Genomic DNA, 72089 nt, shown 5'->3' with positions numbered 1-72089 from the left:
CAGCCATCTTGGATTTTGACAATTGAAGTTTGTTATCACTATCACTCGGACAGTTTGGTTTGGTTTATTTTGTTTAACGTCCTATTAACAGCAAAGGATCAGTTGGAAAACAATATGGCCGACATGCAGCTATCTTGGATTTTGACAATTGAAGTTTGTTATCGCTATTTCTCAGAAAGGACTGAAAGGATCTTTCTGAAATTTCATATGTAGGTCCCCCTTGATTCTTTGTTATGCATTTTTTTATTTTGGGAACAGTCGGAAAACAACATGGCCGACATGAGGCCATCTTGGATTTTCACAATTGAAATTTGTTATCGCTATTTTACAGAAGGAACTGAAGGGATATTCCTCAAATTCCATATGTAGGTTCCCCTTAGTCCCTCGTATTGCATTTTGGGAACAACTCTGAAAACAACACGGCCGACAGACAGCCATTATCGCTTTATCTCAAATTTCATATATAGGTTCCCCTTGTTTAAAAAGTACTAAAGGGGTGTTTCTCAAGTTACACAGATTAGGTACGCGGAAAGGGAAAATAGAAGATCAATCTGACATGACCCTTATAAGATCATTCAATCTTATTTAGATTGTGATTGTAACCTGCATGTTTTGTTTAAAATATTAACCTAGTGAGTCGACGGACAGGAGACACCATCGTCACGTCCCTAAAGAACTCCAGATTTGATCTGTAAATTGTCTTTCCGTGGAAAATCTGATCGAAAAAGATATGATACTTTCCTTTCCGAACTGCGGAGATCCAAGCAACGTTGAGGAATATGTCTGAAAAGTAAAGATACGTGGGCAAACAGCTTATTTAAAGTAGGACCATGACTCGCCATTTTTAAATTAAACCCCGAATACCTTGAAGCTAAGAATGACTCGAGGACGCCCAACAACATCGGAGCAGCTCTAGGTCTTGTTCCGCCTGCCCATACACACTAAGCCGGTAACAAAAACATTGATCTTAAATGCAGAAATATCCGTGAAATCAATTCAATATTATTTATTATATACTGACTCATGTATGATATGCTGATATAGCCATTATCCGTGTGCATAGAAAGGATTAATAGTGGAAAAAGTTTTATGGGGTAAAAAAGATTGTATTATTTCATGAGGATAACTGTACCGAAGTGTTTTCTCGTTTTATTATAAAAAGGGCTAGGTCAATAATATCATGGACACAGCGCAAACCCTACAGCAAAACGGAACTAGGGTGGTGGGAATGCACAGTTGTAATACACTTTCCTTTCACCTAGGCGTGCGGAGTTTCATTCCCATGCCGCACGTGAAAAGGTATAGATAGGGTCCCCTGCCTGACCACGATGGCTTTCTCGGGCTACTTAATTATCCTCTCACAGTAAGACCCGTAGCGCGCTTCCATCCGCCTGCAGGTAGAGCGTTTTCTCCTCTTTGTAAACAACTTTCCTTTATGTTTCCCTTGCCACTGACTCAATTTTGGCCTTAAGTCAAGTGTCCGGCCCTGTGAGGAAGGTTTTGGGTTGGGTCCCTATGTCGAGACATATCAGGTATATAAAAATGTCAGTTGATACTCCTACTTAGCGCTTAGCCTTGTAAGAGTGGGAGGACTGATTCGACAGTTGTCAGTATTTGACTGGGTGGGGTGTCCTGCTGGATGTCTTCGGCAGCATACTTCATTTAGGTAGCACTGTCACAAGGAGCAATAACCTTTGCTGTTGATAGGGCATTAACAATACTAAACCGAACCAAACGCTTTCATCCGGGTTAACTAGAGTGATTAATGCAGGTTAGTATAATTTGTTTAAAATAAAGTTTAAAACGGAACCATAAAACCCTCGCAGAGGAAAACAGGGCTCGAGCTCCCAATGCGTCAGTTACATATTACATAAATACGAACCACGTACATGTTTCCAAAAACACAAGTTGGGACATTAGTGCCTCATCGATTAAAATATGATTTCAGAAACTGAGACTTAAAGATGATACAGCGCCGAAAAAGAGTAAGTATAATCGATTCAAAAGAACAATACCACTCTTCAACAGTTGAGCTTTCAATCGTATCCATAAAATAAAAAAAAAAATAAAAAAGCCTGCTCCGCCTCTACTTACCTGCCGCATTAATTCTTTCTTGGGATACGCAAAGTAGACGATTACATGTTTACGAAGACAAGTATGCTGCGGTGCATCGAGTTCATATGTACCGTTGTGAACTGGCTACGATGTTACCTACAGGCGGTTTGAACTAAAATAACGGTAATGGATTAATATTGTAATATACAACTGGTAAAAACAACATGGATCACGTCGTTTAAAAGTAAACAAGCGAGTCTACATCCAATCATTCATTTTATATTGTAATTGGCGCCCCCGCCGTGTGTGTTTTATTTGCATTCCTTTGACACCGTTGCGTGATAGTTCCATATGGCTGATACCACGTTCGGATGATTTGTGTATCGGTCTTCATTATGATAGATTGATTTTATTGATTTCCAGCCGAGCTCTGCTTTTTGTTTATATCACGGAAGAAGCCTCGATCTGACTGAACTGTTTAGAACATCAGTTTGGTTTGGTTTATTTTGTCCTATTAACAGCTAAGGTCATTTAAGGACGGCCTCCCGTGCGTGCGACATGCACGCGTGTGGTGAGTGCGTATGTGTGTTTTGGGAGGCTGCGGTATGTTCGTGTTAAGTCTCCTTGTGATAGGCCGGAACTTTTGCCGATTTATAGTGCTACCTCACTGATGTATAATGCCGAAGACACCCAGCAGGACACCCCACCCGGTTACATTCCAAATATGCTGAGCGCTAAGCAGGAGTAGCAACTACCATTTTTAAAGACTCTGGCATGTCTGTCAGGGGACAAAACCCAAAGCCTTCTTCACATGGGCGAACGCTCAACTAAAGGCCAAAAGTGAGGCATTGCCAAGGGAGACATTAGGAAGAAGAAAAAGAAAAGATAAGATCCCAAATTTAGTCGCCTCTTACGATCATGCAATGGGGACAGCTGGTACAATTCTTACGCCCTACCTGCAGGGCAGACCAAAGGGGCGGGACTCAATAGGAGAAATATAAGTAATACCTTTAAATCGCTACTAGTCATTAAGTTATGAATGGATTTGGACCGAATTTTGTTAGAAACATCTTTGGGGAAAGCGAAACAGATTTTGCATTAATATTAACTTTGACCAACCAGGGGCCCAAAGGGTGGGTACTTATAGGGTAAATAAAGGCAATTCCTTCAAAACGCTACTAGTCATAAAGTAATGAATGCATGTTGTAAACTTAGAGTCTGGATTCGTTATTTCAGTTGGGATCCCCACAATATAACCATATAGATCATTGTTTGAGGTTGACAAATAAAACAAATTGAACATGAACAAAGTGAGCGATACAGGTCACATGGGCCTCTTGTTGTATACTCATTAATATTTATTTTTGCATCACACTTGTCGTTTGGGAGCTGTCTCCTTGACACCCGTACTCCTATGACCCTGACTGTTGAATTCTTAATAATGAAAATATACTTAAAAAACACTCAAAATTCGTCTTCTTTAAGAATGACAGGATTTGGCCCAAATTTGGTTTGAACCGTAGGAAATTATTTTGTAATGTAAGTTAAATGGGGATATTCGCCATTTGCCACTGAACTTATCCAGTGAGCGAAGCAGGCTATCTGGACCTCTTGTCGATGTTGATAAAGTTAAATTACAAAGTTATTCAATTCAGAATGCTCCTAAAGAGTGATGCTGCTCGTCTGAACTACAGTTCAGGGGAGATAATCCAAAGTAAGACTGCACAGTGAGGACATGTGGTCCAAATCGATATTTAAATATAATTACTGCAGCTATTGACGTTTTCTGCCCCCGCCAGTATATGGGTGGATACTTTTATTATAGAAAGCTACGTCAAAGTTCGCTTGGACAAATATATTTTCGGTACTTGTCGAATTGAAAATGTGTTCGTTGACTAAGTAGTCCCTTTGTAACGATAACAGGAATTTTTTAAGGATTTTATATCATAAAACGTCCCTATCACATCACTGTAGGATGTATTAAAGAAATCTGATAAATCACCTTAACTAGCAATCGTTACCTTGATTGAATACTAGTATTTATGTATAGATCCTAGTTCTGTTCACCATTTATTAATTATACAAATTTACCTTTCTCATCTAGCTCTGCAAAGGAACTGGCTATCAATCCCTCCTTTGCCTGTCCCATATCTTCAGAGTAATGGCTCCTGATAAATTATATGAACCATTTTTTAAAAAAAATATTTGTACCAAATGATAGTTCAATCATTAAAATATTAAATACATTTAAATTATATATTTTCAAAAAATCTTATTTAAATAGTATTCCCTGTTATTTTAATCAATTTCAGCACACAAAAAGTTATCATTTAAGTGCCAATTTTTTCTGCGTGACAGTTGCCCAACCAAAATCAAAATTGTCTGATTCATACCTTAACAACCAGCTTCAAGCTCTTTACTAGCTATCTGAAATAAAAATTATATCAGGCGCAAGAATTTTACCTGCTGAACCTTTTGCATGATCGTAAGAAGCGTTTAAATTTGGGACCTTATCTTTTCTTAGCAACTTTCTTCTTCCTAATATCTCCCTTGACAATGCCTCGAATTGTACCTGCTGCCCCATTGCATGATCGTAAGAGGCGACTAAATTTGGGATCTTACCTTTTCTCTTTCTTAACAACTTTCTTATGTCTCCCTTGACAATGCCTCACTTTTGGCCTTTAGTTGAGCGTTCGGCGCTGTGAGGAAGGCTTTGGGTTCTGTCCCCTGGCCGAGACATAGCAGAGTCTTTAAAAATGGTACTTTCTGCTCCTGCTAAGCGTTCAGCATATTAGGAGTGGGACGACTGGTTCGCCCGTTGTCAGTATAATGTGACTGGGTGGGGTGTGCTGCTGGGTGTCTTCGGCAGTATGCTTCAGTGAGGTAGCACTATAAATCGGCAAATGTTCCGGCCTATCACAAGGAGACTTAACACGAACATACGGCAGCCTCCCAAAACACACATACGCACTCAACACATGCATGCATGTCGCACGCACAGGAGTCCGTCCTTAAATGATCATAGCTGTTAAAAGGACGTTAAACAAAATGAACCAAACCAAACTTTTGGCCTTTGCTTAAGCGTTCGCTCTGTGAGGAAGGCTTTGGGTTCTGTCCCCTGGCCGAGACATAGCAGATTCTTTAAAAATGGTACTTGCTGCTCTTGCTTAGCGCTCAGCATATTAGGAGTGGGACGACTGGTTCGCCCGTTGTCAGTATAATGTGACTGCGTGGGATGTGCTGCTGGGTGTCTTCGGCAGTATGCTTCAGTGAGGTAGCACTATAAATCGGCAAAAGTTACGGCCTATCACAAGCAGACTTAACACGAACATACGGCAGCCTCCCAAAACACACATACGCACTCAACACACGCATGCATGTCGCACGCACGGGAGTCCGTCCTTAAATGACCTTAGCTGTTAATAGGACGTTAAACAAAATAAACCAAACCAAACTTTTGGCCTTTGCTTGAGCGTTCGCTCTGTGAGGAAGGCTTTGGGTTCTGTCCCCTAGCCGAGACATACCAGAGTCTTTAAAAATGGTAGTTGCTGCTCCTGCTTAGCGCTCGGCATATTAGGAGTGGGACGAATGGTTCGCCCGTTGTCAGTATAATATGACCGGGTGGGGTTTGCTGCTGGGTGTCTGCGGCAGTATGCTTCAGTGAGGTAGCACTATAAATCGGCAAAAGTTCCGGCCTATCATAAGGGGACTTAACACGAACATACGCACTCACCACACGCATGCATGTCGCACACACGGGACGCAATCTTTAAATGACCTTAGCTGTTAATAGGACGTTTAACAAAATAAACCAAACCAAACCAATCTTAAATCAATACAATACTGCATTAAAAAATGTAATTCATCTAATAAGAAATATGTACCTGTAATATATTAATAAATATCTATATTTTGTATGTTATATTAAAGAATACCTGCATACATATCAATTATTTCAAACTGTCTTCATCATTAAAGCCAACATCAAAATTGTTAACCATGGAAATTTTAATTACTCCTTGCCTGCTGGGTCTGGCTGCCTTTTTTTGCATGTTATATTGATATGAAAACAACAATGAGGGAAAAAAACATGATTTTATGATAGGCAACAGTGGAATAAATTTTATTTGAATCAAGCATGTTGTACTGTTTTTATACTATATTTATGATACATTGTGTTGGTAAAGTATACATGTATCCAAATGGGTTCAGTTTGACCTACTTCTCTTCACTTCTTGTTGTAGGAATGCCAACTGGTGTTAAAAGCCAGGGCCTCAAAGGGTACCCTGAGTCACCCAACATCCACCCATCAATCTGCTGTTCCATTATATCGCCCTTTTCACTGTTAGTCAAAATAAAACTGTCATGGACAAATCCGGGCCACTTGCAGATGGCATTAATGAATCTGAGAATACAATATTGCTTATATTGTATCCAGCCGATCTTGTCCATTTTTGTACTTTGTCATGATGATAGTGATTGTGGTGTTGATGATGACTACAATTATGATTTGTTTAAAATCATATTTAGTAACTATGATGATGGCGTGGTGGTGTTGATGATGACAACAATGATGATTTGTTTTAAATCACATTTAGTCACTATGATGATGTGTGGTGACAATATATGGCAAGCCGTTTGTGTTTTAGTGCTACCTCACTGAAGCATACTGCCGAAGACACCCAGCAGCACACCCCACCTGGTCACATTATGCTGACAACGGGCGAACCAGTCGTTCCACTCCAAATATGCTGAGCGCTAAGCAGGAATATCTGGAGGGGGTACCCAAACCTTGAGAAAAAGTAATTGACAGCAGCCCTTGCTGTTTCTTCCGCGGACTGATTCGGAAGTGGGATACATTCTACCCATTTGGTAATCTGGTCCACTATCATTAGGATATAAGCGTTGTTGGTACGCGTAACAGAAAAACGGTCCCATGAAATCCAAATGAACGCGTTCCATGGGCGCCCTGGCATATGACGTTAATTTAGCCCTAGTCTTCCTGCTCGGCTTCTTGTTTCTGTTGCACGTTGGACACGAAGCAACGTAGTTCCTGACATCCCTTGAAAAGTTGTACCAATAGAACTTGGTTTTACATCTTCCGATTGTCCTCTCCTGACCTTGATGTCCAGCGGGCGGCAAGTCATGTGTAAGGACAAAGATCTCCTTCCTCAAATTTCCGGGGACAACGAAGAGCTTGCTAGTAAGGCAGCTTGCATCCCGCTTCCACAAAACACCATCGTCATCAAGGGCACTTCCATTTTAATCCAATAATGTTTTATCTCTGGGCTGCTTAACATCAAAGCATCTACGGCGGGAGTCTAACGTGACCTAAGTCAAGAACATAAGATGCTTAGCTTAGGATCCTGCTGCTGAGCTTTAATAATTTCCGTCCAAGTATACCCGCCCATCCAGGTGACGGTTCTGACTGCCGGTGACACATTGGCTAACGACACGGCATCGTCAACGGAGTCAATGAAATGGCTCTACTCGCGGTGCCTTTTAGTGCAGTAGTTGCATCCGCCACACGACAGCTCTTTCAGATAACCGTTAGGCCTGTATTCCTGACAGATGTAGTCCTCTGACATTCGCGAGAGGGCGACAGCATTGATATGCTTACCTCCGGATTGGTGATGAATCTCCATCCAGTACTAGCTTAAGTCTTCCAACCAGCGTCCTAGTTGGCCGTCCCTGCAGGTAGGGCTTAAGAATTGTCCCTGCTGCCCCCATTGCATGATCGTAAGAGGCGACTAAATTTGGGATCTTATCTTTTCTCTTCTTTCTTAACAACTTTCTTCTTCCAAATGTATCCCTTGACAATGCCTCACTTTTGGCCTTTAGTTGAGCGTTCGCCCCTGTGAGGAGGGCTTTGGGTTCTGTCCCCTAGCGGAGACATACAAGAGTCCTTGAAAATGGTAGTTCTCCTGCTGAGCGCTCATTATGTTTGGAGTGGGACGACTGGTTCGCCCGTTGTCAGTACAATGTGACCGGGTGGGGCGTCATGCTGGGTGTCTTCGGCAGTATGCTTCAGTGAGGTAGCACTATAAATCGGCAAAAGTTCCGGCCTATCACAAGGGACTTAACACGAACATACGGCAGCCTCCCAAAACACACATACGCACTTAACACACGCATGCATGTCGCACGCATGGGAGTCCGTCCTTAAATGACCTTAGCTGTTAATAGGACGCTAAACAAAATAAACCAAACCAAACTTTTGGCCTTTGCTTGAGCGTTCGCTCTGTGAGGAAGGCTTTGGGTTCTGTCCCCTTGCCGAGACATACCAGAGTCTTTAAAAATGGTAGTTGCTGCTCCTGCTTAGCGCTCGGCATATCTGGAGTGGGACGAATGGTTCGCCCGTTGTCAGTATAATATGACCGGGTGGGGTTTGCTGCTGGGTGTCTTCGGCATAATGCTTCAGTGAGATAGCACTATAAATCGGCAAAAGTTCCGGCCTATCACAAGGAGACTTAACACGAACATACCGCAGCCTCCCAAAACACACATACGCACTCACCACACGCATACATGTCGCACGCATTGGAGGCCGTCCTTAAATGACCTTAGCTGTTGATAGGACGTTAAACAAAATAAACCAAAACGTTAGGATTCTTAAAGTTTATCAACCACTGAAGGCTAATATGGTCGGTCCTGACTTCAAAATGGTGCCCCAACAAATAGTGACAGAAATGTTGCGAAAAACGAATAACCGCGAGGATCTCCTTTCTGGTGGTGCAAAATTTGTGCTGCTCTGGATTAAACGCAAACCTACAATAGGAAATACATCTCTCCTCTCCGTCCTGTACTTGTAACAACTCAGCCACGATAGCGAAGTTAAAGGCGTCAGTGTCTAAGATAAACTTACCATCCGGCGTCGGTATTGTCAGAACAGGGGCGCTACTTAAAACTGGTTTGAGCTTATCGAAGGCATCCTGCTGTTATGACTCCCAATGGAATTTAATCTTCCCGGTCAGGGCGTACAGCGGTTAAGACACTTCAGCAACGTATTTGATAAAACTCCTGTAGTAGTTGGCAAAAACGCAAAAACGCAAAAGTCCTTTGTCACTCGGGAGTTTGCCACTCGCGCATTGTCTCGATCGATCCCTTGCTAATCTCCATCCCTTGGCGCCCTAAAACCCTACCGAGATACTCGATCTCTGTTTGGAATAGGTCACATTTCTTAGCCTTGAGTTTGATGCCGTAATCACGAAACCGTTGGAACACCTGGGCGAGATTGTCGATATGATCCGTGAAATCATTACCGAGGACTAAAACATCATCAAGAAAAGCGAGTGCTTTCTTCCAGTGAAGCCCTCTCAATATCAAACTCATGACTCGAGAGAACGTGCTAGGTGCATTGGTCAAACCAAAGGGCATCCGCTTAAACTGATACAGACCATATTTGGTGGTGAACGCGGTCTTCCATCTATCTGTATCCTTGGCCTTAATCTGCCAGTAGCTCCATGTGGCGTCCAGTTTGAAAACCACATGTTCCCTGACAGAGTGTCGATAGATTCTTTCGCCAACGGCAAAAGGAATATATCCTTCTTGGTCACATTGTTAATGTGATGTATGTGGTTTGTCACTCCTGCACCGCCAGCATCAGGACCAACATAGTTTGATTGATTTGCAATTTCATTATTATTATGTTGATGTTCAAAATCTAGCTCTTCTCTCTTTCTTGAGCAATGTTATGTAACACTGCACATGCCATGATTATCACTGCAGTCTTGGTCGGTGCAACTCTTAACCCAACTGAAAGGCAAGCAAACCTTCTCTTTAATATACCAAATGTTTGCTCGATTGTTGTTCTTGTCCTGCACAGGGAGTTATTGTACCTCTGCTGCTCGTTGGTGCTCGAGTTATGGAACGGTGTCATCAAAAAATGCCGACAGGGATACCCTGAATCTCCCAACATTAGCCCATCATAAGTTCCTGAAAGCAAAATGTACAAAGCTGGATCAGAATTTGTAGGTGATCATGGCATCTTAAAAGATTGTATCCATACCGCAGCCTCCCAAAACACACATACGCACAACATTTTATGCCATATACTTCATTTAATATGTTAAAATAGATTTATTTATGCCCCCCTTAAAATGTATAAGCTTTTAATGAAGAGGAACTGAAAAGACAAACTTGTATGTGTGTGTGTATATATAGGGGTATATATTGCTTTCTGCCAATATGGTACGTGTGCCTGGTATATCCTTGTAAAGGTGTCGGAGTTAGGGAAATTAATATTAGTTAAAGAAATTTGCATGGGATAATATAATGTCTAATTCAAAAATCAACAAACTAATTAATGTCACATGATTTGTACCTGGACATTCAGTGAATGAAAGCCTTTGCGGTTTACAAAATCCTTTTCATTTTCTGTGGGTCCTTGAATACTTGCATGTGTGCAATCCAAACAGCCAACAACATTGGGGAACCCTGTAATTAAATAATTGTATTTTCATTTCTAATGTTATTTCATTTGAAAAGTACACGCATATTGTTTCTCAATTATTTTTTTAAGAGAATGGCCATATGAGGTTTTAGTTGAATGACTGAATGTAAAAAGTACTGAACGTATTTTTGATTGCATATATGAGGTAAGGCGTAAGAATTGTACCTGCTGCCCCCATTGCATGATCGTAAGAGGCGACTAAATTTGGGATCTTATCTTTTCTATTCTTTCTGAACAACTTTCTTCTTCCTAATGTCTCCCTTGACAATGCCTCACTTTTGGCCTTTAGTTGAGCGTTCGCCCCTGTGAGGAAGGCTTTGGGTTCTGTCCCCTTGCCGAGACATACCAGAGTCTTTTAAAATGGTAGTTGCTACTCCTGCTTAGCGCTCAGCATATTGGGAGTAGGACGACTGGTTGGTCCGTTTTCAGTATAACGTGACCGAGTGAGGTGTCCTGCTGGGTGTCTTCGGCAGTATGCTTCAGTGAGGTAGCACTATAAATCGGCAAACGTTCCAGCCTATCACAAGGAGACTTAACACGAACATACCGCAGCCTCCCAAATCACACATACGCACTCACTACACGAATGAACCATGTGCTTCCGGGTGCTGGCGTGCCGCCATTCACCGGACAATTTACAACTGGATATGATTTTTATATACCAACTGTAGAGTGTTAATACTTGATGCTTTATATACGGGTTAACTATATAACCCTCTTTAATCGTTCACTGTATTAACTTGTCTTTTTGAGGTCGGATATAATTCATTAACCAGACGTGGTTCTCGTCATGTTGTGTGTACATGCGTACGGGGCAATCCCTGGCATGTCGATCAAATATTTCGACCTTAAACGTGTATTTGGCACATATTGACGACTTATCTTGTCTTCAAGGGAGGGCCCTGCAGGTAGGGCGTAAGAATTTTACCTACTGCCCCATTGCATGATCGTAAGAGGCGACTAAATTTGGGATCATTTCTTTTCTCTTAACAAATTTCTTCTTCCTAACGTCTCCCTTGACACTGCCTCACTTTTGGCCTTTAGTCGAGCGTTCGCCCCTGTGAGGAAGGCTTTGGGTTCTGTCCCCTGGTCGAGACATAACCAGAGTCTTTAAAAATGGTAGTTGCTGCTCCTGCTCAGTATACAAGGAGTGGGACGACTGGTTCGCCCGTTGTCAGTATAATGTGACCGGGTGGGGTGTCCTGCTGGGTGTCTTCGGCAGTATGCTTCAGTGAGGTAGCATTATAAATCGGCAAAAGTTCCAGCCTATCACAAGGAGACTTAACACGAACATACCGCAGCCTCCCACAACACACATACGCACTCACCACACGCATGCATGTCGCACGCACGGGAGGCCGTCCTTAAATGACCTTAGATGTTAATAGGACGTTAAACAAAATAAACCAAACCAAACTTCAAGGGAGTCTGATATGCGTTACATTGTCCCCTTCCTTGTAAGACATTCGTCCCAAATGTGAATTTGTCCAAATATTTGCGTTTTTTTTCACTTTAATTCTGACTAAATTTGGGATCTTATCTTTTCTCTTCTTCCTAATGTCTCCCTTGACAATGCCTCAATTTTGGCCTTTAGTTGAGCGTTCGCCCCTGTGAGGAAGGCTTTGGGTTCTGTCCCCTGGCCGAGACATACCAGAGTCATTAAAAATGGTAGTTGCTACTCCTGCTTAGCGCTCAGCATATCTGGAGTGGGACGACTGGTTCGCCCGTTGTCAGTATAATGTGACCGGGTGAAGTGTCCTGCTGGGTGTCTTCGACAGTATGCTTCAGTGAGATAAAACTATCAGGGCCCAGGAAAAACTTTCAAAGTCCGGAAAATTCCAGAATTATCTGCTTTATCCAACAGTCTCATTTTTTACAGTATCCAAAACAAGGCTGTTTACCAGTTGTATTCAACTTTATTCAATTCATATAACAAATGTAACTTGATGAAATTTATTATTTCATTCAATAACAGTTATTCATTGCAATTTACATGTCAGTCACTTAAACTAATTACTTTGAACACATATTATCTTGAAAATTGTAAATATCAACAGTTTAGCCATCTCATTTACAGAGCAGTCCAGGCTAATTTATTTCAATGGTTCACTTAGAGACTACAAAAAACACTTTGTCTAACACAATAAAACATGGTAGTATTAAAATTTCAGTTATCGGCTGATTCATCAGAGCTCAACTCCATTTGAGGAAGACTTGGCATAGGTGCATCATGTTCATTACCAGAAACTGATGAGTCAGGGGCTTGAGGGAGTGTTGATTTAACATTTGGAGGTCTTGACCCTTAGGCAGTTTTCCTGTTGATGATATGGCGTTTTGTTTTGGTTTTAGTCATCCAACGTGTAATTGCAGCCGAAGGATCAAAATCTTCCAAAGTTACATCCATACTCCTAACTTTCATCACATTGGTCAGAGACGTCTGTGACATAGTGCTTCTGAATACACTCTTAACCTGTTTCTGAACAAGCAATAGTATGTTGGCCAGATCACCAGGCTTTGACTGTAGCATTGGAGGAGTATAACTCTACTGGTTTGAGGGCTCGCAGAGGACTCATTCTCACTTTCAGATTCAGCCACTCTTCTTTTGCAGCCTCACACTCATTCTGGGACAAGACTGGCTTAAAGAAGTTACATAATTTCTCAATCTCTGCAACCCCATATTGCAGAAGGTCAAGTCTGCTGACTGGCCACATCCTATAGTCAAAGACCCCAAGCTCAACCATGGGGGTCTCGTCTAATGAGCTAAATCTGTCCGAAATGAATTTGATAGCTTTGTCCAAGAAATGTCAAAGACATGGTCGAAGTTCATGGTTGACTTTGAAACATCAATAGTGCTAGATTGGTTTTTTCCACAAGTGAGGACAGATTCAGCCTCATTGTACGAAACCTTGAAATGGCTGTAGCTCTCTCCATCTTTGTGTTTCAGTTTCTCCAACTTCAACAAAGACAATTCAATCTTCGTTTTTACATCAGTGATGGTCAACAGATCTGATTGGAATTGTATGCTGAGTTCAGAAAGGACTGACAACACATCGCATAGAAAGTATGCAAAATGGAGGAACTTGCTAGAATATATTTCTTTCGGGTATCTCTTGACTTTACATGCCTCTTCGTTCTTACCTGTAGCTGCATTTTGGAAATGAGTCACAATGGTTGGCATCGATTGTATGATTGCCTTAATGGACCTGTATCTAGAAGCAACACACCTTGTTTTCTGCAAGCCAGTCTGCATAACACTATGTTCATCAAGAATCTCAGCGACTGCTTTCAACTCCATTCTGCGTTTGGGAGAATAGTAGTAGAACTTGTATATCTGCTGGATGGTATTTTGAAAATGAGACATGTACTCAAGAGATTTGACTGCATCCAGAAAACCCAACTCCAAGTTGTGAGCAACACAATGAACCTTTATAATGGGATGTTCTGCCATTTGCTCCAACTTCACTGCTACGCCACCTTTCTTACCTAACATAACAGCAGCCCCATCAAAATTACAGCTTACTAGCTTTGTCTTCAGCTCGTCATTACTGATACCTACCTTTTCTAACCCTGTCAATATACCATCCAAAACCCCCTCTGCATTAGCAGATTTAACAGGAACAATATCAATGAACTCGGTGCAAGGTATACCAGTTGCATTTACATATCGTACAAACGCAGTCTCCTGTTCAATGACTGCAGAGTCCGTGGCACCATTTGCCAGTACAGTAAAAAATCTACTTTCTATCACACTTTTTTCCACTCTTGTATTCTCAACATCAGCTATGCAAGAAATAAACTCTTTACATTTGTCATAATTCCTATACATGGTACCAAGATTGACACCATTTTTCTCCTGTAAATTACATAAAGGTTCAAATTTTGAGAATGTATCATGTCTTCCAACATAGAATGCTGTGTTAAAGAGGGATCTCATTCTCTGTCCGGTGACCTCATCTAATTTTGTCGTCTCAACTATCTGTTCAAGGGGGGCACTTCCTGACTCTCTTTCAGTTTTATCATTTTCATTTGCACATCTGACGTGAGCTTTCGAAAGGGAATGATACTTCAAAGAAACTTCTCGGAATTTTCCCCCAGAGCCACATCCAATGTATAGAGATGACTTTTCATCTGCTAACCTGGGGAATTTTCTGCAATAGCTACAATACATGTGGCCTTTTTCTTGGTCATATACGACCCAAGGATAGAATTTTACCCATGCCTGATTGAACAGACGCTTCCTTTTTTCTTCATATTGTTTGTTTCGTATTTTGAATTTTTCTTTCATTTCACTTTCTTCACTCTCTGACTGTCTCTTTCTCTTAGCATTCTTTTCCTCTGATTGTCTCTCTCTCTCTCTCTTCCTACCACGTTCTGTAATTATATACATGTGTGTCACTGGGGATTTTGATATACATATGTTTGTGTCATTTAAAATTAAAAACAATAATCTTCATTAAAGTGTTTTGTTAGTAAATCAAACTGAACATCGATCCGCGGGCGGCCCGATATATATGATCAAATCCCAGCCATTGGATAGGGAGCTCAGTTGTCAATATATTATTTAAATTTGGCGATTGATCGCTAAGTTTGACACCCATATTTTCATTACGTGTACACAAAATTATAAATTCACACTTGATCTTAAAATGTTCATTGCGTTTGTAAATGTTTAAACCATCGATGGTAAGACCGACGATTCATCTAATACAGGACTGTAGCTAATGTAAACATCGGGAAATAGGTCACATTACACGAGAAATTGTGAGAAAGTTTTCAATGAACCAGTATAAAATATAGCAGTGACTTCATAAATTATCTGTTAGAGATTATTATAGTTACCGTTTTCATTTAAATTAGTCGTCGCAACACAACTGTCATCCTCTTTTTTAGGTTGACTGGCAATAAAAAAACTATCCAATTTTCGTTGAGCCATGTTTATTCAGACATCCTCGGCCAACACCCGTTATACTTACATGTCACCCGGAACACTCTGAGGTTATCGGTCATCGTACATGAACTTCCGATCTACAGACGAAGATAGGCCTACTTACCTGCTACCGTACAGAAATTTTACTATTTTTCGTAAAATGGCACAAAAATCAATACAGAACTAAAAATGCATCGATTTAAGCAATTTTATTAACGAATACTGAAAAAAACATAGAAAAAATCTACTCGTCCGACGGACTAGTTGTCAATCAAAATCACTCGTCCGTCGGGAAAATCTACTCGTCAGGACGAGCGACGAGTGCTTTTGCCGGGCCCTGACTATAAATCGGCAAAAGTTCCGGCCTATCACAAGGAGACTTAACACGAACATACCGCAGCCTCCCAAAATACACATACGGACTCGCCACACGCTTGTATGTCGCACGCACGGGAGGCCGTCCTAAACAAAATAAACCAAACCAAACCAAACCACTTTAATTTGGTCATTTACTTTGTTTTCAGAACGAGGCTCGAGCATGTGCGCCTGCAGACGACTCGTTCTTGACAAATTAATGTCGGGCACAATCCCCGATCATTGGTGATCATGTCGATCCAGATGATTGTCATCATAACAACAACACCATTATAAATTTGGAAATGAACCATCATCTCTGGGTAAGTTTATGTAAGGTACATGTAATAACAATATAATAAAACATATTTACAATTTAACAACTTCACAGAATTTCTCGGCATTGTGAATTATCTGGATTATAATATGGCGTATCCCATGAAATTGGATTCCATCTATTGTTCAAGTAACATGTACATATATAATTTGTTAAGAAATATTTATGAGTTATTAGAGATTACTATTTACATTCTATAATTACCTTTCATTGTAATGAAAGATGTACTATTTTAACTGATAGGCGTGATATAAAATCATAACATGGTAGAACGGCATAAACTCAGCCAGTACTTCCAAATAAAATTGTTACTGTGTCACATGTCTTATATCAATATTATCAAAATTAGCAGTTTAGCATCACCAAGGGCCCTCAAGTTCATAGTATTCACATTCTGCTAGGATTTCTCTCAGATGAAACCTGGTCACCGGTAGAAAAAGTTCTCCATTGGGATTACTTAGAAAGTTGAGGATGGTTCTAAAGTGTTTTTTGAATCCCTATCAAGGAAATAGGTGAAAGCATTTTCCTTGTTATAGGGTTGTACGGTTTTACCTCGATCCTCGATTAATCTAGAAAGCACTGAGGTTGGTTCGGAAAGAAGCGTGTTGGGATAGGTTTCAAAATGGGTTCCCCTATGTTCAAAATAATTCTCTGGCTTTGGTTAACATCTATGGTTGCTAATTTGGTGTCCAACTTTACGGTGATTTTACTTGCTTCAGAGATCGCATATTCCTCGAATTCGTTGGGGTTGATGGAAATAGCAGGGTCAACAGGTGCAGGTGGGGACTTACAGCTGCAGTTCCCTCCGAAGACTCTAAGACTGCTTCCGCTGTTCTCCGCCTCTTGTTATAAACCTTGGCAGGTTTGGTTGGCCTCCTAACTGGCACTTCCTCTAAATCTACCAAAACTTCAGGTACCGATTTTCTCTAAAGAGTCACTTCTGTTCCCTTCCTTGAATCTTGAACATTCTTGGAGACTTGGATGGATGCTGGCATGTCCTTAGAGGTGGCCTTCTTGCCCTGTTGTAAATCAGATGGCCTTCTGATTACTAACACATCTTTGTGCCTATTCTGCTGGAAAACTTCAAATTCTTTTCTTCTTCGCCAAACTTCATTGTCTCTCTTTTCACAATATTCATAGGCCCCTTAGGACAGCCCATGTGCTTAGAATCTGGCCTAGAGAAGGTAACTTTACAGGTCGGACATCTATAGCCAAATCCAGAATGGGAGGAAGTGAGATGCCTCTCACACAGGAACCGCTTCCCGAACTCTCTCTCACATCTTATGCATTGGAATATGGTTACCTGAAAAATCAAGAATACTTTGGGAAGTCATTTATAACTTACTATTTGGTATTTACAAAATTATTCCCCTTTAACCATTCAGGTTTATTCTCGCCCTCGTCGCGTTTAAGAAAATTATGGTGTACCACTTTTGGTTTTGCTTTGGGACCGTTCTTTACACTGTATATAGCATCATTTATTCTGTCTAACACCACATATGGCCCTTCCCACAGGCAGCACAGTTTCGGACCATTTGCTTTTCGTGAATTATATAACCAAATTGGATCTACTCTTTCAAACTTATTGAGATTCCTATCATGATTTTTCTTCATGTGTGTGGTTGATATTTGAAGTTTTTCACGAGCAAAGTCATGTATCTTGTCTAGCCTTTTTGATAGATCATATGCATAATCTGTGTGTATTTTGAATGTTTCAGCATCAACCCTGCCCAGTACCAGATATACCAGTAGAGTGATGGATCGACCGAAAACCATTTCATTCGGAGAAACTCCCAGTGACTCATGATCAGAAGAACGATGTGCCATCATCAGTAGTTATAGATAGTCATCCCAATCTTTGTGATTTTTGGAGACAAATGCTGATAGCATAGACTCAATCGTACGATTGGCTCGTTCGATCATTCCATCAGACTTTGGTCTGTATGGAGTTGTACATGTTTTGTCAATACCAAGTATTTTGCAGATTTCTGTAAAGACATCTGACCGGAAGTTTTTTCCTCTGTCTGAATGTAACTGGGTTGGACAACCAAAGATGCTTATCATCCTTTCAATAAACTTGTGGGCTACAGTTGTGGCTTGCTGGTTCCTCATGGGATTTGCATCTACCCATTTCGAGAAATAATCCCCAACAACCAAAATGTACATCTTGCCTTTATTAGTTCGAGGTAGAGGACCAATAACATATAAAGCCCATCTATCCATAGGAGATCCCACGGTGTATGTCTGCTGTGGACTATTTCCCTTTTTGTTTGGATTTTTCCTAACTGCACATTGGTCACATATCTTACACCAGTGTGTAATATCTTTGCTCATTTTGTACCAGAAATACCTTTCTCTGATTTTGATAGGGTCTTCTTGACCCTAAGATGTGCTCCTGCTATACCATTATGTAGCTGAGTCAGCACATACAGAGATTTGAAGGTATCACTATTTGGTAAATGGGTGATATCCCTTTGTTTGTTTCCCATTTATGACATAGAATGCCATTTTAGTTTAGCCCACCATCTTGATGATGGTGGGCTATTCAAATCGCCCTGCGTCCGTCGTCCGTCGTCCGTCGTCCGTCCCTCCGTCCGTAAACAATTCTTGTTATCGCTATTTCTGAGAAAGTACTGAAGGGATCTTTCTCAAATTTCATATGTAGGTTGCCCTTGGTCCCTAGTTATGCATAGTGCATTTTGGGATCGATCGAAAAACAACATGGCCGACAGGCAGCCATCTTGGATTTTGACAATTGAAGTTTGTTATCGCTATTTCTGAGAAAGTAATGAAGGGATCTTTCTCAAATTTCATATGTAGGTTCCCCTTGGTCTGCGGTTATGCATATTGCATTTTGGGACCGATCGGAAAACAACATGGCTGACAGGCAGCCATCTTGGATTTTGACAATTGAAGTTTAGAAAGTACTGAAGGGATCTTTCTCAAATTGCATATGTAGGTTCCCCTTGGTCCGTAGTTATGCATATTTTATTTACGGACCAGTCAGAAAACAACATGGCCGACAGGCAGCCATCTTGGATTTTGACAATTGAAGTTTGTTATCACTAATTCACAGAAAGTACTAATGTGATCTTTCTGAAATTTCATATGTAGGTTCCCCTTGGTCCCTTGTTACATATAGTGCACTTTGGGACCAATCGGATAACAACATGGCCGACAGGCAGCCATCTTGAGTTTTGACATTTGAAGTTTGTTATCGCTATTTCTTAGAAAGAACTTAAGGGATCTTTCTGAAATTTGATATATAGGTTGCCCTTGGTCCCTAGCTGTGCATATTTCATTTTGGAACCAGTCGGATAGCAACATGGTCGAGAGGCAGCCATCTTGGATTTTGACAATTGAAGTTTGTTATCGCTATTTCTGAGAAAGAACTGAAGGGATCTTTTTCAAATTTGATATATAGATTGCCCTTGGTCCGTAGTTATACATATTTCATTTTTGGACCAATCTGAAAACATTGTCGACAGACAGTCATTATCACTTAATCTCAAATTTCATATATAAGTTCCCTTGGAGGGATGTTTCTCAATTTACACAGATTAGTAAGAGGAAGGGAAAAATAGAGAAAAGATCAATCTGACATGGAACTTATAAAGATCATTCAATGGTGGGCGCCAAGATCCCTCTGGGGTCTCTTGTTAATTTGTAGAGAGTCAAACCGAGACCAGTAGTACTTTGAACTCGTCCATATGGGATATGGCTTGCCATTCTGGCTTTTTGTCTCCCCGTACCCAGGAAATAACTTCCTTTAGGATGTTGTCCTCAATCTGCTTTACTTTTATATCTATATCTTTATTTGCTGAAACTGTCAGTTTTTCAATTTCACCATTTTGCTTTCTCTTTTCAGACCCCTGTATTTGATCCGAGTTTGGAGTTCCAGTTTGTCTTATGTTAACTATACAACAATGCACCCCGCCATCAGGATCATCATAGTCCTCAGACTTCAAATTTGCATTACCAGCTAAGGTTGGGCAAGACTTCACTGTTAAAGTGTAACGTTTCGGTCGCTACAGTTGTCTGCAGTGACTTGTTACATTAAAAGATATCCGTCTTGGTACCAATTTCACCAACAGAACAAAGAACAAAGAGTTGGATTTGAAGTTCAACAATTTAATAAAACATCAATAGAATTGATATTAATATTTACAATGAGGTAGTTTTCAATACACTCACACTACATCTGTTCTAGTACAAAGAAATCCGGATAGTTTGCCCAATGTTCAGAGCTTTACTATAAATTTATATTATCTGATGCTATCTGTTTATATTAACAATATGCCTCAATAAAAATGGGCTAAAACAACATCCCTGAGATTAGTCGAGGGATAGAACAATGTCACTCTTACCATTTCTGGCTCCTTCATTAGGTGCGATACTAAGTCAGATATGTTATATAAAGTCAAATTTGCGATATAAAGTCATATGTGCGTTGTAAAGACAGATGAGCGATATCAAGTCATATTCGTGATACGAAGTCAGATATGTACGGAAACGTATATGGACCTCTGCGTGTGCTAAATGTTACTTTCTCGACAAAATCTATGTCGATTTGGCAACATCTAATTGAACATATAGTCATTTCAATGTCGACATGTTTAGATAATATCATAACTTCTCGTCATAATTAAGTCGTAAAACAAAAATATCAACATACAGAAAGTCGCCTTACAAAATGTAGTTACGATGCCGAAAAACAAAAGTCGACATTTTTCGTTATAAAGCAACTTAAGGTAGTATTTAAGTCGTACCATTAAAATGTTCGGGATGCGGAACTCAACCGAAATGTTATATCCAATAAAAATATTCGACTCTTTGCATTGAATGTCGGCACGTCGACATAAGCATATCGATACCAAAGTGAGGCTAGACATTTTGCACTGCATTGGGCTGCACTACATATGTCGCAAGGTTCACTGCCCTGCATGTAGGGCGTAAGAATTGTACCTGCTGCCCCCATTGCATGATCGTAAGAGGCGACTAAATTTGGGATCTTATCTTTTCTCTTCTTTCTGAACAACTTTCTTCTTCCTAATGTCTCCCTTGACAATGCCTCACTTTTGGTCTTTAGTTGAGCGTTCGCCCCTGTGAGGAAGGCTTTGGGCCCTGTCCCCTAGCCGAGACATACCGGAGTCCTTAAAAATGGTAGTTGCTGCTCCTTGCTTAGCGCTCAGCATATTAGGAGTGGGACGACTGGTTCGCCCGTTGTCAGTACAATGTGACCGGGTGGGGTGTGCAGCTGGGTGTCTTCGGTAGTATGCTTCAGTGAGGTAGCACTATAAATCGGCAAAAGTTCCGGCCTATCACAAGGAGACTTAACACGAACATACCGCATATCCTTAAATGACCTTAGCTGTTAATAGGACGTTAAACAAAATAAACCAAACCAAACCAATCGCCCGGTTTAAATCTTGGGCCCTCTACACAGTCAACGCTGTAGCAGCCAACCAGGTATGTAGTTTAAATATCATTATTTTCAGTGCCTTAATTATTCTGGATATTTACTAAACAGTTCAGTAGATACTTCCACACGCGTTGGCATGGAAATACGCTAACATTAATGAGGAAAAGTGACATGGTTAAAATGTCCAATGAATACATGTACAAATGTATATGAATAGCACGGAGTCATAAACAATAGATTATAGGACGATGCTTGCGGTTAGCAGTATTAGCAACATTTAAAGGTATTTCATCAATAAATTTGGTTCAGTTGTACGTCAGTTAGTTTACAAGAAAAAAATTTTTTATTCTCATTCATTAATTGTTAAATTAGGAAAATTAGTGTTAATTTGTTAATGATGATTAACGTTTTGAGAAAAGTATTCAGACGGTTGTTCATTTTCGCCGCTGAAAAACTGAATGGGAATCCGGGATAAATTTAATCCCGATTCGGGAACTGTACCAAATCGGGATTAAGGGGAAATTTTAATTATTTTCCGGGCACTTCCCGCGTAATCCGCGATGGTTGACACCTATGAAATCCATGCAAAGATCACTAGGTAAAGATACACAGACGTATACACAAAATCGTAGTTAAATACATGTAATAATATTCAGGATGTAAGGTACTATTTTGAAAGAAAATGACACTAATAGAGAGAAAAAAAACGAAATCTTGATGTTTGTCGTCAGTCATCCTTGCTCATCATGTTGTAAGAAAAGGTGGAGGTGAAGCTGCTAATTATTTTGTACGTAAATATCGAGGTAAAGTTGATGATCGTTTTGTAGGTAAAGATCGAGGTTAAGCTGATGGCCATGTTGTAAGTAAAAATCGAGGTAACGCTGCGGATCATTTTATAAGTAAAAATCGAGTTAAAGCTGCGGATAATTTTATAAGTAAAAATCGAGTTAAAGTTGCGGATCATTTTGTCAGTAAAAATTGAGGTAAAGTTGATGATCATGTTGTAAGTAAATATCGAGGTAAAGCTGATGATCATGTTGTAAGTAAAAATCAAGGTAAAGCTGATGATCATGTTGTAAGTAAATATCGAGGTAAAGCTGATGATGTAGAAGAATGTATAGCTTCTCGTGTGTAATGGAGAGTATCATCAAAGTTCTTCGTCAGGTCTGCGTGAAGTTTCCTTATAACTCCTTCAATAAATTCAGACTAAAGAATCAAGTCAGACGGATGAATGGTACATCTTGATTTCTTGTGGATTTCTCGTGAATTTTGTTCTTAATCCTTTTCATGTAGTTTAAAGGACACTAAAATAGTTTCTAGTTCTGTCTGTCTGTCTTATAACAGCACGTGGAATATGCTGATAAGCATTGTTCTCATTTGCTTAAGTTAACTGCCTTATTTTACGCAATATTAGAGGAATACTTTCCAAGATAGGATTGGCTCAAATGTATTGAATAATACTGATGATGTACACGTCGAATAATCACGTTATACAATAGTATTATACAATAATTGTATGTTACCTGTCCTTCAGAAACAACTAGACAATTACCGCCAGACATGAAATTGCCATGGAATACGATCTCAACGAGAAAGGGACGTGCCACTGGTATACCCGATGTCTTGTTTCACCAGCTGGAGGTGACGAGTGTTCATATCGCCTTCCTTGCAACGCTGCAGTCCTTAACGAGATCTCTTCAATATACTGAATCTCTCCCACACTTTGGATGCTATACGGATTTCGTGCAAACGTTGGAACTGATCATGGGACAGAATATAAAGCATGGCCATCTTCCGAAAAACTCAATGAAGCATATATGTTATTCACAGAATTGGTATCCTTATTTGACACTATCAACTGATTTTGGTGATGCATTTGTTTTTGCTGCAAAGTAGCCCACTCATGACGACTGGTTTTACTTGATGTTACGTTATTCATTGTGTTGCATAATGAATGGAAAATAAGTCTTCTGCCGGAAAAATGAATTTAACAAGTGTAATATGCATTATCCTTATGTATTAAATATTAGTATTACATTGATTATTGTTGTCGTGTATTCTATTGTTCCAAGCACTATTTCTTTTTAAGCGGAAGAACACAGGTAGGCGGTTGCAGGAGTCGTGGAGCGGGATAATTTAAATTCTTTGATAATAGAGAAATGGGATTTAAAATCACAAGTGTTAAATGCAAGCATTGGACTGCTTTCAGTTGGCATTCATGAACTTATGAAATCCAACTAGACAAAGACAAAGAGATATGGTCGTTTCCCGCTTATCCTGACCTACATGTAGGCCACGCACAGCGATAGTCTGGGCTAAAAATACAGGTAAAATATCACGTGATCCCAGTGATTCCCACACTACCAAAATAGATCGTCATGGTCCATCGATGCGCTGGTTTGATGAGGCCAACACAACGACATTCTATATTTTCGGTGACGGATTTATTGTAAAGATTGATAACGCAATTACATTCATTATTTAACTTAATATACGTCTTAATGGCAGGACAGGTAAATTATAAAATGTCATAATATATACAGTAAAGCCTAAATGTGACTGCATAGTAAATATTGTTCATCTTATGAAAATGGAATTGTGCTTTTATTTGACATTGTGTAGTTATCTGTCAAAACACAATATAATTGTGAAATATACAATATGTTTAATGCGGACACGGATACTGTTATATCGGGATTTTCATCTTATATAACAATATTTGTGGATATATATCCGAGTCGAGTCTGCTGTACGAGCCGGAGTCCGAAGTTAATTGTCTACTCGGAGCTATCCGAGCTACATGTACCACAATCGCTACCCCTGGTGTCCGGAAGATTAGCAGCATCCAACAGCAGTTCCGAAAATTGGTCTGGTTTGGGATTGTAGTTTCCATGACGTGCAAATGACAAGTACCACATAACAGTGGCAATGTGCACGCAACACCCTACTGCCCTTGCCCCAGCACGACACTCGCAGTACCACCCAGTAAAATCCGACCCCGTCCGAACACGTCCGATGCCTCACTGATTAAGTGCTCATCTGCATTATTCCGGGCCTGGTTAACTTGATATACACCAAATGTAATTGAGGGCAGATCATCTTCACCAAGGACATGGAAATCCGAAACAGCATCAGGTGAATCCATTGGAACATCTTTCCATGATTTTGCACGACGCTGAATATTCTTACCGGATAATACACGTTGGCGTACAGCGTTATCGGACTCTGCCGCTGCAAGCATCTGTCGGCCCATGTCACAATCGGATGAGAGGGACACGCGTAATGGCGGCCGATATTTAAGCATTGAACTGCTTTCAGTTGGAAGTTATGGGCTGATGAATGCCAACTGGACAAAGGCAAATTTAATGAAACGCGCTGTTGAATTTGCCTTTGTCCAGTTGGCATTCATCAGCCCATAACTTCCGACTAAAAGCAGTTCAATGCTTATATTTACATTTGGCAACGATTTTTAAAGACTATATCCAGGAATTTTGCTCCGACAATGAATGAACAATTAAGCATTAAACTGTCTTTTTATGGATTATATGGTCTATATAGATGCCAGAGCTTTGCAGACAATCTTCATAATGCGCGCTAGCGCATTATGAAATGATTGTCTGCAAAGCTCTGGCATCTATATAGACCATATAATCCATAAAAAGACAGTTTAATTCTTATATTTACGTTTTCTATATTAGTTTCTTTTCGATTTCATTTTAATTTTCATTATAATTTGAAATCTGACTTTTACCGACGTTTCCACTGTCAGAGGTCAACAAATTGAACAGCCTATTGTGATTCACGTGCTGATTGGCAAAAAAAAAATAGTGCGTGGAAATCCTTAAAAAAATACTGAAAACATCATCAGATATTTTAATAACAATATCAATAATATTGGTAGTCAGTATTTCAGAATATACGGATGAATTATTCAGTTTGTTAACGATTTCGGATTTTTTTTTTAATTTACCATCCGGAACAATTATGCGGATGGAAATTTCACCCGTCACCACGCGCACGCAACGGCTGACAGCATTGACAGAGTTTAGCTATGAAAGTTGAATGTGCAGTGGGAGAAAGTGGAATTCGCCAAAAAACCAGATGTAAACATGTTCTTTGATTGCATGGAAACCTGATTACAGTTTATAGTAGCTACAACAGCACCGGTGTCAGGGATACGACCAATGAGAGAAGTGACAGTGGCCGAGGGAGTTAGACGAGCTTCAGCGACAACGTTGCTTGTGACGGGTACCATGGCTGTTTCAAGTTTAGGATGCGTTAGACACGATAATGCACCACTTGATGCTTTCTTTTGTGAAGAAGAAACTGTTCTATTGTACGACCGGAGAGAAGCCTCGTTCTTATGATTTGACATAAACATGATGTGTCGGGTTTCAAAATTTTTGTCATTCAAACATTGGATGGCGGTGGCGCGCAAACAATGTGGTGTGTACTGATTTTCCACTCTGGCCCCGGAACAAATATCTGTCAACATATGTGTTTATTAAATCTTGTTTTATTTCCATTTTCGTGATTGTTAACCATTCTTACCTTTATTTTCGTTTTACATTTTAAGATTTGTTTTCTGGTCTCGTACTCTATCCGATAGCATGATGAGCAATGATAAGATGCCATTATCCCATCCGTAAATCCGGTCGCGTATGAATAACACCCGAATGCACGATTTGGGTGTCAGTTATGCATAGAATGGTGTCACGCTTTGGGTGTCAGTTATACTCTCATAGACTGCAAATTTGTTTAGTTTGTTTATATCATGGCTTTGCCATCCAAATGTAAATATATTATTATCGTCAAAGACGGAACAGCCTTTTCAAAAGCCATCTTTAGTTATCGCCGACGTCCATAACTTCCAAGTGAGCTCGGTAAAGTTATATAGTGGGGCTCAGTACGTGTAAATGTAAATATTTGTTGCACAATGCAGAAACGATAGAAATGTACTCCCATACATTTGGCAAGTCCTTGTTTGGAATCACCTTTTCAAGGTATTGCCAGGTCTTTATTCGTCCATTTACCGTTTCGACTGCCCATCTTAACTTTGTGACAAGACGGGACCTTTTTCCCTCCGCCGTGGACATTTGCTTTTCTCCCTTCCCTAAGAAAGAAGGCGAGTATGTGTCAATACCAATATCACTAAGGAAAGGCAAAACATCGCGAAACTCCCTGTCCAATAGCAGGATATCGTTTTGTTTCAGCCATGACGAAATGTTATCAGCATTTGTCTGAAACATATGTCTTGTGATAGATGCATCATTATTTTTGCCATCGGCAAAGTACGGTCCAACAATGCTTACGATATATCCATCGGTGGTGACAATCATCATCGGCTTTATTAGGGGACGGTACTTGTGCATTGAAAAACACTTCCGTTGGAATTTGTGTTTGGTACTTTTTTGGATGTACAGGTATGTGCCATCCATTACCAATATCACGGAGTCAGATATAAAGTTCGAAGACAGTTGAACAGACAAACCTGTTGTGTGTTTTTCAGGAACTTCCTCATGCGACATGTGGCTAAATTCCAAATGTAGTGGAACGAACTCCACCGACAATGCTCATTTAGCGGCAATGATGCTGCGCGAGACTTTCTATCCCAGAGTGTTCCAATGACCCTGGAATAAACCAAGCAACCATCAAATTATCAAAATTAATTGTAAGTCACGAGAAAGGTAACAACGTCCACAAAGGGCAGCTATATATTAGCATTGCATAGATTATTTTCTTTAGTAGCTATGGTGGCCGATTTCGGCCATGTCTCACTGTCGCATTGGCGCCCCCGCGAAAATGCGGTTTGCGCCGAGCGACAATGCGCCAAGCGACAAAAATGAACACTTCAGTACAACAAAATTCAATGCGACTGTGAGACATGGCTGAAATCGGCCACAACAAGTATAGTTGAAGACAGGAAGTAATTACTGATCGACATTCAATGTGGCATCTTAAAATTCACAAAAATATTTTTCTGGAAAAAAACTTGAGTTCATCTTGTCGACTATAAAAAGTAAGAGAAAAGTACCATGTCATCGGCACACTCGACACAATCTCAATCGTGAAGGTATATCAGATGTGCAGTCTTACCTGTCACAAAGCCTAGTTCTGAGTTTCATCTGGAGCATGCCAATCGCCTGTCTGGGTGTGCGGGTTTTGGATTTTTTAAGCGATTTAACTCTAGAGGACAGGTCCTGAAACTGTACAATCTTCAGACCAGTGGTATTGTAACACTGTTCATCAGCCATCGACGGGTTATCAAAATCGATCTTATTTGTTGCTCTTGCTGCATTGCGAAGACTACCCAATAGTTCAACGAGGTCCTCTGTGACAACTTTCGCGGTGTCTTTTAGCATATAGGAATTGAAGGCCACGTCAGGTTTAATGTTCTTTCCTGATAGATGTGACCTGCAGCATCTCACTCCCAATGGAACCAAGATGCCGTTCACAATGAAAATCTGCAATCTGGCCACTGCTGGCATTTTTATTATGTTTTTACCTGTGCGCCTGCAATGATTCAACATGCCTTTATCCTTCCCACACTTTTGAAGGGCAATATTGATTACCGTTAGGTGACCTTCTCTGGCGATTTTTACCTGTAATCCCATTGATATAGGTTTTCCTACATTTTAGGCAAATGGTGTTTGATTTAATGTGCGCTCCAGAACACTTTTCATAAAAGTCTCTCTGAAAACTGTTGATTTTTCTTCCTTGGCCTTTTTTTATTCGGCATAAACAAACACCACATGTTATTTATTTCACCATTGTCAACAGACTATGAAGACGTTTATATATATCATATGCTATAAGGTCAATCGATTCCGTACGAAATAAACTAAATTGGCAAATTAAATCGGGAGCTTCATACTACCTATCCATATCCATGTATGTTGTCGACGTGGCTGGTTGTTTACATTTTACTTCAGCAGATACGGGGTAAATCGTTTATTGTACTTTTTATACCAATGAAAATTTTCTATCTTCACTTTTTTTCTTTCATACCAATATTAATATATACCTTTAAATATTGAAAATATCTATATATATCTCAATATTGAATTATTTAAATGGTTGTTAAAATAAAAATATGTAAAAAAAAAAAAAAAAAAAAAGACATTTGATGATTCGTACTCCCAACCTTTCTCTTGATTAACGGCGATTCTACCATCTGAGCTATGTAGTCTTCGCTTAGATACGGTTTATGTTATAATTTATAGTCAATCTAGTTGATATTCAAATGAAAATATTTTATCATCTACGTTTTTTGGATTTTTCGATACCAGCGCATCGGAGGACCACTTTTTAAGAATAGGATTTTAGGTGTCTTTTGGTACATAGAATAAAATAAGACATTGTAAAAGTTAGTCTTCCGATGCGCTGTATGTCAAAACATGATTTGAATGTGGGAAAAACCCCCCTCGAAAGTTGCAAGTAGCCCGATGATGCAACTTTACGGTCATTTAATAAAATATCCACTGCAATAAACAACCACATTTTTCACAAATAAGAATATTAATATGTTATTTATTTAAGGTTTAAATTTAAAAACTTTTTTTAACATTTATTTTTTGACTTTGAAAACGGTCACCATTAGGTCGAAACAGGCCAATATGCGCCATACCTCTTTAACATGAACAACTAGCGCGCTTCAATAAATTTGCTTTTGTCCAGTTGGCATTCATAAGTCCAGGTCTATAATAATAAGCTATCATTAATGATGTGTCGGTTAAATGTTTTTAAAGAACGAGACTTGAAGACGACTGGGCGTAACAATGGAAGCGGTAACTTTAAAATATTCGTTTTATTAGCTCACCTGGTCCGAAGGACCAAGGTGAGCTTATGCCATACCGTGGCGTCCGTCCGTCCGTCCGTCCGTCAACAATTGCATGACTTCTTCCTCATAACTACTGATCAGAATTTGACCAAATTTGGTCAGAAGCATCCCTATGGGGTGGGGACTTAAAATTGTACAAATGGTGGGGCTGACCCCCCAGGGGTCTGAGGGGCGGGGCCAAAAGGGGTCAATTTGGCTCTGTTAATATAAACGACTTCTTCTCTGAAACCGAGCAATGGATATCGCTCATGTTTGCCTGGTAACATCACTATGGGGTGAGGATTCAAAATTGTACAAATAGTGGGGCTGACCCCCTAGGGGCCTGAGGGGTGGGGCCAAAATGGGTCAATATAGCTATATTGATATTAACAACTTCTTCTCTGAAACCGAGCAATGGATATCGCTCATGTTTGTCTGGTAGCATCACTATGGGGTGGGGATTCAAGATTGTACAAATGATGGGGCTGACCCCCCAGGGGCCTGAGGGGCGGTGCCAAATGTGGTCAATTGGGCTACATTGATATAAACGACTTCTTCTCTGAATTCGAGCAATGGATATTGCTCATATTTGCCTGGTAGCATCACTACTGGATGGGGATTCAAAATTGTACAAATGATGGGGCTGACCCCCCAGGGGCCTGAGGGGCGGGGCCAAATGTCGTCAATTCGGCTATATTGATATAAACGACTTCTTCTCTGAATCCGAGCAATAGCTGTCGCTCACATTTGCCTGGTAGCATCACTATGGGGTGGGGATTTAAAATTGTACAAATGATGGGGCTGACCCCCCAGGGGCCTGAGGGGCGGGGCCAAATGTGGTCAATTGGGCTATATTGATATAAACGACTTCTCTGAATCCGAGCAATGGATATTGATCATATTTCCCTGGTAGCATCACTATTGGGTGGGGATTCAAAATTGTACAAATGATGGGGCTGACCCCTAGGGGCCTGAGGGGTGGGTCCGAATGTGTTCCATCGGGCTATATTCATATAATTGACTTCTCCTCTGGAACCAAGCAATGGATATCTCATATTTTACTTGTAGCATCACCTTGGGGTAGGAATTTGAAATTGTAAAAAGTAATGTATATCGCTCATATTTGCCTGGTAGCATGGTTATGGGGTGGGGATTCAAAATTGTACAAATGGTGGGGCTGACCCGGGGCGCCAGGGGGCTGAGGGGTGGGGCCAAAAGGGGTCAATTTGGCTAAATTGATTTAAACAACTTATTCTCTGAAACTTAGCAATGGTTTGACTGGTAGCATCCTATTGGATTGGAGTAGGGATTCAAAATTGTATAAAGGAAGGAGCTGACCCACCAGGGGGCAGAGGGCAGGGTCAAACGGGGTCAATTGGTCTAAACAAGTTTTCCTCTGAAACTAAGCAATGGATATCACTCACATTTGTGTGGTAGCATCCTAATGGGTCGCGCCAAAAGTCGATTTCATTTCATGGATTAATGCACTTTGTGGCATTTTTAGTATTAAAATAAAACCAATGTACATGTACCCATATGCTTATGATATATATTGACATAGAATGTAGCAATACCAGCAACAAATATACTCAAGCATCATTCTTGTTTCATATCTCATGAAACCAGGTGAGCGATACAGGCCCTCTGGGCCTCTTGTATCATCTCGCGAGAATATTAATATTATGTTCACTTTTGCAGTTGACGTGTTAATACCAACCAACATTGCTTCAGTGTCTAACAAAATATTGATCAGTGAATAGATGCAAAGTTTGGCCTTAGTCCTTGGACCCAATGGCCTTAAACTTTGACCTTGATTGTTGACATATGTTGTTTTGTTAACTGAACATCTTTCATATCAATGAATCAATAGTCAGTCGGCAACAAAATCTGTGGACGAACGGAAGGACAAATAAAGTCACTTCTATAGTTCACCTTTATCTCGGATACGGGCCCTACTTTTGATTGTCATCTTCCAATGTTGTTTCAGACCAATCGGCAAAAGTTCCGGCCTATCACAAGGAGACTTAACACGAACATACCGCAGCCTTCCAAAACACACATACGCACTCACCACACGCATGCATGTCGCACGCACGGGAGGCCGTCCTTAAATGACCTTAGCTGTCAATGGGACGTTAAACAAAACAAACCAAACCAAACCAAACCAGATGTGGTCGAAATCCGCTTTGGTGCGTTTTGAATGTAAACGTTTTCGCACGGCACACGAGGTCCGACGAAGCACGATGGGCAGAGATCATCTCGACCCTTCGGGTCGGCTGACCTTTAAAATAAAATTTAATAAGAGATGTTATTACAAGAGTACCGCGGGGCGTTTAAACATAATAGTCAAGTGAACCAACAAGGTGCAGAATTGTTTTATATCAAGACTAAATGTACTCTAGAATAATCTTAACCAGGCAAAGACAATACAAGACATTCTTCAATCTTGTAAATATCTTTAATATAAACAAGAGATTCCAAAACCACGGTACAATATTTGAGAATGATAAATGAAAAAACTTTCTTGGAATGGCAATAAGACACTTTAACACTAACGATTCAAAATGGCGCACTGTCAGCCGTTTCGTTTTGGGGATCAGCTTCAATATTAATCGTGTACAAATAGAAAACAAGGGAATCCTACAAAATAAAATTTGAGAAAGTTTCTAAAAGCATTTCGAAAAAGTGTTAACACTGATTGTTATGGGTGTATGAAATGACTGGCGAATTGAACAGGCTATGCTTATGGCAATCCAAGTTGTCATTAATTGACGGAGCAACGTTGATCCAGGATTGTACCAAATTATATAAGATATCTTATATAATTTTACAAGATATCTGATAAACTTAAGATATCTTACGTACTTTATAAGATATATAATAAATGAGATATCTTATATACTTTCCTTTATAAGATATCTTATTAAACATATAAGATATATCATAAAAGATATAAGATATCTTATATAATACATAATATATATCATAAAACGTATAAGATATATTATAAAGAAAATTAAATAATATATCTTATGTATTTCATAAGATATCTTATATATCATATGAGATATCTTATATATTATATAAGATATCTTATAAAGGAAATTATATAAGATATTTTATATAATTCGATTATAAGATATCTTATAAAGAACGAAATTTGAATTTGAGATAATGAACTCTCCTCCATTCGATGAAGTAGCCGAGATGAAGCTGAAACTACATATAATGGTTTGAAACAGATTTATAATTGCCATATATTCATGTTTGCTCGAACACGAGATCTGCTCCGTGTCTAGCCGATCTTGGTCGCGACGGAGGGTTGATTGAGTATGTTCCGCGTGCCTTTCGGTTTTGCTGGTCTCACGAGAGCCTCGTTCTTGATAAGATATCTAATAAACCTTTCTTTACAAGATATCTTATATATTATATAAGATCTCTTATGTATTTTTATGCGATAACTTATATACTTTATCAGATAGCTCATAAAGAAAAGTTTATAAGATGTCTTATAAAAGACATAATATATCTTATATATCATATAAGATATCTTGTAAAGAAAAGTTTATAAGATATCTTATAAAAGATGTAAGATATCTGATATCTTTCATGATATATCTTGTATATTATATAAGATATCTTATCAACTTTTAATAAGATATCTTATAAACATGTAAGATATCTCATAAGCATATAAGATGTCTCATAAATTGTACTTTGGGAATGTAATAAAGTCCAAAATTTAATTATGGCTTTCCAAATTTGGTTGCAAGCTACTTGTAATGAGACATTTAATGTATGTAAAAAAGATTTCATTTTTGGTAAAATAGCACAAAACCCACACCAAAATAACAGAGCAGAAAATATTATAATACTAAATATGAATCACTATATTTATTGTCAAAAGTGTTTAGGTAAAGCTCTGTACTTACCCACTCTAATTAGTAACCTTAAAACTTCATATAACATCGAGAGATACTTAGCAAAAAAATGTGACAAGGAAGCTACTTTTATTGAGGATTTCAATGCTTACCATTCAGCTTTTAGAAAATAAATATAACCATTACATTAATGTAGTGTCTTTCATTATGAAATAGATTTCAATTTACCAACGTAATTAATTTTTATATTTTTTCAATTTGCTTGTGTTTTTGTTGGACTCGTTTCTTTTCCATTAAATGTTTTTATTAGCAATAGTCAGTTATTTTTTGTCACCCTTTCAGAAATTGCCTTTGCTTTCGTCGGAAATCTCGTTCCCTCTTCTCTTCTTCCTTTTATGTTTCCTTTCTCTCTTATCTTTGTATTTCCTTTTCAAAACCAGCTTCTACTTTTTATCCAAACTATCCCCCAATCCCATTTTTCAATTAGCTCCAGGCAATATATTCATTGGTTGATTGTTTTCAATTCTACATACACTATACTGCCCAATAATTCAGAATGTAATAGTAGATTATAGTAAATTTAAAATACACCAAAAATGTAGGAGTATTCATAAAAATTGATTACATGTACATAATTAAGAGAGTATTGATGTATATGTTTGTCTGGAACTAATAAAAAAAATGTCTCATAAACATATAAGATGTCTTATATAATATGTAAGATATTTTATACAATTTGGTAAAATACTGGATCAACATTGCTCCCCGAATAAATGACAACTTAGCTTGCCATATATGCTACTTGTCAGCTGTTGGTGAAATCAGATAATGGGCTAAAATTTCCTTGAAGAGAATAAAGCATTTTTCTTGAACTCATTTAGAATTGTCCAGCATCATAATTCTCAGGCTGAAGAGATTTGAGGTGAAATTGAACATGTGATGAATTGATAAATCAAAGCAAAGTATCATATTCCTGACACATATCATTAATCTATGAAAATAGTCCCTTAGATTATTACGGTCCCACAGTGGATCAGATGTAAGCAAGATAAAAAAAATCCTGGGAAGTATTTTTGCCCAATATAAACGAATAAGGAACTGTACCTCATAACAACATTCTCCTATCGGTCCCTATCAGAACTCGGACTTCAAAATCCTGGTACAAATATCTTAAGTTTATCTCGACCATTTTAGGAAATTTTGGTCTATGACGATTAATATTGATTAGGCTCAATAGTAGGGAAATCATCTGAGAGCAATGTTTTATAATCTATTAATATAATATACAGAAAACAATTTCAATATATTTTCAATTCAATAGGTAAGAATGCAAGACAAAGCAGACACTTCTTTGTAAATTTGTTATAACTACTGTTTTCACTTCCGGTAGAGAATAAATGAAAGCAAGGCACGTTTTTGTTAGTCTCCTCGTTTACATCAACGTTGCAACCTCTAGCTGCCAAGCCGAGCTAAGCATCCCCGAACTAACAACGCAAACGTTGATGCGACAGTACACGTACTTGACAATGTACTTAACAATACAACAAAATTATCCCTGTCAATTTAACAGTTAGTGGTATTTCCATTCCAGATGTAAAGATTGTTAACATTCGTAACTGTTGTTCTAAATATTACGATCATTCTGGTTGTGGATTAAGATGTAAGGCGCAAACCAGACAAAAGTTAATTAAGCTTATTTTTAAATGGTATGCCTTCAAATAGAATTACATGTAATTACCCACTTGTATCTTTAGTTGTATAACAGTATAACTGTATTCTTCAGAAGAAAAGAATTTCACAGATAGGTACCAAATAAATCTCGTGGATAAACGAAGGAAACATTTTCTTAATGTCAACACACGTGCTTTAACCTTAGCATAGCTAGATATATGTAGGTGTAGGCTTAGCATACGATGCGTTTAATAAATTTACTTGAAGCCGTACTCCCATGTTAATGACACATGGCATTTCGACGTTAAACTGAAACACTGAACACTGGAACGGTAAGAAAAATGGAACAAGTAATGCTGAAAGTACGTAAGCTACAAATGATGCCCGATACTTTAAGTCCACATCACGACGGTAATCGGATTAAAATTATAATTAATTACCTGCTGCACTTGTTCAAATACAGCCACCATGAAACTTGTAGTGATGTCCCCTATAAATCATAATAAAGCTTCAGAAGTTTTTATCTGACACTCCGACCATATATACGAAACATGAGCAACACATGAATATGCACTTATAATTAACAACAGACAATAGATAACACTCGTATAGTTAACATGGAGACTGAAATGTTTGCATTATAAAATGGAGAAAAGCGCATAATCTTTTCAATACTTTCAAATTTGTTGTACAAAATAATTCCGAGTATTTTATAGTATTTGGATACTAAATATAGTATTTAGGAATATATTTATTTCTTTCAATCCGGAAAATTCACATTCAAAAACATAGTGGTATTCATCACCAATAGATTGTTTATCACACAGTACACATATACGTTCTTCCCTAGGAACGTTTTCCCATCTTCTTGTTTCAATTGGAAGACGGTGATTACCTGTACGATATCTTACAAAGGTATCTCTTAAACCTTAGTTAAATACATTTTTTAAACATTCTATAGCATACACTTGTGGGAGGGGGGAATCTAAAGAGATACTATACTGAAAGTTTACCTTTTAATTCGCCCCTTTAGTACAGCTACATGCAGCCTGGCCAGTCCCCCTGCTAGTACTAACAGGCACCTATCTGTACGCGTGATAAGGCGATACTGATAGTTTATGTCAACAAGTTTCATATATGTCGAATTTTAAATATCGACATACTGCTTTCTTCTAATTTCCATAACTCCATCATCCATTTTGCGGCTAATTTTTGGCGACAAGTTGTGATGCCGATCTCGAACATTTTATTTATACGAGTTAAATATTCCGATAGGTTATGTACATGTATAATGCAAGATATCGAATTCGGTATTTTGACATTTTTTATTTTACGACTAAAATATGACGACAAGTTGTGATATAATCGGAATATGTCGACATTTATATGCTAATAAGTTTAGTTAGATGTAGTCAAGTCGACGTAACTTGTATCGCGAAAGTGACACTTATCACAACAAGTAGAGGTCCATATATACGTTTCCGTAGATATGTGATATGAAGTCAGATGTGCGTTATAAAGACAGATGTGCGATATAAAGTCAGATTCGTGATATGAAGTCAGATGTGCGATGTGTCTGATATGTCTGATTCCGTTGTCACCACCCTAGCTCTCGTGTTGAGGATGATTTGCTAGCCGAGTGTTGTGATGATTCAGATGACGTCTATGCTGCCGGAACGCCTGGTATTTTGTTAGAGTATTGTCTCCGTTTGATCGATTTGAGTAACTGTTATGTTTACGTTAAATTATGTCGGTATACTTTGTATAACATATGACATGTTACATCTTGTCCAGGCTGTTTTTCGTATCAGTTATAAAGTTTCTAATATCAATGCTTTACACGATCCTCGTTCCTGCAGTTCTTCAGTTCAGAACACTGCGTTTTCTCCGTCCGTCAGATATTGCTGATGTTTGTGACTGCGGGATCGTTAACCACATGCCAGCATAAACGAAGTGAAAAAGGGTAGACGGTGACTTTCAAATACACTTGCATTCGAACTATTTCGTCATCGTAAAGTGATTGTAAGTGACAGGCTTAAAAACTAGATAACTAAAACCTTTTTCAGTATTTCAATGTATAAATTATATTGTCAGATTGTGTGTACGGTGTGTGGGGTGTTGGGTTATTTTTTTTTCCATTTAAAATTAAATAGAATGGAGCGATTTCATCATTATGAATTGGGGGTATCACTATACAGAGGATTTGTCATAAGATTCTCTTCATATTAGACTTATGATACGTTACGAATCGTTCATTTTTGTGATCTTTTGGTGAGTAAAAATGAAAAATTCAAAAGAAATAGCTTTGTCAAATGGCAAAACACGGCGAGAACTCCATACCATATAAAATGAAGACATATTACGAAAGTCGGTTTGAATAACAATTTACGCGCAGATCAGTTAAAGAGAAATGCATATTATAAAATACATCAGAAGATTTATTAATTCACAAAACATAGGTTTTCTGAAGAGTATCCTGGGAACTGCAATAGTGCCGATAACACAAAAGGGACACGTTTATGTTGAATATGTAGTATTTCTTGCCGATATGTCATAAATTAACATTTCAATTAACATATTTATCATTATCTAAAATTGATTAAGAAAAAAACAAAAACAAATGTGCGTCGGCCGGGAGTCGAACCCGGATCGACTGCTTGGAAGGCAACCATGCTGACCGTTACACCACCGACGCATTGATGGCTGTGGGGAAAATATTTTATATGTCCATAAGTAATTAAACATTATCACTATCTTTGAAACTTGAACGTTAATTACGGTGCATTAGCAGTGAAAAATTTGAGTTTCTTGTGTTTCATTGTATTTTATATCCATTATTTATATATCGCTGCAAGAAACGTGTAGTCTGAACAAAACGGTATCGACACCGGTGTTTTCACTTCCGCCGAATTCCAACATGGCATCCAATTTTGACGATGACCAGGCGGGTAAGTTGTTTTTTGTATTTTGACAGTGTTTTCAGATTTTCCTAACATTGATTTTGAGTATAAATGACAATTTTAGAAACAGTGATTATATATTATATCATTTCATACATCTATTATTCAAGAAAAGCTCGATAATTGCCCTAAAATAAAGCAAGTGTATCATTGTTTTGGCAAAATCGTGTGTGGCATCAAATGGAAATTCATATTGTATTTCTTTAAGAATTTCTTGTACAAATTAGGTTTCTGTTAACTTCACAATTAAAACATGGCGTTTACTCGGTGGATGGTGCGTGTAATATTTTTGGCTTATAATAAAGGCTCAAGCTAACAATGGTTCCCAAAAATACATTTGGGGATAGTCTCAAAAGTAATTTCTCACAGCGATACTCGCGTGTAACACTACTAATTAGTGCCATTTCCTGAATGGACTTGTTCTGACACGAGCTTAGCTTTAACTGGAATCCGTTCAAGTTCGAGCTATCAGTCGTGAAAACAAACAGTATCGGAGACACAACTTGTTCAGGAAATATTTTGATATATTGTTGTGGAAAGACAGCCATCTCAACATGAGTGTCAGTGTGTGTTGTAAGTATGTTATTAAAGAACAAAATTAAGTACGGTAAATATATCTTTGATATTGTCGGCCTATGTGATGGTTGCCAAAACATATGCTTAAAATATCTAGCTTTGTCATAAAATAAATAATTATGATTTATTTCATTTTCTCTTTTTTTTATGTTTTGGTAATACATTTATATTACTAAAAATGTTATGCCTACATGTAATTTTCAAACCATTTGATGGGTAGGCCTACATTGATAAAAAAAACAGTTGCCAGTATTTGACTTTATGTCATTGCCATGATGCAATGTGGAGTCATGATCATTAGGCCTAGTGTAAGGGATCGAGGTATGTGGAATTCAACACCAAACTTTTTGAATATTTTTATTAATTTCTTGTAACATTACAAAAATATATGATTGTATCAAGGTTGAATTTTGCTATTTTGGTTGAATTTTCTTGATTTTTTTGTGAAATAAATAAAAATCACATTTAAGAAGAAAATAACAGAGGAAAAACATGTTCCATGTCTGAAACAAGGTGACAATTAATAAGTAGTCTTTTAACTATTACACCCCCACAGTAGTTTGCATTTTATCAATATAAATATTTATATAATAGACTCTAATTCCCCATAAAAATACTCTGAATATGATTTAATATTTATATATATATATGTATACCTCATATACATCACTTAATATCCCTCATAAGATCATAGATGATCATGGAAACAAAACATTGTGTATCCTTTGGCATATACCATGGTGATTTTCATAAATGCTTTAAGGAAGTACCGTTGTCTCCCTTGCGATTGTTTACAAATTGTAGATAAACAGAATTAAATTCAAATGTTTTCCTGCATTTGAAGAAGCAGCATTAGAAATACTGTAGATAAAACTCTGCAAAGCAAGATTGCTTAATACACTGAAATGTATTCATATTAGAGCCGTATATTGCATGGATGCATATACAACACAATGTATGTGATAATGCTATTTAAGTATTTGCACATTGTCAGAAAATAAACTTTATATTCATTGATCATTTCAGATGGTATAGAACCGATGGATTTCTCTTTCCATGAAGATGAGGATCTTGCTGTTTCTAGGTCTGTATTCACTCAGGCATATTTCTCTAATGTACAACTTGCAAAATATATTTTATGATGCATGTAAGTCCAAATGGCGTCCTACAGTACAACATATAAATATATCTAATACTTAATCAATGAACACTGGTTTTAATGTTGTTATAGTCGATTGACAGCAAGGAATCAATCATAACAACATCAAAACTACTGTTCAGTACTTATTTACATTCTCTTATCATTTTCGTCATCTTTGAAAAAAACTGAACCAACAAAATAATTCATGCCTTTTTTAATGTCACATGATCATGATCACCCACCGGGTGTTATAGGCGTATGGTGGCAACTGCCTCTTAGCATGTATTGGTGGGAAAACACAGAGCAAATGTAAAAAATATACATGTATTAAAGAATGTTTTCTTTTTTCTGATGGGAAATGTTGATCATATGAGTTATGCCAAAGCAGCCAAACAGTTATAATCTGATATTGAAGTGGTTTTGTTTTTGTAATTTCAGTTCCAGTGCTGTAGATACAAAGTTTGATGAGACTATTGGACATGTTGAGGATATTATTATGGGTGAGTATCAACTATATATACCAAGTAAGGTGTGTAGATTGTAAATGTTTACTGTGACATTGATAAGGGAACAGATGTATTGTGGAAGGTGAAAACCCAGGGGGAAACAGTAAATTGTACCATTGGTGGGGAACATGTGCATCTCAAAACTGAATTGGCTATATATATAGGGGAGAGAGTGGTTAGAAGCTTGTGTTTGACTGCACACCTCACAGAAGCATTTTGTCAGGGGCTTTATATATGTAAAAGAGTTATCATAGCTCCTGACTTTCCATTATAATTTTAGATATCATATACACTCTATGTCACTGGTTACGTGTTTGATGAAATGACTCAAAATGCTTCTGCTGGTACTTGTTAACAACCAAACCTTTGGTTGGTGCAGGGCTGTACTTGTACTGTATATATATATATATATATATGGGTAATTGTATCATGATACCCAACCATAGGAAACCTCAGGAAACATTTTCTTCACGTTATCTAGTCATTAGTATTTATGTGAATATACATTAATATTCCTGCTAAACATCACAACCAGTACAAAAATTTGTCTATTTGACATGTGTCCATACTCTTAGCTTTCATAGGATTGCCTGAATAAGGCGATAGAGTGTACATTCACTAAAATGTTGGGAATGATAAAACCTTTAGTTGGTAACACTACTACCGGGTAAGTCTATTCACATTACCAACCAATATGGTGTTGAGCGATCTCTGAATAGACAATATTCTGGTGGACATTTTGTTATATATGTAAACTTAGTTTATTTTACTACAATTGCAAAACAATTTATATCGACTTATATTAATCACTCTTGTTGGAAGTCACTTCAAGTGCGAGAGGAAACCAGAGTACCCAGAGAATACTCACATGATCGGGCATGTGACCCCAATTATACCTTTCACATCCAATCAGGTAATCAAGCCCTGGCTGCCTATCTAGATGAATGGCAAGTGTGTTTCAACTGCGTCACCCAACCACAATGTAATATTATATCACTATTCCAACCTTTGTTGGATCAATATTTAAGCCGCTTCAGACAAACCTTGACTGTATATCCTTTTACTTTGTTTGCAGATGATGACTTCCAGAGAATACAGACAGAATTTTTAGAGAAATATTACCAGGAGTTTGACGACTCTGAAGAAAACAAATTTATATATACAGATATCCATAGAGAATATGTAAGTTCACAACAGCTGGCAGGATAAGGGCAATTCGATAAAATATCTATCCAACCAGAGATCTCTAGGTTTTTCAAAATTAAAACAAAATCATTATTTGGTTCTCAAGTCTGCGCACATCTCCTTCAAGAAAAATCTTGAAATCTGGCCACACTTCTGTTTTGGTACCAAGTCATCAAGAATGGCACTCATTTGAGCAGAAGACACCAAAGCAAAAGTAAAATGTTTGATTTTTATTACCGTAAGCAATATGTGCTTATAGCTCTTTCAGTACCGTTGTCGACTACAGTTGACATAATTTCAAGCTCCCTCTTCCCCACTGTTGACTAAAGTTGACAGGCTAAGCTGACATTATTTAAATGTTGATTTGTTAAACAGCATTCGACGCATACAAATATCCAATGCAATGGCATATATATAAAAGGTGTTTAAGACTTTTGAAACAAACTTTTGGTTGATGAATTCATGTTTGTTTCGTTCAGGTTACTTTTTTCCACTAGAGTTGAGTTGTTCAAATATTTAATGCAACATATGGTTGACATGATGGGATTGAATTGTCAATATGATGTCATTGTGTTGTTGTCATTACATTGTTACATCATTGTATTGGTACCAACACGTGTTATTTTACCCTAGGGGTTGACAGAGATATTCTGAGTAACAGAGAAATTTTCAATGAGTGAAATGGTTGACAAATCTGTTCACATGTTGTTTTTTCAATATTAGATATTTTTTGAGAATCCACCATGCATATAATCTCTTGTCAAATTTTTCTTCATTTGAAATCAACATTGGAGGCTAATTAGTATTTCAGGTATGATAGAACATACTATGACCTTAGAAATGTTTTAATTGGAAGTTTTGATTTGTTATTAACAGGTTCAATTAATAGAAACACATTTAAACGATGAACTCACAAAACGCATGCCAGGGTTTTCCATGGGTGAATTTACACACCAAATTATGTAAGTATAAATTAATATCAGAGGCCTTCCTTAATTCTATGGCTGTTAGTGTTTAATAGTTTGATACTTTGTAAGCTTTTATTATATAATGAGGACTATTCATTAATATGATCCGAACACCTGTAAAGAAAAAGCAGCTCAATATTTCATGGTACTGTTTGAATTAAATCACTTCTATGGATGGATATCCCTGTTTGTCAAACCTGGAGTCTTCCTATTTGCGAGATATTTTAATGGAATAGCCCTGAAAGGAAGGAGGAATGAAATACAACATTATAATATATATACATGGCTCAAACTAATGACCTATCTCTCTGTATAAAATGAATGTCCATCCTGTTACCACACAACTAAAACCAATACATTGTATTTCCAAATTTTACACTGCTTCTTCATTTACAAGGTTGTTGAAAAATAATTTGTCATTTTCGAAATATTCTCAAAAATCCTTGAACCAATTATGATATGACATGTATATACATATACATTTAATTTGCACTTGCTTCAGAAATGTTACACAGTCACTGTATGTTTTCATTTGACAGGGAGAGAAAAAATGAGCTGGAAGGCGAGATATTTGAGATGCTGCTAACATTTAGTGACTTCATGGTGTTTAAGGAAATGTTTCTTGATTTTAAAGCAGTAAGTAATGTATACAGCGTTCCAGTAGATTTTATAAGACGAAGCATATCTGTTGTCAAGGACAAAATTCAGATTGATGAGAGGAATTGAGTATTGAATGAGTATACAAATGAAAATAAATCTTCTGTGTTGAATATACATGATTCATGCAGTCAGTTTTATGCATGAATATAAAACTTGGGAGGCCGGGGAGGTTAGGGAGAAGCTGGTTATGTATTCATGAAAATGTGGTATGTTTTGTAATGTTGATATTGTGATCACCTTTTAAGTCCTTTGACCATGGTAATACTGAAAACTTCTGAGTCATCATTTCATGTATGAACATCAAACTCAGACAGTAGGTTTATAGCTAGGTATACATACATACAACATAGCAAAGTTACATGTCCTGTACTGAAATGAAGTGTAATTGCAACTTCTAGTTGACTTTTGGCATTGGATTTAAGTCCTAAAATATAATTTCAATTTAATGTTTGGACTGAAGGTTTCATAGGAAGGTGTGAATAAGCCCAATCTGTATACATAATCATTTGAAACTTTTAGAGATTTTTAAGTAGGTTTCCCAATCAAATTACCAAGCTTAATAGAAGTGCTTATATGGAAAACTAATACGGATACCTGTATGAATCTTAAGCTGCTCTTTTTTAGACTAATTGAAATGTTAGAAACTTTACTGACATCTTAATAATATGTCTAAATTTAGTATCCAAGATCGAGAGTTTCCCTACTTGATAGGGAGAGCTGGGAAGTACGATTGATATACATCATTGCATATGCAATGTTCCTTCTATAGGTATACACTTGCTGTACATATCTTGGGTGCAGAGATATAAAAAATAAACCATACTTTAATCTATGGATTTGTATGCTATGCCATATCATATTTGTTATAGATTGTAAGCAACAGAAAAATCACTGCACAAATTTGGTTCTGTTTCAAAAGTTTTTGCGTGAATTTGATCATGGTAAAGTTTTTTGTAACTGTCTGTCTTTTCCAGGACAAAGAAGGACGAACAGTGGACCTGAGTGGAGGAATTATGGTGACTTCCATGCAAGGTGGCGGAGATGACTGTGCAGATGACGGTGGAGATGATGGAGGAATCTCATTGGACGACTGCACATTTTCTCTAACGGGACATTCATTTGGAGATGGACCGGAGCAGAAATAGTGTCTATCCCTAGTGAATTAGTGCTTAATGAAATGTTACCATGTCCATCGCAGGTGAATCAATACTGCCTGGAATGTGTGGATTTGTATGATGGTGGAGTGTCCGACGAATCTTTCTGCCAAAAAGTTCATATGTTCACCGTATTGAGTCGGTGTTCATGTGTATACATGGAGTTGAGATATGCTCATTTTGAAAGATATCCTCTTTCTTGTAGTTAATGAAATTCACCATTTGATGGCAGTGTCCATCTTGAATTATTGTTGTATCGTATAACCTTACACCTTGTCTGAAGACTTCCTTGTTTAAACTGTTCTATGGGGGAGTAAAATCCCATTTCCATTGACACAGAAAATGTTAAAATGTGTCGCAAGATTTTCATTGTGATTCCACAAACACAACTGGTATGGTGGTTGTTTTGTATGTTATTGAAATGTAATCAAAAAACATGATTTGTTAAATTTTAGATCCTGGACAAGTAAAAAGTTACATAATAATAGACTGAAGATTTAAGGATAAATATATGTATTCTACCTCTACACTATCACATAAACGTTTTATTTATGAAAAGGCAAAGAAATTTGTGAAATAGGCTTCACTTGGCTATAATCGGGACTTGATATGAACTGTTATACGAGCTAAAGGGAAATAACCACCACATCACGGATACATTGCATTATAGGGAAGTACAATATACGAAAGTTTTGAGATATTGAAATAATTTACATTCAGTGTTCCTTTCTAAGTCTTAAAAACGCTACATTTTTTAGAATTACCGAAATGTAACCAAATATTGCACAATTTCCATAGTGTTGGATCCGGAGGGGAGCAGACAAGTCTTGTTTAGATTGAAAATAACGAAAGAAAGATTTAATTCCAAGCATCTTCCTTATGAAACTTTAGACAACTAGAGTTTCAGGGAGCCGAATTTAAATTCACTGTGCATTCTACTGGTATGAAATTACTATTGTTTCATTTCTCTGTACCAGTTTGATTTTTCCAATCATCTAACGGTAGTGTTATTGTAAATAAAACATGCATCTCTTTGATCTTTAAACAATTATAATTCTGTGGCATATACCCAGGCATTGAGTGGTATTATTATTTTGATAGAAACTAATGAATAACATCATCAGTCTTAAAATGCCCCCTGTATCTCCTAAAATGTTTAACCAGGTTTAATCCTGTGTGATACAAAATATTGTTTTGATAGGGAACATTAATTTGTTTTATTAGTTATCTCGAATAGTCTCTCCATCTACTCTCAATCCCAAGTGTACGTCACGCCTTCCAGATAAAACTGGAGTTAGTATTTTAGACTCCGGTGTTATCCTACAGTGACTGTTAATCTCTACTGCCTTCCATTTATATCTCACCATCTCGTCATCTCATTATGTTTTTCATTCCACAACTCACCTGAACTAGGTTTCAATAAGTACTTGTAAATAATTATAATCACTGAATGTAAAAAAAGTCCGTCCTTAGATTTGTGACATATCAACTGTTTTTATAAAGTTTATTTTTCAATAAGGCTGAATGAGAGACTTGGTATGTCTTTTTGGACACAGGGACATGGCAATATTCCCAACCCAAAGTCCACAGGTATTATATATTATATAGATGTACGTAACCTCCTTTTTTTGACAGGGGTTGGAAATTTGTACCAAGTCCCTGTGTTGTTGGGCATGACCTTTACTGTTAAGAGAAGGGCATTGTAGCAAAAAACAGTGACAATGCTTTGAAGAAAATTTGAAAGGTTGTTTATATTTCTTTATTTGTTTACAATTTTATTCTCGCTTTGCGTTGTTGTGTAATTTGAAAACGAAATATGAAAGGAGGTTCCAACTTCTTGTTGATGTTTTCTTTCTTGACAGCACTTGAATAAAAATTACGTTTTATGTTAAGGGAGGTTGACAAAAATTGATTGAAAGATTGATGTGTGTGTGTTTAGCTATATGGTCGAAACTTTTTTTTCTTTTTCTGGTTTATATTTTGTCAGGTGATCTGATCATAGAATGATCTGATTTGTCGAGGCTGCTGATAAGTCAGTTGATCAAGTAAGATGAGCGGTCATTTGATCTTTTTAATCAAGGGACCAGGCATTGGTTTTATCAGAGTTCCATAACTGAAGGGCATTCCTTAGCTTGAAATGTTCCATTGCAAAGCCTAACACTATTGAAGAAAGGTTTAAATTCTTAACTAAATTTTTTTGGTTAAATCCAATAATGCTCTCCTATGGAGTTTTTTAAGTTAAAGAATTTTAAGGGATTAAACCAGAGCCTGGTCAGTTGATCAATATGTTTGATCTAGTTAGGTGATTGGTCAATTAATTTCATTAGTGAAGTAACCTGTGGTCATTTGATTTTATTCGTGCAGTGACCTAGGCCTGTGGTCATTTGATCTTATTCGTACAGTGACCTGATTGGTTGATTGATCTAATATGGTCATGCATGGTTATTGCATGTACAGCAGTCTGATTGGTTGATGATATTAGATAGTTGATATTGGTTACAGCTCCATTTGCAGTTGATCATTGAATGCAGTTTTCTTTTTGTATTCTTTTCATAAACATTTGCATCAGCTAATCTTGTTTTCTAGATTACTAGATTTTATAACAATGTGACTGACTTTGGGGAATTACAAATAAATAACAGTAAGATCGTACAGACGTTATCCTTTACAGTACAGTAAATACAAATTAGATTGTAAAAGACTTTCTGAAATTGACTTCCTGGCAAAATTTCTTCCATCACCTCTTGTCCACACATACTGAAAAGCTGAAACTTACTATGCTTTTGTTCTTTTCCATAATTAGAATTATTCTATTGTAGGATTTCAGATGTACCAAAAGTTTATATATCTAACTTCAAATTTTCCTCAGCAATGAAAATGAAATCCTTAAAGGAAGTATATTGTTAGCCTGTATAACAAGAGAAGAGTTTATTTGTTGTAAGTGGAATTACACAGTGTAGTTTGTGAGAACGAAAGTGTCTGTATGTAGGTTGTAAGTTTCTGTGTCGGTTGTAACAGCGAGAAAGTGAATGTTTGTTTATTTCTACATGTAAATTTATTATATTTACATGAATAAATTATTATTTAAACTCAACCTGTGTTTCTCTTGTTTAGTCAGTTTGATTCAAGAATGCTGATTTAATCGCATTTCAGTGTCAAAATCAAATCAGAATTTAATAGCCTTAATTTTCTGATATCCATGAGCTGGGACATAAATACAGGCACTTACCTAACGGCCATACCAGTAATATTCAATTACTTAGTTCTGTAGGGACCGCGGTGGCCGAGTGGTTGAGGTGTCCCGGCACTATCACTAGCCCTCCATCTCTGGGTTGCGAGTTCGAAACTTATGTGGGGCAATTGCCAGGTACTGAACATAGGTCGGTGGTTTTTAGCTCGTCTCTTCAAAGAAGAGTGAGAGCTTATGTCGTCGCATCGGTGTCGGCGTTGGTTTTCCAAATGTTAAATTTTTGGTGCAAGTGTTGAAAGGCATAGTAATTTATGGTAATATGGTCCCTGCGGGGGTGAAACTGATAATTGGCAATAGAGTCCCTCTGGGGTTAGACTATCCCCTGCCAGAGTTAAACTAAAAGATTTTTTTGGGAAAAAACCAGAATTTTCAAATTTTTGGACTTAGAATATTTCTGCGTTAAGTTTTTGGTGCAAGTGTTGAAAGGTATTAATACATCACTTTATAATTGTACTAGGGTGCTGATAATTGGTAATAGACTCCCTCTTGGGTTAAACTATCCCCTGCTGGAGTTAAACTAAAAGATTTTTTTGGAAAAAACCAGAATTTTCAAATTTTTGGACTTAGAATATTTCTGCGTTAAGTTTTTGGTGCAAGTGTTGAAAGGTATTAATACATCACTTTATAATTGTACTAGGGTGCTGATAATTGGTAATAGACTCCCTCTTGGGTTAAACTATCCCCTGCCGGAGTTAAACTAAAAGTTTTTTTTGGAAAAAACCAGAATTTTCAAATTTTTGGACTTAGAATATTTCTGCGTTAAGTTTTTGGTGCAAGTGTTAAGAGGTTTTAATACATCACTTTATAATTGTACTAGGGTGCTGATATTTGGCAATAGAGTCCCTATGGAGTAAGGCAATCCCTTCCTGGTAAAAAACTTTAGAAAAAAATTGGATTTTTTCTTTTTAAATCTGTGTTTTTTTGTTTTTCTTTTTAAATCTTTGGACTTTGTGTTAAGTTAATATTGTGAGTGTTGAAAGGCATAGTAATACATGGTATTAGGTTCATTGTGGGGGTTAAACTATCCCTTGCCGGAGTTAAACTGAAATATTTTTTGGGGGAAAAAACACAGTTAAAAAAAAAAAAGGTGCAAATGTTGAAAGCTATTTAACACATCACTTTATGATTGTACTAGGGTGCTGATATTTGGTAAAAGAGTCCCTATGGAGTTACACTATCCCTTCTTGGGGTGAAACTGAAAATAAAACAATGTGAAAATGCTCACAATAGACAATTTATACCGATCCACATTTTTCAAGGGAGACAACTCTCATCAGGATAATATTTTGTCAAAAAATTGAAGAAATATGTCCAAAAGCAATTACATTTGTATTTAATATATTCATTTAATCTACAACCAACAGCATAGCTTGTCTCCCGAATGTTTGTCAATAAATAATTTATATATATATAAATTCGTATGGTTTTGAAAATTGCATGAATTGATCACAAAGCATAATCTGATCAAGTAAACAATATAAATATTATTAATGCAATTTGCGAAACCATTCCAATTAATATATTTTGATTATTTATTGACAAACATTTGCGAGACGAGCTATGCTGTTCTCCAACAGCTCTTGTTCTCCGGGTACTCCGACTTTCCTCCACCTCCAAAACCTGGCACGACCTTAAATGACCCTGGCTGTAAATAGGACGTTAAATAAAAACAAACCAAACTTAGTTCTGTACATTAATTTTCACAGCAACATATACAAAAGAATACATACAGTAAGACACATTATTGAAGCATACAGAATGTAACAGAAAAATACCCATCTTTGCATCACAAGTCAACATCATCTGTTGGATGACTTAATTGTTATTACTGTTTCCTTTGTTCCCGGGCTATAACTCAAAAACCGTTTGCCGCAGCTCCTTGAAACTTTCTGTATATATCAGACTAGTGCCCTAGTTGTGCCTTTTACTATTGCGGACCTTCCATTTTCGGTATTTTTTCTGTCACCATGGAAACTTAATCAAAAATACCAAATTTCTGTTTCCTTTTGATTCTGGGCTATAACTCCAAAACTGTTCAACGCAGCTGCTTGAAACTTTCTGAATATATCAGACTAGTTGTGCCTTTTGCTATTGCGGACCTTCCATTTTCGGTATTTTTTCTGTCACCATGGAGACTTAATCAAAAATACCAAATTACTGTTTCCTTAATAACTCTTACTTTGAGCTTGATATATACATGTATTTGGGTTTTCACACCAACTGCGGGGCGCGGGGGATAATGCCAAGCTTTGCGGCTCCTTGTTTACAATTTTTTTTAGCTCACCTGCTTGTCCATCATCAACTTTTCCCTTTAAACAATTTTTGCTCAATAACCAAGATGCCCAGAGACCTGATATAGGGCCAGTAGCATGCTGCAGTAAAGAACTGCTAGGTTTGTTAAAATTAATGACCTTGACCTACTTTCAGGGTCACCAGTGTCAAATATGCTAAAATATTCAAACGACTTAATAACAAAGAGGCCCAGAGACCTGATATTTGGTTGTAGCATGCTGCAGTGAAGAGCTACAAAGTCTGTTTATAGTGAATGCCCTTAACCTACATTCAAGGTCACAGGGGTCAAATATGTTAAAATATTTCAAATGTTTTCTTAATAACCACGAGGCGCAGAGATCTAATATTTGGCCTGTAGCATGCTAGGTTGAAGAGCTACAAAGTTTGTTCAAATGACTGACCTTTACCTACATTCAAGTTCACGGGGGTCAAATAAGCTTAAATCGTTTAAAAACTTCTTTACAATGACCAAGAGGACCAGAGACCTAATATAAGGTTGTGGCTTACTGTGGTGAAGGGCTACCAAGCTTGTTCAAATGAATGAACATAATTTTAAACTGCATAATCTGTCCAATATTAGAAGTTTAGTATCCCAAGTTTGAAGAGTTTAAGTGTCCTGGAACTAGGAGTTTTTATTTCCTGATTAGCAAATTCTGAAACATTACGTTCTGATTAGTGAAATTCCTTTAAATAGTCAAGAATTAAAGCAATAGGTTCATCGACTTACAGGTTAGGGTGTCCTAGATATAGAATTTTCATTTCCGGTATATACAGTGTTCAATCAATTCTTCCCCGTCCAATATAATGAGTTTAAAAAATATAGAACTTAAGGGTTTATGAGTCCAAGAATAATGAGTTTAACATAAATTTGTAAGGTATCGGGTTTTGAACTACGTAATCAGTTCAATATTAGGAGTTTAGTCTGTTTTAATAGATTTGAGAGTTAAAGTTTCGGAATTACAAGAAAATGTATGAGGGGATTTCTTTGATTCCCTTCCGTTTAGCGCGCTTCATGGAATTTACCTCTGTCCAGTTGGCATTCATATTGACTATGAATGCCAACTGAAAGCCGTTCAATGCTTAAATGTCTGTCAATAAACTTAGTTCATATATCCGAGTAATTAGAGTTTCATTTTAGAACCACTCTTCAACCCCCACCACCCCCGATATTCCAAATGATATAATATATAGAGAGAGATACATTTACAAAAGTTTTCTTTCTTTTTTTTTTTCAATAAATATAACGTTCTATAATTACTTAACTGCTCATTTTGTTGAATGCATACATGTGTGTTCTAAGAAAATGGAAAAAAACCAATTACAATTCTACTGTATGATTTGTAAAACAACCTGGACGATTATTGCTCACAATGGAAATTAACTGTGAATAGTAAAAAAACAAAAGTTGTGGTTTTCCGTAAAGGCGGTAAAATTCGAAATAATGAATCGTGGACTTACCACGGGAAAAAACTTGATAGTGTTGACGAATTTTCTTACCTTGGTGTAAACCTTAGATACAACAATAAATTCACGAATTTACAAAAAAAATTGGCGGACCAAGGACGTAAAGCCATGTTTGCTTTATTTTCTAAATGTTCAAATATGAGTTTAAATTGTAAAACCATGTTGAGTTTGTTTGATACTTATGTAAGTAGTATTCTGTTTTATGCATGTGAAGTGTGGGGCTCGACCAAAGGACCAGATATTGAAAATGTACATGTTCTTTTTTGTAAGAAATTACTTAAGGTTAAAAAATCAACAAATAATGTAACAGTTTACTGGGAACTTGGTCGTTTTCCCTTAGAATATACAATGTACACGCAGATATAGAATTATTAAATATTGGTTCAAACTACTCGACACAAAAAACTGTATTTTGAATACTGCATATGATTTTTAGCCCACCATCATCAGATGGTGGGCTATTCAAATCGCCCTGTGTCCGTGGTCCGTCCGTCCGTCCATAAACAATTCTTGTTATCGCTATTTCTCAGAAAGTAATGAAGGGATCTTTCTCAAATTGCATATGTAGGTTTCCCTTTGTGCCTAGTTATGCATATCGCATTTTGAGACCTATCGAAAAACAACATGGCCGACAGGCAGCCATCTTGGATTTTGACAATTGAAGTTTGTTATTGCTATTTCTCAGAAAGTAATGAAGGGATCTTTCTCAAATTTCATATGTAGGTTTCCCTTGGTGCCTAGTTATGCATATTGCATTTTGAGACCAATCGGAAAACAACATGGCCGACAGGCAGCCATCTTGGATTTTGACAATTGAAGTTTGTTATCGCTATTTCTCAGAACGTACTTACGAGATCTTTCTCAAATTTCATATGTAGGTTTCCCTTGGTGCCTAGTTATGCATAAAGCATTTTGAGACCTATCGGAAAACAACATGGCCGACAGGCAGCCATCTTGGATTTTGACAATTGAAGTTTGTTATTGCTATTTCTCAGAAAGTACTGAAGGGATCTTTCTCAAATTTCGTATATAGGTTCCCCTTGGTGCCTAGTTATGCAAATTTGCATTTTGAGACCAATCGGAAAACAATATGGCCGACAGGCAGCCATCTTGGATTTTGACAATTGAAGTTTGTTATCGCTATTTCTCAGAAAGTAATGAAGGGATCTTTCTCAAATTTGATATGTAGGTTCCCTTTGGTTTGTAGTTATGCATATTGCATTTTGAGACTAATCGGAAAACAACATGGTCGACAGGCAGCCATCTTGGATTTTGACAATTGAAGTTTGCTATCGCTATTTCTCACAAAGTAATGAAGGGATCTTTCTCAAATTTTATATGTAGGTTCCCCTTGGTGCCTAGTTATGCATATTGCATTTTGAGACCAATCGGAAAACAACATGGCCGACAGGCAGCCATCTTGGAGTTTGACAATTGAAGTTTGTTATCGCTATTTCTCAGAACGTACTTACGAGATCTTTCTCAAATTTCATATGTAGGTTTCCCGTGGTGCCTAGTTATGCATAAAGCATTTTGAGACCTATCGGAAAACAACATGGCCGACAGGCAGCCATCTTGGATTTTGACAATTGAAGTTTGTTATTGCTATTTCTCAGAAAGTACTGAAGGGATCTTTCTCAAATTTCGTATATAGGTTCCCCTTGGTGCCTAGTTATGCAAATTTGCATATTGAGACCAATCGGAAAACAATATGGCCGACAGGCAGCCATCTTGGATTTTGACAATTGAAGTTTGTTATCACTATTTCTCAGAAAGTAATGAAGGGATCTTTCTCAAATTTGATATGTAGGTTCCCTTTGGTTTGTAGTTATGCATATTGCATTTTGAGACTAATCGGAAAACAACATGGTCGACAGGCAGCCATCTTGGATTTTGACAATTGAAGTTTGCTATCTCTATTTCTCAGAAAGTAATAAAGGGATCTTTCTCAAATTTTATATGTAGGTTCCCCTTGGTGCCTAGTTATGCATATTGCATTTTGAGACCAATCGGAAAACAACATGGCCGACAGGCAGCCATCTTGGAGTTTGACAATTGAAGTTTGTTATCGCTATTTCTCAGAACGTACTTACGAGATCTTTCTCAAATTTCATATATAGGTTTCCCTTGGTGCCTAGTTATGCATAAAGCATTTTGAGACCTATCGGAAAACAACATGGCCGACAGGCAGCCATCTTGGATTTTGACAATTGAAGTTTGTTATTGCTATTTCTCAGAAAGTACTGAAGGGATCTTTCTCAAATTTCGTATATAGGTTCCCCTTGGTGCCTAGTTATGCAAATTTGCATTTTGAGACCAATCGGAAAACAATATGGCCGACAGGCAGCCATCTTGGATTTTGACAATTGAAGTTTGTTATCGCTATTTCTCAGAAAGTAATGAAGGGATCTTTCTCAAATTTGATATGTAGGTTCCCTTTGGTTTGTAGTTATGCATATTGCATTTTGAGACTAATCGGAAAACAACATGGTCGACAGGCAGCCATCTTGGATTTTGGCAATTGAAGTTTGCTATCGCTATTTCTCAGAAAGTAATGAAGGGATCTTTCTCAAATTTGATATGTAGGTTCCCCTTGGTGCCTAGTTATGCATATTGCATTTTGAGACCAATCGGAAAACAACATGGCCGACAGGCAGCCATCTTGGAGTTTGACAATTGAAGTTTGTTATAGCTATTTTTTCAAAAAGTACTGAAGGGATCTTTCTCAAACTTTTTTTTAAGTTCCCCTTGGTCTGTAGTTCTGCATATTGCATCTTGGGACCAATAGGAAAACAACATGGCCGACAGGCAGCCATCTTGGATTTTGACAATTGAAGTTTGTTATCGCTATTTATCAGAAATTGCTGAAGGGATCCTTCTGAAATTTCATTTGTAGGTTGCCCTCTGTGCCTAATTATGCATATTGGATTTTGAGACCAGTCAGAAAACAGCCTGGCCGACAGGTAGCCATCTTGTATTTTTACAATTGAAGTTTGTTATCGCTATTTTACAGAAGGTACTGAAGGGATCTTTCTCAAATTTCATATGAAGGTTCCCCTTGGTCCCTGGTGTTGCATTTTGGGACCAATCCGAAAACAACATGGCCGACAGACCGTCATTATCGCTAAATCTTAAATTTTATATATAGGTTCCCCTTGTTTGAAAAGTACCAGAGGGCTGTTTCTGAATTTACACAGATTAATAAGACTTAGAGGAAGGGAAAAGTAGAGAAAAGATCAATCTGACATGGAACCTATAAAGATCATTCAATGGTGGGCGCCAAGATCCCTCTGGGATCTCTTGTTTATTAAGTAAAAACACTGGTTTATGTTTTAATTGGGTACACGGTGTAAAGGAGTTATTATGCTCTTTAGGTTTCGGCGAAATATGGTTCTGTCAATCACCAAATAACTCTGAAACTATTTTACCTTGTATACGACAAAGAATTTTTGACCAAGCCCAACAGTATTTGAGAGATGCATTAGAAAAGTCCTCGAAATGTGTTTTATATAAAAATATTGTGAATAATTTTTCTATTCAGTTTTATTTAACTAAGTATATACCTATGAAATTCAGAATATGTTTATCAAAACTATGCATGTCTGCGCATTCCTTAGCAATCGAAACTGACCGCTTTAACAATATTGATCGAAATTTGAGACACTGTTTAATTTGTAAATCAACGACTGAGATAGAAGATGAATAGCAGTTTGTATTAATATGTAATAAGTATACAAATTTCAGAAGACGTCTCATTAAGAAATACGATTGGCAAAAACCTTCAATGTTCAAATTAATACAGTTATTAAGTGTACAAAATATCAAAGAATTAAGTCGCTTAGGCAAATTTATATTTGAAGCAAACAAAATCCGATCTTTATATTTTTAATCCGTACTCCACTTTGTATTTGTACTGTAGCATTGCTGTTCTATGCCATTATCATGTATTGTTTTGTTTACAATATGTACTTATGGGCCGTATGGCCTACAGTCAATAAAGAAATCACAGGTAAATCTCAGGTGACTGTACAGGTAAAAAAGACAGCTTATATGAAGCAGTATATAATTACCATCCCATTGTTTCCTGAAACAACAACTGCCTATTGTTAAAAAAATGTTGGCGTTCAGAGAACACCCCGCTAACAGGTGGTAGGGGTCCTTTGTTTATATAATCAGGCCAGGGTCGAAGTGTCTGAATTTTCCGGGGATTTTATGAGGGATGACTGCAGAGAGCAGAAGATGGCTGACAGAAATCGGTCGCTATAGAAAATAAATGAGCGACCGTCGTTCCAAAATCACCGGTCGTTTCATACCCTAAGAAATTTGTTCATATGTAATTGGAAAAATGATGTTTTCAATTCTCCGAAAGGAACCAATTACAGAATTTATAAACATGATTTAAGTATAGAAAAATATCTACTTGACCTCCCTCCTAAGCTAGCTAATTCCTATTGTAAATTTCGAACTTGTAACATTAAATTACCAATCGAATACGGAAGATGGAATAACATCCCAAGAGAAAATAGAATCTGTAGTCTGTGTAACCTGAATGAAATAGGAGACGAATTCCATTATCTATTTAATTGTAGCGATCATCAAATAGCATTAAACAGAAAACAAATATATATCTAGATACTATTATGAAAGACCAAGTACATTCAAATTTAATACACTTTTTAATTTTGTAGTAGACGATGAATTGAAATCACTTGTGAAATTAATTAAACAAATAAGTATACGACTCAACAATATTTAAGACAATCGCTTGCTTAACAAATGTATCGATGCATTATATCATACATGTATGTCCTGTACAAATTTTGTATGTATATAATTCTCTACACTTTATATGTTTATGAGAATAAAATATTGTCATTGTCATTGTCATTGTCATTTGTCATTGTCATTGACAGAAATCGGTCGCTATAGAAAATAAATGAGCGACCGTCGTTCCAAAATCACCGGTCGTTAGTCACATTAGACAGGTAGTCGCTATACAGAGAGTCGTTATATAGTAAAATCTCACGGGGAATCTTAAAACCAGTCGCTATAGAAAGGCGATCGTTATATGCAGGCGGTCGTTAGAGCAGGTTTGATTGTATTTCTATTGAGTTAGTTCTTATCTATTTCACTTTCAACAGACCAAAAGGTCCAATTACAGAATTGATAACAAATTATTAAGATATAAGAGTAACTAAAATACATAGTGAGAACAAATACGGTATATAAAGAGCATACACGTGTAAAATAGAATTTAGGGTCCTAAATAAATATCATCTAGACATGTTCATGTTATGAACAGTAAAAAACCTGGTTCTAAAAACAAATCTCAAAGTCCAACTTAAATCTTTCAAGTAAGACGTTAAAAACCTGTCAGAAACATGCCCAAGGTAGTTAATTAATTTGGACACAACTGTAGTGTCCAAATTGATTACATTTTCTTACATTAATCCGGCATTTACGGGGATAAAACAGAGTTGAGCTACTCAACCTTAAAAGCCGACGTGGAACTAAAAAGTGGATTTTCCTGTGAAATAACTTCAAAATTCAATTTTACGTCTACATTCCAGACTTGGAATGTTGAATTGTGTACGTATTTGCAAGTAAGATAGACTTTTATAGTTTAATTTTGATTACCGCTAATGCAGAAACTTTGTACGAGAGTTATTTGATATGGTGACCATATTTCAGAGCAGTATTCTAACTGAATGTGTACCATACTTATATACAGAGAGTGGTAACAGTCACGTATGTAAAAGGTACGCACGTGCATGGCGGACAGTGTGGACGCGGGTACCTAGCGCTTCGCTGTTTTTTTGAAAATGGACACTATATGTGTGTGCTGAAGTCATATTCAACATTGTGGAATGATTCCTAAGAGTGCTGTGAAGGCGTACAACTGCCTTCATGCCCCCAAAGAAGAAAAAGAAACAAGAAAACCAGAAAAAATCATCCGGTAAAGCAGACTCACAGGCGAGTCATGTTAACCCAACCGTGAGCTCATATACTTTATATGATATGGACATGGCGTCACATATACAGCCAGGTCAACCAGGTGTTCCAATTCAAACCTTTCCACCTTATAATGGTCAACCAACTGCAAGTTATTACTTCCACGGTCCCATACCGTATCCTACACTCTCGCCTACAGCCACAGGTCCACCCAGTGTTTGTATGTCATCACCCAATCCGGACCCCCCCTCGCCATGGGCGAAGTCCTTGATATCCAACTTGGACAGTCTTTCTAGTAAATATCCAAACTTGATTCAATTGAGCGTTCTATCCATGATATGTCTGATGATGTGAAAATATTGAAAATACGTGTCGACGAAGTAGAAAAATCCCAACAATTTATTGACTCTAAACTTGAAAACCAACGTAACCTCGGTGACCTTGAAGGTATACACAAGGCTCTAGAACGGGCCACTGATGAAATTTTGGAACTTAAATGCTGGTCAATGAGGGAAAATTTGCTGTTTTTTGGTATGGAGGAACAGGATGGTCTGGACTTCGAGTCAGTAGCCGGCGACAATGGAGTTAGGGTCAGATCCCCCACTGAGGATTGTATTGCTAAGATACAAACTCTAGCTCGTGATATGTTACATATCCCTAATGTCCTAGCAATTGATAGTGCCCACAGGATTGGCGAGAAAAGACCGGGCAAGACCCGTCCGATCGTCGCCCGTTTTAACACGAAGCATCGCCAGCAAAAGGAGGAGGTGAAACGGAGGTCAGGGAAACTGAAAGGAACCAGTGTGTATATTTCGGACCAGTATCCCACCGAAATACAGGAGACCAGGAACCGTCTATGGTCTTTTTGGTAAGAAAGCTAGGGAGGAAAACAAGAAAGCTTTCATTAAGCGTGATAAACTGTATATAGATGGGGAGCTCTACAGTGAAAAGTGTTCAGCCTCACGCGCAACGGACAGGAAAAATAATTCGATACCCACCCGTCAGGGAACATCCAGTAGAGGGAAGCGATAGGACATACATGTAGTGAATGAGAGACTGACTATTCTATCGTGGAACATTAATGTAGGTTTAGACTCAAAGTTAAATATACATGATTTTGTATCCTTTATAAAAAGAAATATGATATCGTTTTTCTCTCAGAATATTGGATCCCTAATGACTACAGTGTAGAAATCGATGGTTTTAATTCTAATTTTATACCCAGAAAACGTACGTCCCACATTCAAGGAGGTGGAGTGTGTATCCTGATAAATTCAAAATTTACAGATTATATTTCTCTTTGTGAAATAATATATGAGTCTATAGGATGGTTAAAGATATCCAAAACGCTAACAGGTAAAGAAAAAGATATATTTCTAGCATGTGTATATATGCCTCCTGTTGGTTCCCAATATTATAATCAATATAATTATGATTTATTCTATGAATTAGAAACAAGTATATGTAAATATACCCGAGAGGGTGATACAATGTTGTTAGGTGATTTTAATAGCCGCACTGGTAGCTTGAAGGATTATATTCAAAATGATAATATACCATAAGTGTTTCAAGACAACTTTCAAATTTAATCACGTATATACCAGATGTGGATGTACAGAAGCGGGTCAACCCTGATAGTGTAGTAAACCAGTTTGGTTACCGTTTAATTGAATTATGTAAAACCTGTGGTATACGTATTTGTAATGGAAGGGATGCTCTATGCTCTATAAATAGTTATACATATTGTGGACATAATGGTTCAAGTGTAATTGATTATCTTTTGATTTACATCTGTTCATAAGTTTTTTGTTGGAAATTTTAATATGTCGTCTGACCACGCCCCACTACACATGGAAATGAATACAGGTTTCCCATTGGTCGAGAACAGTGACACACGCGTAGACATGAGTGCATACAACACACGAACCGTATATCGATGGAACGATAGTTTGAAAGAACAATTTCTGGAAAAACTAGAATCAAATATAATGAAAATTAATGACTCGGTACTCGGTTGATGTTACACAAGAGGTTATTGATAAGTGTGTCCATTTATTTACTGAAGAGATCACTGGTGCTATGGCACATTTACAATTCGACTCGCGGGTGTCACCGGCTCACTCAGAGCGTGCAGGTGTAGGTGGACGTGGTGAACGTACATATGAATACACTAATACACGTGAAGACAAGCCATGGTTTGATCCAGTATATGATGAATTAGATTCTGAAATTTCTATAGAAGAAATATCACGAGCAATTCTGACACTGAAACGTGGAAAAGCACATGGGTTGGGATGGTATTTTAAATGAATGTTTATTATCTGGGAAAACTCTCCTTTTACCCGCATTGTGTACTTTGTTTAATGAAATTTTAAATTCAGGATATTTTCCGGCTGAATGGTCTAGAGCCGTGATTACTCCGGTGCATAAAAAGGGAGATAAATCAAATCCTAACAATTTCAGGGGTATAAGTTTGTTAAGCTGTCTTGGAAAATTATTTACTTCAATATTAAATCGTAGGTTATTGAAATGGAGTGAATCATATGACATTATATCTGATGCCCAATTCGGGTTTCGTCCTGGAATGAGTACAATTGATGCTATTTTTGCATTACATTCAATAATTACAAAGTCTTTTAACAACAACAAACGATTATACTGCTGTTTCGTTGATTTTCAAAAAGCGTTTGACCGCGTTGATCGTTTAAATTTGTGGTACAAATTATCAAAATTAGGAATACGAGGGAAACTTTTGAATTTGATCAAATCTTTATATGGACACGTAAAATCTTGTGTAAGTCTTCAAGGTCGTATCTCTGATTTCTTCGATAATGAGATCGGCCTCTTCCAAGGGGAAATTCTCTCCCCGATACTTTTTTCTTTGTATGTTAACGATTTTGAATCTTTCTTTATATCGCATTGTAATTCACAATACGATTTTCAAGACCTTAGTTTATTTCTCATGCTTTACGCTGACGATATGGTGCTATTTTCGGTGACTGTCAAGGGTTTGCAAGATCTACTCGATAATTTAGAAAGGTATTCAAACCAATGGGAACTTACTGTAAATATTGAAAAAAAACTAAAGTCGTTGTTTTTCGAAAAGGTGGTATAGTTCACTACAATGAGAAATGGACATATCATGGTAATGACCTTGCCTGTGTAAATGAATTAACATATTTAGGAGTAAATCTGAAATTTAATAATAAATTCAACAGTATTCAAATACAGCTATCAAATCAGGGTCGGAAAGCAATGTTTGCACTTTTTACAAAATGTAATCACATGCAATTAAATATTGAAACTGTGCTTCATCTTTTCGATACATATGTTGGAAGTATTTTAAGCTATAGTTGCGAGATATGGGGATCGTCAAAGGCAATTGACATTGAAAAGGTCCACACACATTTTTGCAAAAGAATACTTAATGTAAAAAAATCAACCTCAAATGCGATGGTGTATTGTGTATATAAACACAGAAATCCCCAAAATACGGTCATTAATAAATTAGATAAGATTTTGTATGCATTAGCATTAATTGCATTCCGGTTAATCGTAAACAATTATATATTCCGATTACTTGTCTGCCCTAGAGTCTGAGGCTAACACTTTCGCTAATATATGATGTTATTTTTACGTAGTCACACACTGACAGAAAGCAGCGTGTTTCCTTTCGTCCACTCGAGTATCCACCAAGCGGAGTCCAGCTTTCTGCACAATGGTTTGTAATTGTCCCAGGGTATATTTACAGCTAAGTCCAGCACCTTCGTGGAAATATAGTTGTTCTCCCTTTTCCATCACCAAGTCGGTACCTAGACCAGCTGTGCATATGTATAAAAAATAACATATATGATACTTTTATCAATTTAAAGATACATGTAGTACACAATTGCATCAATACCTCAAACATCATCCTATTTCAACTCCAGTTTGAAAATATTTATCTTTATGAGTTTCCAGGGCTATCACCTTCATGTAAATAAGTGGTTTTGTGATGAAAAACATTTATTTTTCCCGATATCGGGATATGAACTATGATATAATATTTAATTATTTCGGATAGTACCCAACATAACATATTATTCTGAATATTCATTAGTATTAAAAACCTAACAAAATTATCTGTCAATCGTTGTTAAACAGGTGAATATTTAATGTAATTACACAAGTTTGGCTTACGTATAGTGTAACGGATGTCCTCTCTAGCCTCCATGTAAGACCTGACGTAGCTCATGTACTCGGGACTTGTGTTACGTACAAAATCTAGCTTGTACATGAACTTGTCAAGATCGATCTTACTACCTTCCTCCTTGTTCATCCTTGTAATAGCATATTGATAGAATCTTCTTTTAAGACCTAGGCGGACAATTAGATAATTGTGTATTGTGAAAGAAAGGTTATTAATAAAACAACCGAGAAAGTATTTGATGTTGAAGCTACATTTACTGTATTGGTATGTTTAGTATAGTGTATTTAGCTATATTATTCTCTGACCTTGGTTAAGAATATTTCGAGTAAAATATGTAAATACTGAGAAAATCGTAATATATACCTAACACTAGCTATTATATTGTCTCTATTATGTGATGGCATGACTGTGTTGGTGTCGTACGCACGTTCATCATAACATAACTTTTATAGGGAACTATAGCAAAATCATTATGGGTGCTCTTTGTTGGAACTGGATTCATTGCATTACACTAATAGTTGGTAAGAGAACAAAGTGATCTCTAAAGACATATAGCATGTCAAGGATATATAACATCAAATCAAATCAAATATATAATATGGCTATGAAGATAATTTTGTTATGATTTCATGGTTCGATAATTATTTTTTCTTTGTTTTCATGGTAAATACTCAAATGTGATTGGTCGAAAAATTCTTTTCATTCTTCTATGAAAGAAATTCCGAGAATGGCGCGAAAAATGTGACGTCACAATACGCCATTGACGTTGCGTAGAGATTTGAGAAAAATAATCCCATTTAAAACCAGTACAATTGTACATAAAACATGTTTTAAATTAGAAAATCATTTTCAAAAATTAATTATAAGCGTTGATGTCATTTTTTTAGTTTCATCGGGGTATGAAACAAATTTTGTTTGCAAACTTCTGTAGGATTCATACAGTTTTTCATACAAATTTTGTTTGCAAACTTCTGTAAGAATACGCTACGCGGATTCATACAGTTTGCAAACAAAATTTGTTTCATACTTTGGTTTGGTTTATTTTGTTTAACGTCCTATTAACAGCTAAGGTCATTTAAGGACGGGCCTCCCGTGAGTGCGGGCGACAAGCATGAGTGTGGTGGTTGCGTATGTGTGTTTTGGGAGGCTGCGGTATGTTCGTGCTAAGTCTCCTTGTGATAGGTCGGAATTTTTGCCGATTTATAGTGCTACCTCACTGAAGCATACTGCCGATGACACCCAGCAGCACACCCCACCCGGTCACATTATACTGACAACGGGCGAACCAGTCGTCCCACTCCAAATATGCTGAGCGCTAAGCAGGAGTAGCAACTTCCATTTTTAAATGTCTCGGCCAGGGGACAGAACCCAAAGCCTTCCTCACAGGGGCGAACGCTCAACTAAACGCCAAAAGTGAGGCATTGTCAAGGGAGACATTAGGAAGGGGAGACATTAGGAAGAAGTTGTTGTGAAAGAAGAGAAAAGGTAAGATCCCAAATTTAGTCGCCTCTTACGATCATGCAATTGGGGGCAGCAGGTACAATTCTTACGCCCTACCTAAAAATAATGTCATCAATGCTTAACTGTTAGTTAGCTGAACTCTGAACTTCGCATATTTTAATATAAGTTGGTAACAAACGAGTACACCTGTGTACTAACTTTTTTTGGGAAGTACACTTTTTTGGCTTCATGGAAACATGATTCTTTGCTATATTTGTTCTTAACACGGAATGTAGTTAATATGCTAAAGTTAACCAAGTTACTTCCTGTACTTAAAACATTATATTTAGTCTAAATAGCTCCATAAAGTTCCCTCCTGTATGAAAAGGTCCCAATATACTGAAATAATTCAAGAATTTCGTTTTTATAACTTTTAAGTTTGTGTATTGTCATTTTATTGTGCATTGGATTTATTGATAATTCTGTTTGCACTGATTCCATCAAAAATTTATCTAACAAAACTTTGTGTGTAATACCATCAACAGACCGTTAATGCACAAAATATATAAGAGAATGTACTCTACATCTTAATCTATATACCATACTAAAATCTCCCAATTACCTGCATCATCATTGTAGGCCTTGATAATAGATTCACTGTCCTGTGTGATGTCCACGACAAAAACCAGTCGACATTTATCTGAAAAAGGATAGGGGTAAACTTTAAATAATATCGGGGGGCGCAGCACCACTGAATGTAGGAGCCATTAAAAACCAATGAAATTACCATTGAATTGCCACTAAAATCAAATCATTCCAAATTACAATTAAAACTCGTACCAATACAATTAAAAAGGGTAGTCATAACGCCATTAAATGATACTGAAGATTTTTTTGATGGACTTTCAATACATAATTTTTTAATATCCAAACTTTTGCTTAAAATATTAAAATTTGTATTGCAATTAAAAGATTAATTTTGTTTCTTCTGAAGTAAAGTTAGTTTTCATTGCAATTAAACTGGAAATGTAACGGTACACACTATCTTGAGCACGTTTGTAAATGTTACCCATTAGTTTTGATAACTATTAATTTCGTTTACCATTCAACATTTACAGGTATTGCATCAAACACTGAAAGGTAATATTCATTAATATTGGCAATACACATTGGTCTTGCCGAATTCAGTAAATTATATCTTTATCAAAATTTCAGAGAGCAATCAGTTAATAGGTATTAAAATTGTTGATGAACAACAATTCATTAAATCATTTATGGAAGTTGTTTGGTTTATTTTCTTGAACGTCCTATTAACAGCTAAGGTCATTTAAGGACGGCAGGCTGGTAATATTCATACATATTGTCAATACACATTGGTCTTGTAGAATTCAGTAAATTATATCTTTATTAAAATTTCAGAGAGCAATCAGTTAATAGGTTTTAAAATTGTTGATGAACAACAATTCATTAAATCATTTATCGAAGTTGTTTGGTTTATTTTCTTTAACGTCCTATTAACAGCTACGGTCATTTAAGGACGGCCTCCTGTGCGTGCGACATGCATGCGTGTGGCGAGTGCGTATGTGTGTCTATCTCATATCGAAGCACCAATACAATTTCATTGGGCAATCAGCAATATTTGCATTGTTTTTATTTTAGCACATAAGTACAATTGGTTGCTTGGAAATTTTTATGTCTCCAATATATTAATATAAAAAGTAGCCAATACTCATTTACATGTTGTGTCACTATGCCTAAATACAGGGCTCGAAAATGGCGGTATTTCGTAATCACTCGGATACCAAATTTCTCCTTAGGATACCAATCCATGTATCTCCGGTTCTGCTCCGATTACCGATCTTTTGGTACCTGAAGCGGTTCCTATTTGTTTATAATTATATATTCGACTCCGTTATTACATATTTTAGGTCGTGACTGGGTTTCATTCGGTAATAATACTTCAAGTAAAATGTCTGTGTCAGACAGCTGCCCTGCAGGTAGGGCGTATGAATTGTACCTGCTGCCCCCATTGCATGATCGTAAGATGCGACTAAATTTGGAATCTTTTCTTTTCTCTTCTTTCTTAACATCTTTCTTCTTCCTAATGTCTCCCTTGACAATGCCTCAGTTGGGCGTTCGCCGCTGTGAGGAAGGCTTTGGGTTCTGTCCCCTGGCCGAGATATACCAGAGTCTTTAAAAATGGTAGTTGCTACTCCTGCTTAGCGCTCAGCATATTTGGAGTGGGACGACTGGTTCGCCCGTTGTCAGTATAATGTAACCGGGTGGGGTGTGCTGCTGGGTGTCTTCGGCAGTATGCTTCAGTGAGGTAGCACTATAAATCGGCAAAAGTTCCGGACTATCACAAGGAGACTTAACACGAACATACCGCAGCCTTCCAAAACACACATACGCACTCACCACACGCATGCATATCGCACGCACGGGAGACCGTCCCTAAATGACCTTAGCTGTTAATAGGACTTTTTTGGTTTAGTGTTTGGTTTATTTTGTTTAACGTTCTATTAACAGGCATTGTCATTTAAGGACGTGCCAGGTTTGGAAATGGAGAAAAGCCGGAGTACCCAGAGAAAAAACCATCGGCCTACGGTCAGTACCTGGTAACTACCCTACGTAGGTTTCGAACTCGCAACCCAGAGGTGGAGGCCTAGTGATAAAGTATCGGGCCACTTTTACCACTCGGCCATCGCGTACAATACGCGATCTAATGTTTTGTATTAACGCTACTATATTATTTAGGTCGGTTGTTCGATAGCGCGTTGTTTACAGGTAATGAATGCATGCGCGGAGGTGAGGGCTAAGTTGATACTTATCTGATGGAGACAATAATCGAAACAATGGAAATACCCTGGATCTCATCCGCCAAGAAGGCTGAGATGGCTAGGTCTCGATTTTCTTTGATGAAGATGGTATTCTGCTGATAGATTATCGCAATTTTTGTGTAGTGTAGCGATGTGTCGCGTTGCGGCTGACATTGATTTAATGATAGCCGATCTCGCGTGAATGCGCGCTTATATAGGCACCGGTCTCGTATCCAAGCAGGCTTTAAATAAAATGTCAGGCACTTCATTGGAAACATCTCTAAACCATTTCAACAATTATAATTTGTGTTTATTTCAAAACCGAAAGTTTTTCAACGTGCGTTGTCAGCTTTAACAAATCTAAGGCAACATGTTCATAATGAAATTCTTAATAAAGCTATATGTTCTGGGAGACATTTGAAAAAGTACAACACCGGGTGCTGTAGAAACTTGAGCCGTAAAGAACATCCAAGGGCGGACACATTTTCAAAATGGAACCACAAATATGTCAACCATGTTAATGTACTTCATAACACGAACGGGAATAGAATATCAGGAAATATATCAAGAGCTATCGTCATCATTAAACGTTTCTCTTCAACCACGTTGAAACCCTGTGTGGTAAATGTTTTGCTAGTTGACATGAAAATTCAGTTAGATATAAATATGTACGTAATGCACCTGTCATCATAGTTGAGATCATTCTGAGTGTGTTGATCTGGTCATCATATGGTAGGCTGATCATACTGCCAATCCAAAGAATCATTTTAGCACCGCTAATCTGTCTGTGAGAAATCAACAGTGTATTAATACGTGAATTTATATTCAAACATGTCATATAATGCCAGCCGATATAATTCTGCAAACGGCGCAAGAATTGCGTAGTCTTTGTTGTGAGCCAATTTGTTGCAATCGGGAAAGTAGTGTAGCGGCAGGTGGTAACAATTTGCAATGAAATAATTTGAACTTTTTTTCTGAAACCAGCTTCACTTTTGGTCTTTAAATGGAAGTTTACACAAGATTGGAAGACAACAGTTATGTTCCAAGCCAATAACCTACCAAATAAATCAACAATGACTCGTTTCGCTCCCTAAACACTCAACATTGAAATGATTTACAAGCAAAGCTACCGGACTATTCCCGTCGTCAGTATAGTGGACCGTTGGAAATGTCATTCTAATTTTTCTACAACATAACAATTCAGCTGAAATAGCAGGAGCTCAAACATTTGTCCCATTCAATAATTCACCACTCTTAATATACCTTGTTTCGTTTAACACAAAATACAGACCGCATATCGGTTCTTAAAAAGTAATTTCACAATATACCAGATGTATTCGGAAGTCTGGCTGAGGTGACATCATCTCCTTACTTACCTAAGTTGATCTATTCCTTGCGCGTAATCGGCAGCTAAAGGTCGAACAACAAGGGAGTCGTCATATTCCTCTGACAATTCTTTCGTCGACTTCAACAGAAACTCTGGCAAAAAAAGAACAAGAAATTAACGAACAAAATTTATAAGCAAACCTATCTGAATCAAATCGAGATAAAGGTGATTGGCAAATGTCGGAATCTCGGTGTAAGGATAGACACGGGTTAGACTCCGACGATCAATACGAAACTGCATAACTGTGAAGATTAGCCAGATATATATCGCCATCTCTTGGTTTGGTTTGGTTTATTTTGTTTAACGTCCTATTAACAGCTAAGGTCATTTAAGGACGGCCTCCCGTGCGTGCGACATGCATGCCTGTTGTGAATGCGTATGTGATTTAGGAGGCTGCGGTATGTTCGTGTTAAGTTTCCTTGTGATAGACCGGAACTTTTGCCGATTTATAGTGCTACCTCACTGAAGCATACTGCCGAAGACACCCAGCAGCACACCCCACCCGGTCACATTATACTGACAACAGGCGAACCAGTCGTCCCACTCCTTGTATGCTGAGCGCTAAGCAGGAGTAGCAACTACCATTTTTAAAGACTTTGGTATGTCTCGGCCAGGGGACAGAACCCAAAGCCTTCCTCACAGCGGCGAACGCTCAACTAAAGGCCAAAAGTGAGGCATTGTCAAGGGAGACATTAGGAAGAAGAAAGTTTGTAAGAAAGAAAAGAAAAGATAAGATCCCAAATTCAGTCGCCTCTTACGATCATGCAATGGGGGCAGCAGGTACAATTCTTAGTCTGAGGAATGTATATTATAATCAACATTATAATCAGCGTTTCTGTTATATAGCATACCTCCAGAAATATCCACTGGGTAAAATGTAAGCGTTTTCTGTCTTTTCAGGAGCTCGTCTATAACAAACCGCGTTTTGGAGCAATCTCCGCTTCCTAGGTCCACCAAGGTAAGGTCGCCGGATACTTCCGGAATTATATCCTGTGTTATGACGAAAAAAGAAAATTTCAAACATACAACAAAAAGTTTACAAGATGGATTCTGATCAAAGTCAATCTTGTGCATTATTTGGGTGATCCAGCATTACATCTCCAAGAAAAGAGGTCCTAGAGGTATCTTGGCGCCCACCATTAAATTATCGTAGTTGGTCACACGAGAGACAGATCTCAAGTTTTCTGCATTTTAAGCAAACATTCATGATATTGCGGGCTATTTAAATCGGCCATTATCTCGACTTTGTCGAATGTCCGTCCGGACGTGAAAAACGCATTGATATCGCTATCAATTAAGAAGTACTGAAAGAATATTTATCAAACGTCATACATAATCCATGTTCCCTTTTGTTTGCCCCTAGGTTGTGCCAATTTTATTTTAGTTGAATGGGGGGGGGGGGGGGGTTGCTGACAGGAGGCTTTCTTATGTTTTGGATAGTTTAATATAGTTATCGTTATACCTTGAGAAAAACTCAGTATTGTTTATAACTAACTTTAACTGTATGGTTTATATAAATGTTTCCTCCTTTCCCACTTTTTTGCAAGTTTAATATTGATTTCAAACCTTGAAATTGCTGGTATTCGGCCATCATGGATTTTGACAGTTGATGTTTGCTGTTTGCTATCGATATTTCTCGAGAAAAACTATTGGTTTAGATATCGATGTAATTTTTGAGTCTCACTGAACGGCATAAGAAAACGGCCAACAGGTGTTGCCCACTTATTATTATTAGGTATCTTAGCCTCGTGATTATGTATAAGAATTCGTCAAAAGTTGACCCTTTTGACCGATCTAGTCTGGAATGTCGGTAGAAAGTCATTCGTTTGATCAAACTTTGTAGCTCAGCATTCAGTATGCTACATGACGTATTTCAGGTCATTGCGCCCCATTGATATTGAGAAGAAAATGTTTATATTAAAAAGTTCACAACGACCAGAAAACGGACGCCGCGCCATGGGATCAACTCACTTGTCCTTCCGTCAGATATACCACTACCTCCAAAAAACACACACTAAGCATTTGCATGTAGCTCGCACATTAGAAGGGGCCATATTCAAATGACAGTAGTCATTAAACAAAACTAAATCAAGCCGAATTACTGAATTTCTCTGAATTAATTTCTTAGCAAAAATGTTAATGCGTACCTTTGCATTTTGCTTTAGGAACGATATCTGACTTTTCGTGAAATAATAATCCCGGTTTGTCTCGCAACTGTCCCGCTGTAGTCTCGATCCGACGTCATCGTAATTATACCAGGTAGGAATATACTTTGGGCATGACGTCATCCCTGCCACTAATTTTTGCTTGAGGTCGTCCGCCATTTTCTTCAAAAATAAAGGCAGGGCAAATTAAAAAAAGTATTCCATTAACGACGGTCATTTAAAAGTGATGTAATTGAAGGTTTATTTTCGCAAATCTATGAAGAAATGTGTACGCCTTCAATTAAGAGCATATCTGCGACAACCTGAATGGACCAAATTGTTTCCAATTTTAAACAGAGACCTTGATTATATAAATGAAGGATATTGTCAAGTGTTCTCAAATGTAAATTAAGCTCTACTCCGGAACTAAAACGTCGGCTGTAAAATGAAAACAATTAATACGACGCGTTCTGTTTATATAACCAAAGTACTGAAAGATTTAACGTTTTGATAAAATATTATGCAATTTATAAACCTTCATGTTCTCCTTAAGCTTATTGATAAAATGAAAAGTTTCATCATCGCATTATTTGTTCCTGTTGTGTTCCGATATCTGCTTTAATTTATCTACATTATGTGTAGACATTTTATTTTTGTATTCTGTTACATATAAAACTGTTATCGTGGAAATCGTCGGAGGTTGATCCGGGAAATGAAATAAAAGAGAGGATAGATTACAATTCTATGATGATGATACAATAAAACAAATATGGTATATAGATATTTATCACACACTTGCAATTCCATACATTTTCTCAACAAAGAAATAGCTTCACGCTTGACAAATTGCCACGTCAAAGAGGATGCAACACTCGCTGAAGCACGACTCGGCTTAATCTAGAGCCTCTTAATGTCAAACTTTTGGCCTTTTGTTGAGCGTTCGCTCCTTCACAAAAGGCTTCGGGCTCTGTCCCTTTGCTGAAAGATATGTCTTTGAAAATGCTACATGTTACTCTTGCGTAGCACTCAGCAAATTGGGAGTGGGACGACTGGTTTCCCCGTTGATAATATGAGCGGGCTAGGTTTTCTACTGGATGTCTTCGGCAGCAAGTTTTAATGACGTAGCACAATAAAGTCGGCATAAGTTATAGATATAGAACAAGATATTTTGAACTACATATGAAACATTTGTATTTTATATTTTAAATCACTTATATTTTGCGATGTCTAGACTTTATATCTAATGTCTCTTTCTTTCATAGATATGTATGTATGAAATGCTTACCTTCTTTACAAGTTGTCTACGTCGAATATTACAACATTGCTTTGTTAAAAGGTTAATATTACCACTGTGTATATCGTATTGCGACAACAAGCTGTCAAGAGAAATCGATGTAGATAAGTAGTAAACTTCCCGTGACAGATGTTACATTTTACAAATGTACATTGGCTATCTATTGCACAACGATCACATGCAAGTAGGACAAAAGAATGTTACCTTGTCCCCCCGTTGCATGATTGTAAGAGGCGACTAAATTTGGGATATTATCTTTTCTCTTCTTTTCTTCTTAGAGTAAAGGTAGTCTACCTGATTTCACACATATTTGCATTTTTTTCTCAAATGCATCTAGAAGTAGATTTTATCTACATCGACCTAGAAGATGTACACAATCTGCGATATTTTTGGTAATGTGACGTCATATGCGCAGAAATGCACTGCGCAGGGGATCTTTCCTTTACCATTCTTTACTTCCGTGTTTAGCGGCAGTTGGGAACGTGATTTCGTACACCCATCAAATGTGTCATTCTAAGTAAATATGGCAAATGTAAGTATATGCAGATTTAATACAGCATATTTTAATCAGGTCTGCCGGTTGTCAACCAACAGAAATGTTTTTTGAAAGAAATATGAATTTTTTAAAAAACGTGTAACTTTTTGTGATGGCATTGATCCATTCTAGAATCTACTTTCATTTTAGATAGAGGTTCATGAGTTTGTAAAGTGAAAAGTACTCATTTATCATATTAATGTTATCAACCAAACTAAAACAATACGTCAATGATTTATTATTCACATATTAACTCTAAAAGCATGTTTATTAATTGTTCACTCAGCTGTAAATAATTTGTCAACACATTCAGACTTGCGTTTACCTGTGACTTTCAGTTTCAGTTTTGGAGGTTCTCTGAGAACAAATTCCAGTTCCTCATTGATCAGACCCATCTTCACAAGCACATTCTCTTGTTTGGGTTTCCCACAGTTGCATAGATGTGAGGAGCTGTCATTTTGTGCTTCATCAATAGGGAGATTGTCCTTTTCCCTGTTTACAGATTGGAGTACAAATTTGTGTGCATCAAAAGGAGATATGTTGGCTGGTGGAATTTTGTTGAGGGCCAAATGAAGTAATTTCGGGAACTTGTGTCGAGGAATTGTTTTCATGCCAGTATACCCTAGTGAGGTACACATTTTGGCAACATTTGCTTTTAGAAGATGAAAGACACCAACATCTAAAGGTTGCAGTAAATGAGTAGAATGTGCTGGAAGACAAAGAAGGTGAATGTTGTTGGCCTTTGCGATATCTATGACTTGTTTGGTGACATGGGAATTGTGGTTATCCATGATAACTAATACTGGAAGGGCACGGCCACACTGTGGTACAAATTCCTCCTCAAACCATTTTGAAAATATATCATTGTTAATATATCCACTCTCTGTGCATTCAAAGCTTCATTCCTTGGTCAGGCCATCTCGAAAACTCTCCCTTGGCTTACACTTGCTGAAAATGATCAGTGGAGCAATACTTTTTCCTGATGCTGATACAGCCAAATTCAGGGTAAGGTGACCTGAAATCCCAACTGAAGGCTGATAAGGATGTTTTGTTCCCTTGGGAACAACTACCTTTTCCTTGCAAAATTCTTTACCAGAGAACATAGTCTCATCAAGGTTATATATTTGTGATGGTTCATCTGTTAGTTCAAGTTTGAGCAATGTGTCCTTCAGTAACTGGAAATAGTCACTAATCTGGACTGATGTCAACTCGCTCCTGGACTGTTCAAGTGGACTGCCCTGCAGGTGGGGCGTAA

The 72089-nt window shown here is 37.4% G+C and overlaps 3 protein-coding genes and 1 non-coding gene across 5 annotated transcripts; 1 reads left to right on the top strand and 3 right to left on the bottom strand.

The window, feature by feature from the left end:
• Positions 1 to 13259: 13259 nt before the first annotated feature.
• Positions 13260 to 14894, bottom strand: LOC117338449 (zinc finger protein 862-like). The gene has a single exon (XM_033899801.1). The coding sequence runs from the start codon at positions 14892 to 14894 to the stop codon at positions 13260 to 13262; it is 1635 nt and encodes a 544-aa protein (XP_033755692.1).
• Positions 14895 to 37541: 22647 nt separating this feature from the next.
• On the bottom strand, positions 37542 to 37613 carry Trnag-ucc. The gene has a single exon. It is a non-coding gene; the product is annotated as a tRNA-Gly (tRNA).
• A 188-nt stretch (positions 37614 to 37801) lies between these two features.
• Positions 37802 to 47162, top strand: LOC117337332 (ADP-ribosylation factor-like protein 2-binding protein). Of its 2 annotated transcripts, none has more exons than XM_033898255.1 (7): positions 37802 to 37866; positions 39481 to 39538; positions 40034 to 40095; positions 41177 to 41283; positions 42163 to 42248; positions 42794 to 42890; positions 43889 to 47162. In XM_033898255.1, exons 1-7 carry the CDS (start codon positions 37836 to 37838, stop codon positions 44057 to 44059), a joined length of 612 nt encoding a protein of 203 aa, XP_033754146.1. In that variant the 5' UTR covers positions 37802 to 37835; the 3' UTR covers positions 44060 to 47162. The 2 variants fall into 2 exon arrangements, with proteins under 2 accessions (XP_033754146.1, XP_033754147.1); XM_033898256.1 differs by lacking the exon at positions 37802 to 37866 and adding an exon at positions 38293 to 38451.
• A 13497-nt stretch (positions 47163 to 60659) lies between these two features.
• Positions 60660 to 69185, bottom strand: LOC117338448 (histidine N-alpha-methyltransferase-like). The gene is made up of 7 exons (XM_033899800.1): positions 69009 to 69185; positions 67713 to 67851; positions 66851 to 66953; positions 66156 to 66259; positions 63278 to 63355; positions 61206 to 61382; positions 60660 to 60847 (listed from the first exon to the last, which is right to left on the bottom strand). The coding sequence occupies exons 1-7, from the start codon at positions 69183 to 69185 to the stop codon at positions 60660 to 60662; spliced, it is 966 nt and encodes a 321-aa protein (XP_033755691.1).
• Between the last annotated feature and the right edge of the window lie 2904 nt (positions 69186 to 72089).

Source organism: Pecten maximus, chromosome 11 (genome assembly GCF_902652985.1).
Source record: "Pecten maximus chromosome 11, xPecMax1.1, whole genome shotgun sequence".
NCBI lineage: Eukaryota > Metazoa > Mollusca > Bivalvia > Pectinida > Pectinidae > Pecten > Pecten maximus.
Note: the sequence above shows the minus strand (reverse complement) of the source record. Positions and strands in the feature narration are given on the sequence as shown.

Bases quoted from the DNA above. Each gene is read 5' to 3' on its own strand.
- LOC117338449 (XM_033899801.1), bottom strand. From the start codon at position 14,894: ATGTATATAATTACAGAACGTGGTAGGAAGAGAGAGAGAGAGAGACAA.
- LOC117337332 (XM_033898255.1), top strand. From the start codon at position 37,836: ATGGCATCCAATTTTGACGATGACCAGGCGG. The intron at 37,867-39,480 runs GTAAGTTGTTTT...TGATCATTTCAG, and splicing joins TTTTGACGATGACCAGGCGG to ATGGTATAGAACCGATGGAT. The intron at 39,539-40,033 runs GTCTGTATTCAC...TTGTAATTTCAG, and splicing joins GAGGATCTTGCTGTTTCTAG to TTCCAGTGCTGTAGATACAA.
- LOC117338448 (XM_033899800.1), bottom strand. From the start codon at position 69,185: ATGGCGGACGACCTCAAGCAAAAATTAGTGGCAGGGATGACGTCATGC. The intron at 66,954-67,712 runs GTATGCTATATA...TTTTTTTGCCAG, and splicing joins CCCAGTGGATATTTCTGGAG to AGTTTCTGTTGAAGTCGACG. The intron at 60,848-61,205 runs GTAAGCCAAACT...ACATATGCACAG, and splicing joins GGACATCCGTTACACTATAC to CTGGTCTAGGTACCGACTTG.